General features: G+C 47.7%; 4 protein-coding genes across 11 annotated transcripts; 2 read left to right on the forward strand and 2 right to left on the reverse strand.

Annotated features, from left to right (window-relative positions):
• The first annotated feature begins 11,280 nt into the window (after positions 1–11,280).
• Positions 11,281–20,584, forward strand: ARL10 (ARF like GTPase 10). Its single transcript, XM_081499130.1, has 4 exons — positions 11,281–11,540; positions 12,176–12,377; positions 15,275–15,450; positions 17,125–20,584. The coding sequence occupies exons 1-4, from the start codon at positions 11,358–11,360 to the stop codon at positions 17,296–17,298; spliced, it is 735 nt and encodes a 244-aa protein (XP_081355256.1). The 5' UTR covers positions 11,281–11,357; the 3' UTR covers positions 17,299–20,584.
• Positions 20,585–21,906: 1,322 nt separating this feature from the next.
• On the reverse strand, positions 21,907–27,581 carry NOP16 (NOP16 nucleolar protein). 4 transcript variants are annotated; one of them, XM_081499140.1, is made up of 5 exons: positions 27,412–27,581; positions 27,210–27,318; positions 26,022–26,091; positions 23,997–24,103; positions 21,907–23,113 (listed from the first exon to the last, which is right to left on the reverse strand). In XM_081499140.1, exons 1-5 carry the CDS (start codon positions 27,516–27,518, stop codon positions 23,036–23,038), a joined length of 471 nt encoding a protein of 156 aa, XP_081355266.1. In that variant the 5' UTR covers positions 27,519–27,581; the 3' UTR covers positions 21,907–23,035. The 4 variants fall into 4 exon arrangements, with proteins under 4 accessions (XP_081355266.1, XP_081355265.1, XP_081355264.1 ...); XM_081499139.1 differs by having other exon boundaries at positions 21,907–23,116; XM_081499137.1 differs by having other exon boundaries at positions 23,053–23,204.
• A 175-nt stretch (positions 27,582–27,756) lies between these two features.
• On the forward strand, positions 27,757–28,738 carry HIGD2A (HIG1 hypoxia inducible domain family member 2A). Its single transcript, XM_081499142.1, has 2 exons — positions 27,757–27,952; positions 28,306–28,738. The coding sequence occupies exons 1-2, from the start codon at positions 27,799–27,801 to the stop codon at positions 28,470–28,472; spliced, it is 321 nt and encodes a 106-aa protein (XP_081355268.1). The 5' UTR covers positions 27,757–27,798; the 3' UTR covers positions 28,473–28,738.
• Positions 28,739–30,789: 2,051 nt separating this feature from the next.
• On the reverse strand, positions 30,790–51,200 carry CLTB (clathrin light chain B). 5 transcript variants are annotated; one of them, XM_081499133.1, is made up of 7 exons: positions 50,829–51,200; positions 49,216–49,224; positions 45,604–45,647; positions 36,647–36,764; positions 36,296–36,407; positions 34,534–34,587; positions 30,790–31,237 (listed from the first exon to the last, which is right to left on the reverse strand). In XM_081499133.1, exons 1-7 carry the CDS (start codon positions 51,007–51,009, stop codon positions 31,066–31,068), a joined length of 690 nt encoding a protein of 229 aa, XP_081355259.1. In that variant the 5' UTR covers positions 51,010–51,200; the 3' UTR covers positions 30,790–31,065. The 5 variants fall into 5 exon arrangements, with proteins under 5 accessions (XP_081355259.1, XP_081355261.1, XP_081355258.1 ...); XM_081499135.1 differs by lacking the exon at positions 34,534–34,587; XM_081499132.1 differs by lacking the exon at positions 49,216–49,224 and having other exon boundaries at positions 50,823–51,200.
• Positions 51,201–61,908: the final 10,708 nt, after the last annotated feature.

The following is a 61,908-nucleotide window of genomic DNA, read 5'->3' on the forward strand; positions in this document are numbered from 1 at the left end:
GCTAAATCTCTCACCAGCCTTTCTCTTTTCTCTGAAACTCTCCATACCTGCTTTTCCTTTGGATCTATCAAAACCTATCTCTTTATTTTTTTTTATTAGTTTATTTATCTATTTTTTTAACTTCACAATATTGTAATTGTTTTGCCATACACTGACATGAATCCACCATGGGTGTACATGTTTTCCCCTTCCAGAACCCCCCTCCCACCTCTCTCCCAAAACCTATCTCTTTAAAATTAAACCTCTTGAGGATCCAGTGGTTAAACACTTAATTTCTTATATTCCCTGGACTTAAATTGAACTTCAAGCCACAGTTCAATTTTACTTGAACTAGTTAACTGAACATAGTTCAGTTTTACTTGAACTAGTTAGTTGAACATAGTTCAATTTTTCATAGTTCAGTTACTTAACAACTTTCCCAAGTAACTGAAAAACCTCACAGATTTGCTGAGAAATTTAATATAGTCATTCAAACTTACTTACGTGGTTTCTCTGACCTATATTAGCTAGTTCATACGCTTGTCAGTGAAGGCCAGGCCCCAGCACTGGATAAAAAACTGGAAAAATCATGAATTGTCTCTAGAATGACAACTGGGAGAGCAGTCCACTAATTTATTATATGATTAGGCTTAGACAACCTTCCCACTCCAGTATTCTGGCCTGGAGAATTCCATGGATTGTACAGTCCATGGGGTTGCAAAGAATCAGACACAACTGAGTGACTTTCACTTTCACTTTTCACTTTTGGACAACTGCTAGGTGACTTCGTCAAGCAATTTCTAGGGCTTTTTCAAAGCATATCAATTGGGACAAGATTCAAACTTGCCCACAAAAATCTGATGAACCTGTTCATGACTATTACAATCAACTTCAGATTATTTTTTAAAAACATTCTCATTTTCTTTCACCTGTTGATCCTCCCTGGGTAACTTTTAACTCTGTATTAGCGGGCTGAACCAGGTCCCTTCCCTTCTAATTAAAGGACCAAGATGAAGTGGGAAACTATGTCCCCTCCAGATTGAGGTAATCTGGCAAACCAGCCCTCACACTCTACATGAGTCACCTAGAAGGAAGATCACCAAAATTCTTAATCTTCAACTCCACAAATGAAGTCCCCTAAATAAAATTAATACCCTTGTGAAAAAGTGTAAGTGTTAGTCACTCAGTCATGTCCGACTCTTTGTGACCCCATGGACACATGGGGTCCTCTGTCATGCCAGGCTCCTCTGTCCATGGAATTCTCCAGGCAAGAATACTGGAGAGGGTTGCCATGCCTTCTTCTCAGGGGATCTTCCCACCAGTAGTTTCTGCTATTATTGCAAAGAGCCAGGATACTGAGAAAGAGGTTGTTACAGACAGACAGGAAGGAATCCACCTGCAATGCAGGAGACCCCGATTTGATTCCTGGGCTGGATACGACTGAGCGAGTTTCACTTTTCAGAGACTCAAACATGGCAGACATCAGCCCTCTAAACAGCCTTTCCAACTTTCTCCCAACTGTTAATGATGAGGCTCCAAGGAAGTACAAGGGCTCTTCCCAATCCTCCCTCTCCCAGCTTGGAGAAACATCCCTCCAGACTTGGGATGGATCTCTTCTAGCTCAGTTGGCATAGGAGCCACACTCTCTGTGCCCAACCTCGGTACTATAAAGCAGCCCCTGCCTTGGAGGACTAATACAGTTCAAATAGTGGGGATCTCTAACGAACATCAACAGCTTCCTGTCCTTTAAACTATTCTTTTTTTGTCTAGGTCCTTTGAAAGATATACATCCTTTTCTTCATAGCTCCTCTACTCATCCATTTATTAGGCCTAGACTTCTTACAGAAGTATCATGCCAGAATTTCTTTCTCCCCAAAAATGGAAATAATTCTAGAGTTTGAGAGTAGTCATCAAAGTCACCCACAAGGTGAAGTAAATAACCCTTTGATATCTTTTATCTGTTCCATTTCTGATAGAATTAGAGCTTATTCTAGAAACATTGATCATTTGTCTCTATTGAATCAGCCACCGTCCTCTTTATGAGCAAAATCTCCAACCAATGTTTGCAAAATTCATAGTACACTTCTCTTCAAGATTCATATAGACCCCTAAAAACCTCTCCCCAGAACTAATTAATACCCTGTAAGAAATTCTTCAAGGCCTAAGGCCCATAATAGTTGCAAGGCTCAAAGCCTCATTAGCATTAGCACTGTAACACTCCCATTTTACCAGTGGGAAAACCTAAGGGTCAAGGGTGAAGGTTTGTGCAGGACCTCAGAGCAACAAACACCCTATTGTTCCTAACCCTCATATGTTGCTACCATCCATCCCCACCAGATGTAAATTTTTTACTGTAATTGATTTATGCAGTGCATTCTTTAGTACTCAAGTTGGTGAAGCTAGCTAACACTACCTTCTTGCCTTCACTTGGGAAGAAAAACAATTCACCTGGAGAGTAAGGTCTCAAGGTTTTACTGAGTCCTTATTTCTTGCAAATCCTAAAGGCTAATCTGGATGGTATAAAGTTCTCTAGATGTTCTACCTTGTTGCAATGTATAGATGATTTGCTTCTTTTTTCTCTTTCTCAAGCTTTCTCACAGAAATAAAGCATCTACTCGTGAAAGCGTTTATGTATTTACTTTTCATTTTTTCTGTTTTTTGCTTTTATTTATTTTTGGCTGCGCTGGGTCTTTGTTGCTGTTCCTGGGCCTCCTCCAGTGGCGGCGAGCGGGGCTATTCTTCACTGCAGTCTGTGCGAGGACTTACTACGGTGGCTTCTCTTGTTGTGGAGCACAGCTCTAGGCATGCAGGCTTCAGTAGTTGTGGCTCACAGGCTTAGTTGCTCCTCCACATATGGAATCTACCTGGACCTGGATCATCCTCTGCGTTAGCAGATGGATTCTTATCTGCTGTGCCACCAGGGAAGTCCTGCTAAAGGTTTTAACCTCAAAGGGACTGAAGGTCACCAAAGAAAAATTGTAGTTTGTCCAAATCCAGGTTTGATATTTAGGACATCTGATACCAAACAAGGGCTACACTCAGGTCCAGATAGACTTCATGGTGTCCCAAGTTTCCCAAAACCAAACGCCAACTGGGAGGTTTTCTTGGGCCAGTTGGTTATCGCCAAAATTGGATAACCAATTTCTTATAGCCAAACCTCTGTAATATCTTACTAAACAATAACAACCTGGACCCAATTTTATCGGAAGAACCAGACACCATAGTTTCCAAGGACTTAAAGGACAGTCTGATGAACCCACCTGCTCTTGAACATTGCAATTATCAAATGCCCTTTTCTCCTTTTTGTAATATGAAAAGGAGAATGCCCTGGGGTTATTAACCCAAAAACATGGGACCACCATTGACCCTCAGGGTATTATAGCCAGCAACAGGATCCTGCTGCATGGAATACTCTCCTTGGCATTAGAGCTACTACATCCACTGCCCTTTTGGTTAAGAGCACCAAGAAAATTACTGTGAGATTCCCCTTTAACAATCTTTGTCCCCTAGACAGTAGAAGCCCTCCTGGCTTCTCATCACACTCAACATTTCTCAGTCAGCCACCTCCCCTCCTATGAAGTCGTTTTGTTAACTGCTCCTCACATAACTCTGTTACGCTGTAATAACCTTCAACCCTGCTACTCTTCTCCCTTCCGACACACATGAGAGACTTCAGAGTCAAACTCTGAGTTTCGCTTCTTTTTCAGAAGAAAAGCCTGATAAAATGAGTGGACCTAGGTTCCAGCAACTATAAGGGAGGATCTAGGATATTTAAAGCATGGGTTTGAAATCACACAGACCCAGTACAAACCCCAGTTGCATCCTTTATTGACTATACGATGTTGGGGGAGTCACTTCCTCTCTCCAGGCTTGTTTCCTTTTGGGAGGTGGAAGTAAGTTGCCAAGTTGGCAGATAGCAGAATCCAGTCCTAGGTCAGGAGGATACCTGAGAGTCACAGCGAAGTTGGCAGATCTGAGAAACTAGTTCTGTGGTTACCAGAAGAGGGCCAGGCGAGGGCGTTGACAACGGTAGCCCAGGAACAGAAGAACACAGGCCTATCAGAGTTTTCAGAGAGATATACCTTTGTTTTCCCCACCTTGCCTGGGACAGACCTTGACCAGCCCTATAGCTATCACCATATCACGACTGCAGGCTGAGAAGGTACTGGCTGGTTGTGGGTGGCTTAGTGCCTTGAAGGGTGGAGGGGGCGAGGTGGGGGGCCGGTGTCAAAAACAACCACAGGGCAGTGAACTAGCCTGTGCCTTAGCCTCTCTTCCACCACACTTTCTTCCCCCTCCCAATACCCTAGGTACCAGGTTATGGCAGCCGTGAGTGACAGTTTTTCTAGTAAGAGTCTTATCTGGACAAAGAGAGGTACAGGGAGGTTCTCTGGGGATGCTCAGCACAAAATAAACCAGACTACACCACCATCTCCTCAACTTACCAAAATAAGTTCAAGCTACACTTGGACTTTGCCGCCTCCCTCAGGCACTCAGTCCTGGCCCCAAAGAAATAGGAGCCACAGGGCAGATAAGAGTCACAACTGAGGGACACACACCAAAGACAACACACAGGGCAACCTTATCCACAAACAGCAGAGTTAATGGACTAGGCAGGACAGGAAAAGAAAATACACACTTTAAGTATTATTCTAATCTAAAAGGCATAAAAAAGGACAAAACAATGCCATTTGCAGCAACATGGATGGACCCAGAGACTGAAGTCAGACACAGAAAGACAAATATCCTATGATATCACTCATATCTGAAATCTAAAAAGAAAAAGGTACAAATGAACTTATCAATAAAACAGAAATAGAGTTACAGATTAGAAAACACACTTATGGTCACCAGGGTGTAAAGGAAGGAGGGATAAATTGGTAGGTTGGGATTGACATATACATGCTACTATATAAATAGGTAACTAATGAGAACCTACTATATAGCACAGGGAACTCTACTCAATGCTCTGTAATGGGAAAAGAATCTAGAGAAAGAGTGGATACATTAATATGTATAACGGATTCACTTTGCTGTACACCTGAAACTAACACACTGTAAATCAACTCTACTCCAATAAAATTTTTAAAAATAAATAAATAAGAAAGAAAAGAGTGGATTGAGGAAATATGAAGGTGGAACAAGAATCACACGGAAGAACCAACTATAGAATCGGACATGAAAAATATCTGTTTCACGGAAAAGGATTAGCAAGTCTATTTTCACCCCACATCTAAGCCACTTTCTCCAATCCAGCCTTTATTGACAACAAAGATGACATTTTTTTCTCTCCATTTGAACATCTTCTTTGTCTCACTTCTCTGTTAGTTCTAAACTTGGAGACAGGAAACATTCTTCATTAACCGGCTGTTAAGGACTGAATGGATGTATCCCCCCAAAAAGGATTTATTGATGCCCTAACTCCCAATGTACAAAGGCTAACAGAGTTTTGCCAAGAGAACACACCAGTCATAGCAGACACTCTTTTTCAATAACACAAGAGATGACTCTGTACATGACACCACCAAATGGTCAGTACTGAAATCAAATTGATTACATTCTCTGCAGTTGAAAATGGAGAAGCTCTATACAGTGAGCCAAAAAAGACCTGGAGCTGACTGTTGCTCAGATCATCAGCTCCTTATTGTAAAATCAGGCTTAAATTGAAGAAATCCAGCAGGCCAATCAGGTATGACATAAATCAAATCTCTTATGATTATACAGTGGAGGTGATGAATAGATTCAAGGGATTATATCTGGTAGACAGTGCCTGAAGAACTATGGACAGAGCATCACAACATTGTACAAGTGGTGACCAAAACCATCCCAAAGAAAAAGAAATGCAAGAAGGCAAAGTGGTTGTCTGAGGAAGCTTTACAAATAGCTGAGGAAAGAAGAGAACTTTTTGCTAAAAGCAAGGGAGAAAGGGAAAGATATACACTACTGAAGGCAGAGTTTCAAAGAATAGCAAGGAGAGATAAGAAGGCCTTCTTCAAGGAACAATGCAAAGAAATAGGGGGAAACAACAGAATGGGAAAGACTTAAGAGATCTCTTCAAGAAAATTGGAGATACCAAAGGAACATTTCATGCAAGGTTGGGTACAATAAAGGACAGAAACTTTAAGGACCTAACAGAGGCAGAAGATATTGAGAAGAGGTGGCAAAAATACACAGAAGAACTATACAAAAAGGTCTTAATAACCCAGATAATCACTATAGTGTGATCACTCACCTGGGGTCAGACATCCTAGGATGTGAAGTCAAGTGGGCCTTAGGAAGCATTACTACCAACAAAGCTAGTGTACGTGGATGGAATTCCACCTGAGCTATTTCAAATTCTAAAACATGATGCTGTTAAAGTGATGCACTCAAATGTGTCAGCAAATGTTGGAACTTAGCAGTGGCCACAGGACTGGAAAAGGTTAGTTTTCATCCCAATCCCAAAGAAGGACAGTGCTAAAGAATGTTCAAACTACCAGACAGTTGTGCTCATTTCTCATGCCAGTAAGGTTATGCTCAAAACCCTTCAAGCTAGGCTTCAGCAGAACTTGAATCAAGAACTTCCAGATTACAAGTTGGGTTTAGAAAAAGCAGAGGAACCAGAAATCAAATTGCCAACTTCTGTTGGATCATAGAGAAAGCAAGGGAATTCTAGAAAAACATCTACTTCTGCTTCATTGACTGCATTAAAGCCTTTGATTGTGTGGATCACACCAAACTACGGAAAATTCTTAAAGAGATGGGAATACCAAACCCATTGGTATTGTCTCCTGAGAAACCTGTATGTGGGTCAAGAAGCAACAGTTAGAACTGGACATGGAACAACAGACTGGTCCCAAATTAGGAAAGGAGTACATCAAGCCTGTATATTGTCACCCTGTTTATTTAACTTATATACAGAGTACATCATGCAAAATGCTGGGCTGGATGAAAAACAAGCTGGAATCAAGATTGCCAGGAGAAATATCAACAATCTCAGATACGCAGATGATACCACTCTAATGGCAGAAATTGAAGAGAACTAAAGAGCCTTTCAATGAAGGTGAAAGAGGAGAGCAAAAAGTTGGCTTGAAACCCAGCATTTAAAAAACTAAGATCATGGCATCCGGTCCCATCACTTCATGGCAAATAGAAGGGGGAAAAAGTGGAAGCAGTGACAGATTTTCTCTTCCTGGGCTCCAAAATCACTGCAGATGGTGATTGCAGAGATGAAATCAGAAGATGCTTGCTTCTTGGAAGGAAAACTATGACAAACCTAGACAGCATATAAAAAGCAAAGACATCACTTTGCTGACAAAGGTCTGTATAGTCAAAGCTATGGTCTTTTCAGTAGTCATGTACTGATGTGAGAGTTGGACTAGAAGAAGGCTGAGCACTGATGAACTGCTTTAGAAGACTCTTGAGAATCCCTTGGACAGCAAGAAGATCCAACCAGTTAATCCTAAAGGAAATCAGTCCTGAATACTTATTGGAAGGACTGATGCTGAAGCTGAAGTTCCAATACTTTGGCCATCTGATGTGAAGAGCTGACTCATTGGAAAAGACCCTGATGCTGGGAAAGATTGAAGGCAGGAGGAGTAGGGGATGACAAAGGAGGAGATGGTTGAATGGCATCAGCAACTCAATGGACATGAGTTTGAGCAAACTCTGGGAGATGGTGAAGGACAGGGAGGACTGGGGTGCTGCAGTCCATGGGGTCACAAAGTCAGACATGACTAGTGACTGAATAACAACAACAATCCCCAATGAAATATCTGTGATATTATTTGGAGGTGGGGCTCTTGGGAGGTAATTAAATTTAGATGAGGTCAACAGGGTGAAGCCCTATCGTGGGATTAGCATCCATATAAGAGAGAGAGAGCAGGGCTCGCTCTCTGCCATATGAGGACACAGTGAGAAGGTGGCTGCTGGCAAGCCAAGAGGACTCTAGCAGGGAACTGAATCTACTGACCCCTTGATCTCATATTTCCTAGCCTCCAGAACTGTGAGAAATAAATTCCTGTTATCACCTCACCCATCTATGGTATATTGTTATGATAGCCCAAGAAGACTAAGACATCTGCTAAGATTAAACACTATTAAATGGTGCCAGGAAGTCAAGCAAGATAAGAACTAAGATATTACTGTTGCTAGTGAGTTTAAGGTTCTCGCTTCATTGTGAAAGAATTTGAGATGAAGTGATAGGTAAGAAGTGAATTTATTTAGGCAGAAACACATCCCACAGACAGAGTGTGGGCCATCTGGGAAGGCAAGAGAGAGGAAGAGAAGGAGAAGGGGAGGGTGAGTCTTGAAATATTGATGCCAAAAGCTCAACTTCTCTGTACACCGGTGTTAAATCAAATCACAGAGATTTTGAAGTAGAAAAGAGAAGCTATATTACTGTCCCAGGAAGAGGGGGACACAGTGGGCTAATGCCCTCAAATCTATGTGTTTCAACTTAGAGAAAGTAAAAGTTTTATAGTAATTGTTCAAAGAGCGTGGACATTCTGCTGATAAGTTGATGGTGAAGTAAGTTGGAGTCAGCAGCATCAACCTCCATGGCCAGCTGATGCCAAGCAGGGCCCTGTGGGGTTCCTGGGCATGGAGGTCCTTGTATCCCCATAACTTATCGACAAGACTCCAGCCTTCATGACCTTCTCTCAGTTCGGAACAGGAGAACAGTTGCTAATCAAAGGAGAAACAGCAACAAAACCACCTGAGGCAAGATTAAAGGACCAGAGAGACTCCTCAAGATTAGGAGAATAGACCACCTAAGACCCTGCACACACCCTAACCTTATCAGCAAACCCACCCTTTGAAATTTTTCAGAAGAATAGACTATTACTGCCTTGATCTTTATCACATACTCCTGTCAACTATATAATCTTTTCCTACTCACCAGGGATGGGGCGCAGTTCTTGAGTCCCTAGCCTACTGTGTTGCCCCTTTGCCTAGCAAAGTAATAGAGCCACCCTTTCCTTCTCCTCCATAATTGTGATAATTGTGTCTCCATATTTCTGTTTGGCATTGGTACACATAGAGCCAAGATTTTGGCAACACAACTGGTCTGGGGTCTACATCCTTGTGGGCAGCATACCAGGTTAATCTTCCTTACATTCTCCCACCTTGAGGGAGTTTCAGTATCTGCAAAATAGCTCAAAGATAGTGTTGTGTGTATCCTTTGATAGGGAAACAGGACCTTGCCATAAGGCTGCTCTTGACTGTTTGTTTCTCCCTGGTATCGAAACCCCTCCCTTCTCTAATTAGCAACTGCTTGAATCTGCCCATTGGAACATAGGGAGGGTCATGGAGGCTGAATGAAGGCTGTTTCCACAGAACAGCCTTGTGCTCAGGAGCCCCACTGGCCCCTACATGGTATCAATGTTAGTTTTTATGGGCTTAGTAATTTCATAGGCTAATGAGTGGGAGGATTATTCCAGTTTTGGGGGGGAAGGGGCAGGGATTTCCAGGAATCAAGCCACCACCCACTTTTTGGCCTTTTATGGTTAGCCTCAGAACTATCATGGTTCTGGTGTATATATCATTTAGCATATGCTAATTTATGGAATATGCTAAATGATATGGGAAATAGATGGGGAAACAGGGGAAACAGTGTCAGAAGTTATTTTTTTGGGCTCCAAAATCACTGCTGATGGTGATTGCAGCCATGAAATTAAAAGACGCTTACTCCTTGGAAGGAAGGTTATGACCAACCTAGATAGCATATTTAAAAGCAGAGACATTACTTTTCCAACAAAGGTCCTTCTAGTCAACGCTATGGCTTTTCCAGTGGTCATGTGTGGATGTGAGAGTTGGACGGTGAAGAAAGCTGAGCGCCGAAGAATTGATGCTTTTGAACTGTGGTGTTGGAGAAGACTCTTGAGAGTCCCTTGGACTGCAAGGAGATACAACCAGTCCATCCTAAAGGTCAGTCCTGGGTGTTCATTGGAAGGACGGATGTTGAAGCTGAAACTCCAATACTTTGGCCACCTCATGCAAAGAATTGACTCATTGGAAAAGACCCTAATGCTGGGAAGGATTGGGGGCAGGAGGAGAAGGGGACGACAGAGGATGAGATGGTTGGATGGCATCACTGACTCGATGGACATGGGTTTGAGTAAACTCTGGGAGTTGGTGATGGACAGGGAGGCCTGGCGTGCTGCGACTCATGGGGTCACAAAGAGTTGGACACGACTGAGCGACTGAACTGAACTGAACTGAATGTATGGCTGAGCATAGGATGAGGCTCAAGGTCTACTCGAAGTCGACTCTTCCACCATCTTGGACCTAGCTGGTTCTAACCAGTCTTTGTCATGTCTTATGGCTAATGGGCTACAGTCCAAGGGGTCCTAAGGGTGGGACACCACTTAGCAACTAAACCACCAACACTGGCAACATCTTCTCCCCTCTTATTTCACTACCAAGGAATTTAATGAGTTTGTTAGAGACCCTGGTAAGGATAGTTTCTCTGGATTGGTGGGAGTGAGGAATAGAAAATGCACATTACCCAGAAGTGGGTCTGAAATGGAAAAGAGAGGCAGAGGAACAGGAGAGATCTGAGCATACCTACGGGTGACTAGAAAAAAAAGCCCAGAGTCCACCCTGGTCTATAAAATGGCTTGAGGTGGTTTACAATAAAAATAAACCCATTCACCCCAGAGTTTCTCATAGGGTTCCTCCTCTTGAGTACTCCAGGCCTGTTTCTCCTGCTTTTCCTCCTTGTGCTACACCCTGGAAACTTTGGCAGTCACTGGGGGTCAAGGGACAAAGTGGTCAGGTCTAAACACTGATTCCCTGCCCCGGCTGGCTTCATCAGGACGCCAAGAGACTCCGAGAGAGCAGAACCCCTGGGAGCCAGACAGCAGCCAACAGAAGGTAGACAGTACTAAGAGTCAGGGACCTGGGTTCCAATCCAGCCTCTGCCACTCCATAAGCTGCCATCCCATAGCAATTCCTCTAGGAGATCATGAGGGATGCCCAGGAAACAGACCACCTGGGGTTGAATGCAGGCTGCACCCACACACGAAGTTGCGACTGGGGCCTCGGTTTTCCCTAACAAGGGGCACTGTTTTAAGGGGTAACCTAGAATAGTCTTGAGCTAACCCCCAACAGCAAGTGCTTGGTAGATGCCAAGGTAACCACATTTTGTCCTGCCCAGGCACAGCCTCTCTCTCCACACCGCACCTAGCGGAGTGGGCGGGAGGACCCCGCGCTCCGGGCCGCGCCCCCCCCCGCTCCCGCCGCCTGTCGCGACAGCGGCGGTGCATTGTGGGGCTTGTAGTGCGGGGCTGGGTTGGTTGGGTGGGTGGGCGCGGCCGAGGCAGTCGCAGCGGGGCCATCTTCTGCAGGCCGGCTGGCTCGGCCTGTGTAACCGGCGCTCGCGCCCCTCGCCCGCCCCGATGGCGCCGCGGCCGCTGAGCCCCTTGGTGCTGGCGGTGGGTGGCGCGGCGGCCGTGCTCGGTTCGGTGCTCTTCATCCTCTGGAAGACCTACTTCGGCAGCGGACGGGAGCGGCGCTGGGACGGAGGCGAGGCCTGGTGGGGCGCTGAGCCTGCCGGCCTTCCACAGTGGGACAAGTGGGACGTGAGTGGCAGAGGAGGGTCGGCGCCTCCGCGCGTGCAGCCGAGGGGGTGTGACCGCCGCCCTGCGAGTTGGGAGCTTGGCGCCGCAGGCGTCGCGCTGGTGGGCGCGTGGCGGGCGACTGGGAGTCCCGGAACCCTGGAACCGGTGGGCGTTTAGGGGCGTGTGCTGTGCTGCGCCGCTGTAGGCCTCCGGCTTACTCGCCGGGGCCGGGGCGCGAGCGCGCGGCCGGGGAGCGCTGTCCCTCCCGCGCCGGGTGCAGCCCGTGCCCGCCTGGCGCCTGCGCTCTGCGTCCAGCCCGGGATGCCCGCCGCCGCACCCCCCTCGCCCGCCGCTGTTTCGCTTGTTACCGCGATTCGGCGCTTCCTACCTCCATGGAGTGAGGAGGGATTGTCAGTCTAGGAAGGCTGAGGCTCCGTGAAGGGGAGGAATTTGCATGAAGTCACCCAGGGAAAGCCAGAAGAACTGCTTTTGGAAATTAAGGACTCTATTGGCAGCGCTCGTCCCTGTGCACCAGAGCGGGCCTGGCAGTCCCTTGATGGCGGGAGGGCGGGGATGTGCGCTTTGGGCTTTCGGTCTTCCCTGGGGGAAGGGTGAGGCGGGAGGGTGCCGATCGCAGCCTGACCCGTGCTCCGCAGCCCGAGGACGAGGAGGACTTGGAGCCGGCGCTGGAGGAGCTGGAGCAGCGCGAGGTGTTGGTGCTGGGGCTGGACGGCTCCGGGAAAAGCACATTCCTGCGCGTGCTGGCGGGAAAGCCACCGCTGGAAGGCCACATCCCTACCTGGGGCTTCAACTCCGTGCGGCTGCCCACCAGGGACTTCGAGGTGGACCTGCTGGAGAGTGAGCAGACACCCCCACCCCTCGCCCGTCTCCCCCATCATCTCAGCTGGACCCAAGTTGGGGCTCGTTATCTAAGCAGGACACGCCCCTGTAGAAAATCCTTCCCCTGTGCCCCTGGGGCACAGGATGGAGCCCAGCACTGCTCTGTTCTCGGGTTGGGTCTCCCCGTGCCTCACCCTTACAGCAGCCCAAGTGCCTAACCCTGATACACTCACAGCTAAAGTTTCCTGTATGCCAAGCACTTGACAGACAGCACTTTAAAAAACCCTCCCAACAACTCCATAAAACTGGAAAGAGTTATTACCTTCATTATATTTGTCCTGCATGAGGCAGTGAGGCCCAGAAAGTTAAATAATTTATCCAAGCTCAGGCAGCTTGCCAGTCTGTTAATGCTGTCTGGCTCTGGGCTCTCGATGTTAAGCACCCTGTACATTGCCTGTTTCTGAAGTGAGTGAGTGATAGTCGCTCAGTCTTGTCCGACTCTTTAGGACCCCATGGATTGTGTAGCCCATCGGCCTTCTCAATCCATGGAATTCTCCAGGGTTTCTGAAGGTGCTTGCTGTTTTCTTTCTTATCATCTGTGCTTTGCATGCACTGTTCTCCCAGGCTGGAAAGCCCTTCTTCCCTTTATTAACTGCTGTTCATCCTTCAAGGTTTAGGTCAAAGGTGATATCCCATGAAGCCTTATCTGACCCCCAGGCTAGCTTAAGAGTTCTTCCTCTGGGCTCCCCTTCTGCCCTGACTGGGCATCTGGGGCACAGATAAATCTGATCCAGCCCTGGCCCCTAGAGCTCAGCCCCAATCAGGTACCTGGAAGAGCTTGTTGAGTGAGTGATCAGGATCTGAGTAGCCTCCTGCCGTCAATGTTAGGCTTCTTGGGATCTCAGGAGAGGATAGGAGAGAGGGTATTGAGAGGGCAGCAGTACTTTACCACCTGTGTCCAGTCACAGACTCAGTGGAAAGGGACAGGTAGATTTCTGCCAGCCATAGGACTCAGACCATAAAGACTCAGTGGGTTTAGTTAAGTGCTGAAGTGGTGGGATCAGACTCAAGGCCTGGCCATTGGCCTGAATGGGCCCAGTTCCTCTGGTCTCAGGGTCTTGCCTGCTAGCCTGCCCTGGCTACATCTTTCCTTCCTGATTGTAGCAAACATTGATATCTACCTGAGATTCAGTCCTTTCGGCATGCTTTCCGTGTCTCCATCTCTCGTGCCCGGGACACAGAAAATTCAGATGGGGGTTCTGCAGTTGAGGCCCACTCTGTCTGGCAGAGATAGTATCCAGGCTCAATAAGGTCACTCAACCTGGATTCAAGCCCAGATCTCCCACTGAAGTCTGGGGCCTTTCCCCTGCCACAACACTCAGTTTGCTGTGGTCGCCTACAGTGCTTGACCTGGAGCCTGGCTGAGAATGAGCCCTTTGTGGATCTTTGAGTTTTCCCTCCCCTCCCCCACCCCCACCTCCTATATCCATTTTATTAGCTAGTTCTGTCAGCTTTATCTTCCAATAGAGTTTGCATCTGTCCATTTCTCCTCACCTCCATCTCTTCCTGCTTGTCCCGATCCACGGTCACCTATCAGTACTACAACAGTATCCTTGCTAGTCTTCCTGATTCCACTTCTGTCCTCGATGTTGACCAGCAGTATCTTTCAGAAACCCATATCACTTCATGTCATTCTTGCTTAAAATGCTTAAGGGGCTCCCCATGGCCTCACTGTGTGGCCTTACAGGCCCTGTGTGGTCCAGCCCTGGCCATCCCTGCTGGTCATGGCTCCTTCTCCCCCTCTGGCGGCACCTCAGCCACCCTGAATGCCTTCTGTTTCTTGAACACATGGATCTTGCCCTGCCTGGTGCCTATAACCCTTTTCTCTGCCTCTTCTCTTGACCAGCTCCTTGTCATCATCCCAGATTGGGCTCACGTGCCGGCTCCTTAGGCCACCTTCTCAGACCACCCAATCCAAAGCCACCAGCAGACACCACCCCCACCCCGCCCTGCCACGTTCACTTTTTCTGTTTTATTTCGTTCCTTTGTGGAGTGTGTTTTTGTGTTACGACTGTGTTGGTCCTAGTTACAGAGGGAGCTCCTTGAGAGCAGGGCCCCTCTGCCTGCCTTGCTGACCTCTGTGTCCCCAGCACCCAGATCAGTGCTTGGCACCTAGTAAGTACTCAGTATATACTTGTTGAGTGCCTGCTATGTGCCAGGCATTGTGCTGAGGGCATTGGGGGGATCCAGAGATACATAGCTCTAACTCTTAAAGAGCTGAGAGTCCACAAGTGTCAGAAGTCTAACCAGAAACACTAGGATGCGGGGATGACCATTGAACACTTTGCAGAGGGACACAGAGGAACAGGAATGCAACCCAGGTTGGGGGAGGTGCTACTTGGACAGCCACATGGTGGCAGGATTGAGTATGGCCTTTCCAAGGAAAGAAAATGGGGCAACCAGATTGAACAAGAAAAACTGAATGGAGAATGGCTGTTCTCAGGCAGCACGGGGGGTCCTGGCTGCTGACTACAGCCACCACTGACCTGGGAGGAAGCCAGGGATTGGGAGGAGGCAGGACAGCCCAGGAGAAAGAACCAGAGTACTATGTATTGAGGACATGTTATACCCCAGCCTGTGAAAGTTACATTGCGTACAGTACTTTGGGGTTTTGCTGCTACCTGTTAGGTAAGTTCAGTGAGGAGACTGATGCTCAGAGGTGTCGACCTGCTCAGGGAGATACAGCTGTCAGAGCTAGAGCTGCACCCAGGTCTGATTGGCTCAGGAACCCGTGGACTTTCCCTTGCTCCACTGGCCAGTGGAGCCTTGGGAGGCTGGAAGTGAGGTGGGGGTGGGCTGTAAGTAGAGAGCCCGGGCCCAGGGAGGCTCTGAGCTGGCCCCTGGCCTCTCCTCAGTCGGCGGCAGCCAGAATCTGCGCTTCTACTGGAAGGAGTTTGTGAATGAAGTGGACGTGCTGGTGTTCATGGTGGACTCGGCTGACCGGCTGCGGCTGCCGTGGGCCCGACAGGAGCTGCACAAGCTGCTGGACAAGGACCCTGACCTTCCTGTTGTGGTGGTGGCCAACAAGCAGGTGAGGGCCATGGAAGGCTTGCCAAGGTCAGCTGGGCTTGATCCACGATGCCTGGGGCAGGGAACACCAGAGAGGGATTAGGGCCTAGGTCTGTGACCTGCAGCACTCAGCTGATACTACTGCAGGTGTTCACCCCCTCTGCTACCTGTACTGTGTCCTCATTCCTCATTCCCTCTGCCTGCCTCTCTGCCTCCCTGTCATTTGTCATCCTGGAAGAATGAGAAAAATAATTTCTCAGTGTCCACTGTGTCTGAGGTGTGGTTTCGAATAATATTTCATATGATGTTTCTATTCACTCTGTAAGATATGGGATACTGTTTCCATTTTACAGACAGGGAATCTGAAGCTCAGAGAGATTTTGTACACCTTGAAAATAGTAAATTGGGAAGTCGTACTTCAGTTGCACCTTTTCCACTCTGCTATGTCCTTAATGATTTCTGACTCTAGATCAGAGAGCTTTAGCTGGGAAGTGGTAAGAAGTTAACAAGTTAAATAATAATAACTAACATTTACTGTGTGCTCACAGCATGCTAAGCACACTGTAATCATGACCTCACTATAGGCCTTGCTGTTAGCCCAGAGTTACAGCTGCTGTGTGGCAAAGCCAGGTCTTGAGCTCAGATCCTCCTCAAATTTCCTGCTCTTCACTCTATGCTATATACATCTCCTGGCCCAGTAACTCTTGGCATCACACACGGTGCCATTCTCAGTAACAGGTGGACTCTGCTGCAGTACAGAGTCCTGTTGTGTTTCATGTGGCATGGGCCCATGGCCCTGAGAGCTGTGGGACATGTTTCCAGCCTGGCTTGGAGACATGCTGTCTGCCTTAGACCTCAGGTTTCCCCTGCCTATCAAGAAATACCTGGCACAGTTATAAACAGGGTAACCTTATGTTCTGGTCTGCCTGGGATAGGCCCCAGCTATGCCTGTTGCTCTGATATAACTATACTAGTTCCCACTTTGAGTCTCAGAAGTAACCCAGTTTGGACAATGAATCATGTCACCATCTTATATATAAACTATGATTTATAGTGATTTTGAACTTTACAGGAGACAGCACCTAAGGTCCCATCATTCTATGAACTGCTTCAAGAAGAATCTTGGGCCAGGCTTGAAATTAAATGTACCATCACCAGCCATGTTGAGTCGTGGCCTCTTTTTTTTCCTCAGCAGGTTTCTAGGAGTCTAGAGGAGGTGAGGCCTTTGTCTGAAAGTGACCTTACCATAACATCTCTCCACGATTGAATTTAGGAAACTGAGCTAAGATTTCTATAAAGGTCATAAACTTGGTCCTCAAACCAACCTGGGTTTGAAACCTGGCTCTGCCACATATCACTGTTTCCTTTGCTAAGTGGTATCACCTCCCTGAGCTGATTTCCCCATCAGTTAAGTATGGACGGTGAGTTAAATAAGATAAGTACCTATCACAATGCCTGACTTAGAGGACGTGCTGTTTCTTACCACAGTGGCTGTGGGTGAGAATGAGAGGGTGGAAAGAAGTTGATACCAAGGAAAGTCAGAGATGAGGAAGTGAGTTTAGACCAACTGGCCAAGTGAGAACTTAGACCCCAGTCTTTCCCCCAGGGAGCCGATGAACAGTTTACTTCACAGATGACAAGGGTGGGTTGTTGGGACACACTTTCAGTCCAGCCTGACATCTCCGTTTCATCCCAGGACCTGAGCGAAGCCATGAGTATGGTAGAGCTGCAACAGGAGCTGGGCCTGCAGGCTGTCGATAGCCAGCGGGAAGTTTTCCTTTTGGCGGCCAGCATCGCCCCTGCAGGAACCAGCTTTGAAAATCCTGGCACCGTGCACATCTGGAAACTGCTCCTGGAGCTTCTCTCCTAGGCTGGCGCCCACATGCTCACCAGCCAGCCCTGGGGACCCCAGTTCCACTCCACTTGCTTCTTCATCTCCAGCCTGGGCCTGGGGCACGGGCCACATAGCATCACTTCCCTTCTCCCCTCCTCACCCTCAAGAGCAGGGCCTGGATGAGGCCAGGAACCACACAGAAGCTCTCCTGGTGAGCTAGCCATGAGGCTGAAGCAGGGAGGCAGTTGAGGCCAAGGGTGGGAGAGGACAGTGTCTCGCTCATTCTGCGCAGCAAGTGGATCCCACTTTCACCAGGGAAGGCAGCCTCATCCTCTGACCTGTACAACGAGCTGCTCAGCAGGCTCAGTTCTCCCCGCCCTGCTGGTCCCAGAGGGTGAGAACTGGTGTAGGTGTCCAAAGTATACCCTAACCCTAGACTGATCCCTCCTGGTGATTTTGCACCCTCTCATGTGGTCAGGTTCTGGGCCATAACCCATGAGCTCAGACTCCCTGTCTTGCCTTATCCTCTAACCCCAGCTGGCTTGTGGCCTTGTGCAATCCCTGCCTCTCTGGGCCATCCCTTTTAAAGAGAGGTGGTTTAGATGGTGGCTTTCTAACGGAGCCATGAAGATAGGAAGCTTGAGGAGGAATCTAGAGATCCTGGCAGGGAGCTTCCCGAAACCTCCCTGCTTTCCCAAAGTTAAGGTCCAGCCCACTAACCTCTTAAATACAGAGTAAGTGGTCTTCACCCCCTAATCAGAGAAACTGAAACCCACACCCACCCCAATCTGGAGTCAGAAGCTGCTACTCTTACACTTAACTGTGCCAATGCCCATGTTTACATAAGTCTGGGGAAGGAAGGAGCCTGCCTGTGTTCCTGGGAAGACTTGTCAGGGGAGCAGGATGTTGGCCTCCAGACTGCATTTAATTATTTATTTATTTATAAAAGGAACAGGCCCAAGTTTTAGGCTCTGTTTCTAGGTGCTGTTATCCAAACCCCAGATGACTGTCATGGAAAATTTGGATCTTTGAGGAAAATAGCTGGAATCATGAATGACAGTGTGGTAAGCTACATGTGTCAATGGAGACAGAGCTCTCACTCCCCTGACCCTTTGTGGCTGTACTTGATGTCATAGAATTTCACGATGACCTACATGAACTTGAACTCCAACACTTGGCCTAATACATCAAAGGGACACAAACTCTGTAGAGATAACAAATGACTCTGGGAGAGGCAATTTCATCATAGTTACTCTTAAAAAGAAACAAGCATTAGCAGACCAACCAATGGGTAGCCTTGAATATATCACACAGCCTTCCTGGACCTGCTGATTGTGCAACTAAGGCAAAGCTGGACAGAATAGCTGGCGTCCTCTCTAGTACACATTCCATGATTCTCCTGTTTCCAGTGATCAGCCAGTTTAAAGACTGTCTCTGTATTGACTCTTCAGTGCAGGCAGAAGGAACCTTTTGTCTGTCAAGAGGCCACTGAACAGTCGACAGCCACAAATAGGCCTTTTTTTTTGAGGAGGTAACCAACTCAAGTTTGCTTTTTAATTGAGAATAGAGATTATGTGCCTTTGTTTCATTTGACATTTACTCAGTGTGCTACAGTTTCATACTGTGGCAGGTGCAAGAAGGGTGGGCCAGGAAGGTGTCTCAGAATAGAATCACTTTTCTTTGAAATTCTGATTAACTTTCTGTCTAAAGAAGTGATTTGACTGATTTTATCTTAAGTATTTTGGGAATGACTTAGGTTTTAGAGTAGCCTTTGAAACTCTGCTGACACTTCATTTTGATGGCAGAAGATAAGGAGACTTTACTTCTCTGTTCTGTGAACTTCACCTTGTCCTCTAGTGATAATACTTGAAAGTTACCCTTGTAGCCAACATTTTGGAGAGGAGCGCCTTTTTCTACTAATTAAGATCTGCCTTTGGTCTAATGCATATCACTATGTAGTACAGTTTTTAAAGTCCCCACTGTCAGGAGGTGAACTTGAATAGAGTTACATAGGCAGCTTTCAAAGACCAGTCTCAGAACCAACAGGTCCCAGGGACACAGCAGAAGACCGCTGAGGAGCACTGCAGGTCCAGGCTGGTGGCCCCTTGGTCCCTGTATGGACTATATGGACATCCTGTTGGCCTGTGGGTGTGCTCATGTCTGTGGCTGACAGCAGCACTCCTCTGCTGGCCTGCCCTCCAAGCAGAGTGCCAGACTACTTGTGTTCCGGTTTCTACCAGGACCAGATTGGGCCAAGTTGGGGAAGGGCCTTTCTTAAGAATAGCTAACTGCCTTGTGCTCTTATGTAGTTGTTCCTGAATGTGACTTTGGTTCAAGAGCCTAGATGACTGCTTTGGGGAAACTGTTCATCTCAAAGTGCAGTTTCTGAGTAACCGGGATGACACCATGTTTCCCACTCTGCCCCACCTGAGCTTGGGAATAGTGAATGGATGGCTGGGCAGCTCTCGTATTCTCATGAAGACCATACAGTGCCCACCTCACACTTGGGAAGGAAGCTCATACATCTACGTGCCAGTTGAACCTATGAATCACACACCTTGACACTGGGGGCTTCTGTTCTTGAGGTTATTTGAATGAAATCCTGGCTTCTGACCTGCAGCTATCCTTCTGAAGAAAGGTCAGCCTGGCCCAGAGCCTGGACACGTGGATGGTCTAGGCAAGAGGGCTCTTGAGGCTGCTGGGACCACTACCTTGGACTGGCTGCCTATCCCAAGAAGCCTCCTCTGGTACCTCCTGGTGCTCAGAACCATCCATTGTAAGCTTGTGCCAACACAGTGGTATCCAGCTGTGAGGACTGGAGAGGAGGTGAAGTTGGTCCCTCAGGGCCTCCAGACCCTCAGAAGTGCTGGTGAAAAATTTCACAACTCTAGCGTGTCTGAATGAGACCCCAGATTCTCCAGAAAAATGTTTCCACTTGCCTTTGGAAAATATTTTGTTCTTAGGCTAGATTAGTAGCAACTGCCAGCATCACAAACCAGCTGCTGAAACTCGTCTGTGGTGTCTATCCTCGTCCTCTTACAGCTGCCCCAGACCTCAGACTTGCATAGTCAACAGTCTGCCTCTCACCCCTGCCGCCAGCTGTCACATTCTCCAAGTCTTCTCTAGTAACTATTTAAAGGGAAACCTCCAGCTTTCCCTGCTGCCTCCTGGAGATGGGCCCATAAATGGACAAGGGGAAGATTGCCATCAAAGGTCTGAAGTAAAGGAGCCTTGCTGTCCCAGCCCATGCCCTGTGAACCCAGGCCCACAAACTGCATAAAATGGAGTGTTGGTGGCTGTGTACAATAAATGCCAAAAATTCGGTGGTGGTTTCATCTAAATTCTGATTTTGAGGAACAAACATGTGCTTGGTGCTTAACAATCCCAGGGAGGGTCAGCTATGGAGGGTGTCCCAGAACACTGCTCACAGCAAATCCCAGTCCCTTCAGTCCACATTGGGATGAGTGGGTACATCAGCTTTGGCCTAACTACTTTTGGGGAGATATCCAAACCCTTCCTTGTAGGAGTTCTAGCTGACGGAACCAGAGCTAGGTGTGAAAATGGAAGTGAGAACTTGTTTTTTTAATTGTACCAATGCTATTTTGTTTTTTAATTTAATTGAAGGATAACTGCTTTACAGAATTGGAGAACAGCTTTGACTGCCTCCACACCAGAGGTCAGAATGGAGGTGGCACCAACACTTCCCCAACACCTGCCCTTGGGCTGGGCTCTGTGGTTCCCTCACAAGGTCCCTGCACTCAAGCCCAGTCTGGTAGGGGATGTCCAACCAGACTAAAAGAGTTACAGGCATTGGCTACAGAAGTTGGGGCTGTGGGGACTCCAGAACACCAACACAGCCTGGGGGCAGAGGAAAGTGGTATGGAAGACTTCCCCAAAGCCCTATGGTATGGCAGCTGAACTGGGTGAAGAAACAAGGTTAAGGGCCTGGCCCAGTCAGAGGCCTGATTTCAGAATGCTCTGAAGGACTTCTGCATTCCTAAAGCCTGTGCTCACGGTGCCGGTCACTGCTGGAGTCTAGCAAGCTGGGTCCAATAGGCAGGTTTCTGTCCAGTGTCCAGCCTGCCTTAACGGTGTCCAGCCTGCCTTAACGGTGTCCAGCCTGCCTTAACGGTGTCCAGCCTGCCTTAACGGTGTCCAGCCTGCCTTAACGGTGTCCAGCCTGCCTTAACGGTGTCCAGCCTGCCTTAACGGTGTCCAGCCTGCCTTAACGGTGTCCAGCCTGCCTTAACGGTGTCCAGCCTGCCTTAACGGTGTCCAGCCTGCCTTAACGGTGTCCAGCCTGCCTTAACGGTGTCCAGCCTGCCTTAACGGTGTCCAGCCTGCCTTAACGGTGTCCAGCCTGCCTTAACGGTGTCCAGCCTGCCTTAACGGTGTGAGATGGTGGGCTGCCTTCAGTGGCCGAAGAGAAGGCCAGCAAGCGATAGTCTAGGCTTAGTCATTGGACAGACTGACTTCAAACCCCATGTTAATGCCTCTCAAGCCTGTTTCCTTATTTGCAAGAAGATAAAACCACACAATTGTGTGGGTTTTATGTGAAATGTTCTATGTACAAACACTAAGTCCTTCTTGTCTAGAGCAGTGAGGGGAGACAAATTTTATGTGATTTAAGGAGAAACCTCAGGAACAGAGGGTTTTTGTATTATTGATACCTGACGATAATGAATCAAGAGAAGAAAATGCCCAGCACCCACCTCACACTGTGACTATAATCCTGCTACATACCAATCATGCCACCAAATTACACAGGCCGGCCCAAAGGAATGCCATGCAGTGTGTAGCCCAGGGCTTGGTACACAGCAGAGTTGCATCTCAGAAAGCAGGTTTGGGGACCTCAGACTCAAAAGACAAGCAGCAAAGGCAGGTCACCTGAAGGCAGATCAGGAGGCAGCTGTCCAGCATCTTATTCACTGGCACTCGAGCCACAACTGATTTCAGACCAGGGCCACAGAAAACCAGTTCACCACCCCCCAGCCTGGGGTGGGGCCAGCACTGGAGGCCCCTCCCAAGCAGCCCAGTCGGCTCAGATGGTAAAGAATCTGCCTGCAATGCAGGAGACCCAGGGTCTATCCCTGGGTCAGGAAGATTACCTGGAGAAGGGAATGACTGCCCACTCCAGTATTTTGTCTGGAGAATCCCATGGACAGAGGAGCCTAGCAGACTACAGTCCACGGGTCACAAAGAGTCAGACATGACTAAGTGACTGACTCACTTTTTTGCAGAAGTGATATTGGAAACCAAGGTAGCGAGTGGTAGAACCAGAAAAGGGGAGAAAAGGGAGGGCAGCTATGTCTAGGAGAGTACATGAATGTGCAGCAAAAAGGACTGAATGGCCTCTTTACTTTGGTTGAGGAGGTTACTGAAGGGGCAGCCCCAGGGCTTGGCTGGGAGGGCAAATACAAAACTGTCAGAGAAGTAAAAATAACTATTTTTTTGTACACAGACTATATGCAAACAAACCGCCCGCTCAGAAAACAGCAGGTTCTGGCTTTTCGCAGAGCCCCGAGAAGAATATAAGTTGGAGCCTCTGGGAGACAGTATCTGCTCCAAAGTAAAATGGTGTGTGTGTGTGTGTGTGTGTGTGTGTGTGTGTGTGTGCGTGCGTGCGTGCGTGCGTGCGTGTGTGTGTGTGTACACACGCACACATGCACTGTAACACGCACACATGCACTGTAACCTTTTGATTGCATGGGGTTTGGCCGGCCTCATCTGTAGGTGCACACCCCTCCTTGCTTCTCTGGTCCAGGAGGAAGCCTCAACTTGGGGCAGGCATAAACCAGTCACTCAACCTCCATTTTATTCTTTTGCAAAGAATCAGTGAAGGCTTGCCACTCTGCTGGGTAAAAACGCTTGTAGACATTGATCTTATTCCGAATCTGTTTTGGGGTATCTTGATAGTAATTCTTCTCGTCCCGGGCCATAGCCTAAGGAAGGAAAAGGGCCACTTGAATGAAGAAGGCTAGACAGGCAAAATTCAAATCCCTAGCCCTGAGTTGGACAAGGTAGTTGGACAAGGTACTTCCCCATCCCTGAGATTCAGATTCCTCACGTCAAAAGTCATAGTGTATATGAGAAAATGGGTACAAGTGCCCTCAGGGACTAGGCAGGAGTTGAGACCAGCCGAGTAGCTCATTCTTTGTCCATTACCACTGATCCCACCTGGGCACAGGGGTCCAGTGTAGCCAGATCTTTCCATTTTTAAGAGAAGCCAAAAAAAAAAAAAAAAAGGACTTTTATTTGAAACCTCCCATAATTAAAATGGGAGTTAACCCCTGAGCAGCAGTTAACTCTTGAACAGCACAGATGTGAACTGCACAGGTCCACTTATAAAGGGTATTTTTCAGGAGTAAATACTATAGCACTACATGGTCCATGGTTGGTTGAATCCCTAGACTTCAGGAACTGCAGACTTGGAGGACTAACTGTAAATTATACACAAGTTAACTCTCAAGTTGTTCAAGGGTCACCTGCAGTTCAAGTTCATTAAAAATACTATGTGAGCAAACAATATATATTTATGAGTGGGATACACACCACAGGCTACTCAGTCTACCCAATTATAAGCATTCTGTCAAAGGGATCCATTTCTAGGGTATCTTTCCTATTTGTTTCCACTCAGGAAACAGGCACTAGCCAAGCAGATCAGACCCCAAATGGTCCAGGGTACCTTCTCCAAGGGCCCAAGTAGTTCCTCCTTCCAGGCCTGAACCACTTACCTTATAGTTCTCCCCATGGTTCTCCACCATGTAGCGAACATAGTCAATGAGATCTCGTGACAGTGTATTTCCTTTCTTTTCTGGAAGGCTGGCTTCTGCCTCCAGGTCTGGGTTGAGAGAAGCCGAGAGACAAGGAATGAAGCTTTGCTTCCTGCATAAGTTGAGCTGCTCAATCCATCCCAAGCCACAAGTTGCTACACTGGCCAAGTGATAACCTTTCCCTCTTTCTCTCCAAATTCAGTGCTAGAACCTTCCTCGTTAGCCCCTCAGGTCCCAGGCTCTGCCTATGGCACACGCATCCATCAGTATGGCAATAAGTCACCTCTCTTTGAGTCTCAGATGGGTCAAAGGAAGGCACCAAAATAAAAATCTTTACTTAGTGCCAGGTACTAGGAACAGAGATGAAGATACATTGCTTGTCCACAATGCGGGGCTCCATTCAAGCTCTAAAATTCTTTGAGAACCTCTTAAAAGTGTTAATATGTGAAATGAAAAGGTGTGAATAAATGAGAACTCGAGCCATAGGAACTAGGGCCCAAGGCACCTCACTGTTCCACGTAAGGGGAAAAACCAAACTCTGGAGTCAATGTGGCCTCACTCCTAAAATAGCTGGGCTTCTCTGATGGCTCAGCAGTAAAGAATCTGCCTGCAATGCAGGAGATGCAGGTTCAGTCCCTGGATGGGGAAGATGCCCTGGAGAAGGAAATGGCAACCCACTCCAGTATTATTGCCTGGGAAAACCTATCCATAAAGGGCCTGGAGAGCTACAGTCCAAGGGGTCAGAAGAGTTGGACATGGCTTAGCGACTGAACACACACACACAACACTACTGAGCTATATATTTTTAAAATGATTATGATGGTAAATTTTGAGGGTTTTTATTTTTTGCCACAATTAACATTTTCTTTAATGGTAAATTTTGTGGGATTTTTTTTTTACCCTAATTAAAAAAATTTTAATTAAAGAATTAAAAGTAAAACTTTTTAAGATTAGCTTTCACTACACTAAGTACACATGATTTTGTATATATAATCCTGTGCAGTAACTCTTACAAGAATCACTAAAATAGACTACAGACAGGAATTCATGGAATTCTGTATCAAATATCTGGTCAGAGGGCTTTCCTGGTGGCTCAGAGGTAAAGAATTGGCCTGCCAAGGTAGGAGACACGGATTCGATAACTAATCTGGGAAGATCTCACATGCAGTGGAGCACGAAGCCCATGACACAACTATTGAGCCTGTGCTCTAGAGCCCAGAAGCCACAACTACTGAGCCCACGGGCAGCAACTACTGAAGACTGTGCACTTGGAGCCTGTGCTCCACAACAAGAGAAGCCACCACAATAAGAAGCCTGTGCATGCTTGCCATAACTACAGAAAAGCCTGAGCAGCAATGAACGCACAGCCAAAAATAAATAATATTTTTTAAATGTCTGGTCACTCAAATCTTTAAACTTTGCAGAATTTACCCTGTTTTAATATTCAATCTCTATAGCTTTAAAATACATAAAGTTGATTTATCATTGGAAAGATTCAGTTCAGTTGCTCAGTCGTGTCCGACTCTGAGACCCCGTGGACTGCAGCACACCAGGCTTCCTTGTCCATCACCAACTCCTGGAGCCTACTCAAACTCATGTCCATCGAATCGGTGATGCCATCCAACCATCTCATCCTCACTGCAGACTATATGGTGGAATCTCTAAAAAAAAAAATCTGTTCATCCTTAAACTCATTAGAAGCTGAATTCATGCCTGAGACTTAATGTTTTCTCCTTTATTCTCTCAGACACTGGTTACGTCCTCCCTGAACATCTATCTCTGGCCTCCCTTCACACACTGGAACTTAGTCAGTAGACTGAAAATGTCTCAGCCAGGACACAGTTCTAACTCTGCCAGATGAGCCCTGGACCAGTTCACTTCCTCCCTCTGAACCTCAGTTTCTCCATCTGTACAATGAGAACATCTGAGGGTCCTTTCCAGCCCTGTATAGGATGCTGACCTAGAGAAATCGTAGCCCACACCCACCATTAAGCACATAAGGCTTCCGCACAAGCTCCTTAGGCCTCTCCTCTACATCCACTTCCATGGCCTTTACCTGCAGAGAACAGAGACCGTGAGAACAGTAGACAGAAGAAATTATCCTGGATGAGGGAAAATTCTAAAGGCTCCTGCCCATCCCAACACAACTGCCTTATCCATAAGCGTCCCTCCACAAGGTCAGGCAAGAATAGATGACCAAAAGAACTAATGCCCTGGATGCTTTTTGGTTCCCAAAATGCTCAAGTAAGCAATTTATCTTTCTGCACCTATCTATAAAATGGGCAGAATATTCCTTGCCTGCCTCACTCCACTGTGTGATTATCAAATGAAGCACATGAAAGCACTTTAGACTTTTCAATGAGGGAGAGAGGTCAGATGCTTTCTCTTATGTAAGGAGCAAGCTGACAGTGCTTGGCTATAGTTTCACATTTATTCAATAAACAGTAGTGCCCCGTTCCTCTAGCATAAAGAGATAATAAGAAATTTGCCTGAAGGCAACAGGACAAACCCAATCAGCAAGCCCATTCATTAACTATAGACCACTAGTCACATCCTAAGCACCACCGAGTGAGGCTTAGTACTGAATGGAACACAGAGTTCTTGTCTCCAAGCAGATTATGTTGGGGGGAAGAGGCACAGACAATAAACAGATAAATATATAACATGACATACCATCAAGTATTTACAAGTGCCAATGAATTAAAGTAGAAAAGAAGTTACTGAGTGCAAGGGGGTGCTATTTTTAAAAGTGGTCCAGAAAAACAACTATTTCGGAGAAAATAGCCCAAGGGAAGCCTCAGACCAAGGACGATTGGATAACTGAGGAAAGGTGTGAGGAACAGTAAGTAAGGATTCCAAACTCCTTATTAGGAAAGTTAAGGGCAGAAAAAGATAAATTCTGGAAAACTGAGATGCCAAGCGATCCAAACAGTTTAATTTCAGAAGGAAAAAGTGAGTGCGGAAGGAAAACGGAAGCTCCAACCCAGGTCCAATGTGTGCTCGGAAGGCAGTATGAGGGAGATACTGAAGGTAATCTCAACGCACTGTCAGGCTGGCCGAGTTGGCTGTGGGGAAGTCGCAAACCCAAGAAGGGCGGGAGGGAGGTAATAGACAAGATTAAGCCAGCTAAGGATGGTGAGGCGGCGGAGGGCAAGGCCGGGACCACGTCAGTACCTTTCTCTTAAGAAGGGGCACTGCCCTGTTGGGGTCCATAGCCAAACCCATCTCGGCCAGGTTCTGCCGCACCGATTTGGTCCGGTCCCAGGCATGTCGGATGTGTGAGCTACGGGGAAAAAAAAGAGGGCGATCACGGGACTGTCATCTCGCTAGCCGTCCTGGCCGAGGTCTCCTGCCTTCTAAACCCCGGTCTCCTCACCATTCGATCCGCGGCGCTGCCTTCCGTCGTGCATTCCGGTTCAGACGCTTCCGGTTAACATTATAACCGAATTTCTGCCTCCGAGTCTTTCCCTTGGCTTTGGGCATTGCACTGACCACAGCACCGGGTACTAGACTCTGCTTCTCACTCCAACTACCTCATGTAGCGACGCCTTCCGGCTAGTGGAGCACGTGGTTTTGCAGGCTTTCGGGAAACTCAATCTTCTTCGCAGCCGCACAGGCCGGTTACTATAACTCCCAGAATACCATGAGCGAACGCGCCTGCGTAAAACGTTCAGCAAAGCCCTTTTCCCTGCCCCCTTTTAATGACCTCATCAGGAGGCGGGACTTAGCGTCCGAATTTTCGCCTACTGCTGTTGCCTGAAACATGGGGACTCCTGGCCGTGTCACTCCGGAGGCACCCTTTGAACCATCGCAGCCCCCAGTCACTGAAGGCTTTAGCCCCAGTGTATACAGCACTTCGGAAAGCTTCAAGGAAAAGTTTATTCGCAAGACCCGCGAGAACCCATTGGTACCCATAGGTAAGCAAGCGGGAGCTGTAGGAACTGTAGACCAAGAGGGCAGTGATGTAGAGGGAATGAAATTGGGGAGGACCGGGACCCCGGTGGGGTGACCGGAATGAGAAGGGGCCGGGCGGTGAGGGGTGAACGTGATTGGAGTAGGAGCTGGACGGGATTGGGGGCGCTGGGACGAGGCGGACTCTGACTCCTAGGACCCCCCCTGCCCACCCCTCCCACCTCGGCCCCACCCCACAGCGCGCTCTCCTCAGCTCCTGTTAAAGGGGTATCTTGACCCTGGAGAGGGAAGCCCAAAGAGGGGAGGGGCCCTCTAGAGCCGGACCTGCCACTTCCCACCTGCTTGGTCGCCTCTTCAGGCTGCCTGGGCACTGCGGCTGCTCTTACCTATGGCCTCTACTGCTTCCACCGGGGACAGAGCCAGCGCTCCCAGCTCATGATGCGTACCCGGATCGCCGCCCAGGGCTTCACGATCGTAGCCATCTTGGTGGGTGTGGCTGCGTCCACTCTGAAATCTCGACCTTGAACCGGTGGCCTCACCTTGAAAGCTTCACAGAGGTGGTGTATACAGCATTTCGGAACCACCGGTCCTACCACTGAAATGACTCCCTCAAACTCCCCTAACAAGCCCTGTATCAGTGCGGGTGGAAGTGACCAATTGTGTAAACGACAGATTCCTACCCGGCCGCCCCGGCCCCGGAATCTCAGGTTCGGTTCAGTTTGCGTGTTGCCTACTTCTGTTTGTGCCGCACCTTCCCCACTTTCTACCTAATAAATTCTGATTCACTTGTAGTTTAGTGAATTCATTCCTATCTCACCGCCATGGTTTTTGGTCTTTGGTTTTAGGAGAAAACAGACTAAAGACTGCAGGGTCTTTTAGAAATCCAGTAGTCTACTGATTCTCAAACTTTCCTGACAACAGTCCCCCCGAGGTATTTATTAAAAGTAGGCAGTCTTGAGAGTCCCTTGGACAGCAGGGAGATCAAACCAGTCAATCTTAAACGAAATCAACCCTGAATATTCACTGGAAGGACTGATGCTGAAGCTCCAATACTTTGGCCACCTGATGCAAAGAGCCAACTCATTGGTAAAGTCCCTGATGCTGGGAAAGACTGGGGACAGGAGGAGAAGAGGGTGACAGAGGATGAGATGGTTGAATGGCATCACTGATTGAGTAGTCAAATTTGTCCAAACTCCAGGATATAGTGAAAGACAGGGAAACCTGGTGTGCTATATTCATGGGATAGCAAAGAGTCTGACATGACTTAGCAACTGAACAACAAGACAGTCTCTACAGTGATGTTATATGGGGGGCCAGGCTCAGGGGTGGGGACTGATTTTTCCAACAATTTTTAAACTAAGTAGAAAACCTTCCTTCCTATGAGGTCTGCCATGCTTCTGCCCTCCACTTCTGTTCCTGACTCCAGTACCACCTCCTGAGAACACTTAAGGCTGATCTAGACCATCTCAGCTTGGTTCTTGATGCATCTTACAGAACAAGAAACTGAGGCTTAAGAGACACAGCCTGATGAAATAGAAACAGTGCACAGGGTAATCCCAAAGCTTGCCAATGATTTGTGGCAGTACCTAGTATTTTATGGTTAAGGAGAAAAGGAGGCTGGAGATCTGAGCAAACTCAAGGAGAGAGGCACCTCATGAGTTTCTCATTCATGTAAAGTCTCAAACAGGTGTTCCTGATTTCCAGTCATCCTTAGTGTTGACTCAGATTCTGTTTCCTTCCATCCGTGGCTCCATCAGTTTCAACACCAGCTGTATGACTAAGACCAGCAAAGCTTCTTGCCCCCCATTAAGGTCTTTGAGCTGTAAGAGAGAGATTCTAAGTGTAAAGTAGTACACTGTGGTGACCCTTGGTCTCCACACGGAACAGACATGAAGGGGTGAGGGCTATGGCACTTCTAGAGAGGATGGCTACTATTTTTAACTTGTTGCTGTTCCTCCCCCTCTAACCCCCACCAAAAAAAGGTTAGTTGAAAGTCCTAACCCCAGTTCTTCAGAAGGTGATCTTATTTGATAATAGGGTCTTTTCAGAGGTAATCGATTTAAAATGAGGTCAGTAGGGTGGACCCTAATCCAGTATGACTGGTGTGCTTATACAAAGGGGAAGTTTGGACACAAAAGCAGACATGTATAGAGAACAGGGGATGTGATGATAAACTCAGGATTGTAGTAAAGTATGTACAAGCCAAGGAACACAGCTCCTTCCCTAGGGCCTTTAGAGGAATGGTGACACCATGGTTTCAGACTTAATGACCTCCAGAACAGTGAGACGATATATTCTGTTGTTCTAAGCCAGACAATGTGGTTATGGCAGTGCTAGGAAACCCACTCCAGTATTCTTGCCTGGAGAATCCCAGGGACGGGGGAGCCTGGTGGGCTGCCATCTATGGGGTCGCACAGTCGGACACGACTGAAGCGACTTGGCGGCAGCAGCAGGAAACTAATACGGTTGGCAATTAAATCTTTTTCAACACTTCAGACTACAATGGCTTGAATGTAACCTGTGTGTAACCTCTGTTGAAGAGAGAGAAGGTGTAGTCACTGTTTGTTTCTCCCAAATCCTTATCTCACAGGCTTGTTCGATCAGAAAGGATTGAAATTGCAAATGCATCCTGTGAGAGGTTGGTTGTCTTCTCCTGGAGCTGGAGGCAGCAGACATAGATGGGTTCCCCCACTTCCAGCTGGGAGCTCCTGGGTTACCAGGGAAACAGCCTTACCTTCTCTCTAGTCCATGAAGCTGGGGAGGTTCTAAGCACAAAGCAAGCCCTGACACCAGTTGTGGCTTCCAGAGAAATGAGAATGATAATAAATAAGTGTAAAAAGAGTTAACAACACACCCTTTAAGCCAAGAAAAAAAAAATACATCAGGAAGGACAGTCACAATTTTGTGGACTGAGAGGAGGTGTGAGGGGCTGGGCCATTGGGCCGTGAGGGGATGACGGGTGAGGGGGTGAGGGTTCCCCTTCCCGGCCCGGGAGATGGGGAGGAACAGAATAGGCTGTGTAGCAGCTGTGGGAGACATTTCCGCCCCCTGGCCAAAGCAGCTGCTCCTCCTCTGCCCGGCCCGGCCCCTGCTTGGCGGCCATGCTGCTTGCAGACTCCTAGCGGGACAGCGGTGTCTGCTTCAGGGACATGAGCACCGAGCGCAGGCGGGACACGTCTTTGCACTGCTTGCTGCTCTTGGGGTTGAAGTCACACAGCTGGGCCACCTTCTCCCACTCTGTGCCTGGGGTCTCCTCCTTGGATTCCTTCACAAAAGCCTCCTCAGATGCCCTGCAAGTGGAGACAGGACAGAGGTTTCAGAGCGGTCTACCTCTTCCCCGAAGCAGTGATGCTCTGCTCCCACGGAGCAAGGCTGTTTCGTGCAGCCTACTATGGGGTACTTTACCAAGACATCTCCTCCCCGGCTCCATGACCTCTGACCTCAGGCCCCCAGGAAGAGCTTTGCCATCAGAGGAACCCTCACTGGGTCCTCAGGGCCTTTTTTGAGGTCTTCCCTCAGACCTGCTCACAGCTTGTTGTTTCCTGTCATTCAGGTCTGAGTGCAGGCCTTACCTCCTCAGAAAGGTCTTCCCTTGCCACCGAAGCTCAAGTAGCCTACCCCTGCCCCAGCACTCTCTGTTCATTACCTCTCCATCAAGAGTTCCCAAACTGGGTCCCATTTGTTTATTTTTGCTTTCATTTCCATTACTCTAGGAGACCGATCCAAAAAAAACAGTACCGTGATTTATGTCAAAGAGTATTCTGTTTGTAGTATCTGGTCTTGCCTTTAGGTCTTTAATCCATTGAGTTTATTTTTGTGTATGATGTTAGCTGGTATTCTAATTTCATTCTTTCACATGCAGCTTTCCAGTTTTCCCAGAACCACCATATAGCTGATTCACTTCCTTGTACAGCAGAAACTAACACAACATTGTAAAGCAATTATACTCCAATAAAAAAAAAAAAGAAAAGAGTTCCCAAACTGGGGCTCCTGACACCTAAAGGCCCTTGGAGGAATCAATGTAATACCTCAGCTATTTTCAACACTTCCCAGAACTGGACAGGACATTTACTAACCACCTAACTGAAATCTCTGATTCAGCATTGCCTCAGGGTTCTCTGGACCTTATGAGTGTTCTTCAGAAAAGGTTGTGGTCAAAAATGTGTAAAAGAATCAATTAAAGATCTTCAAAACAATCACCCGTATTTCACTACAGAACTCTTTAGCACAGAATGACTATTCTCTCAGCCTGGGGAATGCTCCACTGGAGTCTTTGCTTTTGGTTAGAATCAAATTAGGATGGAAAGTGGTCATTTCTTCATCAGAAGTTCTGGCTGATAGTTACAGAAGCCACTGATGAAGGAACAATGGGGAAATAAAGTATAATAAACATAGTTTTGTGGACAAAACGTAAGTGTGGGAGTCATTAAGAGAAAGACAATAAGGGATTCTGGGGTGGGGAGGGCTGGGTCTGTGTTCTGTTTGACCAGCAAGTGTCCTTAAAGCCCCTCTCTCCTTAGCAGTCCCCCTTGCATCGCAAGCAAGACCATTTCTGCCAAGTGCCAGGCACTAGCTGATGGCAGGTGATCACTCTCCAGGTGATCCGGAGGGATGCAGGATGAGCCAGCCCTGGATCAGGTGACCCAGCCCCTGCCTAGTGATCTTGCTTTCCTGCTGTGTGCTCATTTCCTAATCTATAAAGTGAGAAGCAGTGTCTCATCTTTGCTGATCCATCTCACTGGACTGAGAACCCAGCAACGCAACATGTGTGTGTGGGCTTGGGAAAATGTAAGGTTCTGAGTGGAGCTGGCTAACCAGCAGGGCTGAGAGGAGCGATCTTTGAAGCTCTCTCTTCCGGGTCTAAAAGTGAAGTGAAGTGAAAGTCGCTCAGTCGTGTCCGACTCTTTGCAACCCCATGGACTATACAGTCCATGGAATTCTTCAGGCCAGAATACTGGAGTGGGTGGCCTTTCCCTTCTCCAGGGGATCTTCCCGACCCAGGAATCGAACGGGGGTCTCCTGCATTGCAGGTCGATTCTTTACCAACTGAGCTATCCGGGTCAAGAGGTTCCCCTCTAACCTTGCTCTCAAAGTGGGCTTCATGGTCCAGCAGCACCGGATCACCATGGAGTTTGTTGGCAATGCAGAATCATGGCCTCACTTCAGTCTTTCTGAGTCAGAATCTCCATTTTGACAAGAGCCCCTGCTGATGCATAGGTACGTGCAGGTCTGAGACACGCTGGTCTAGACTCTTCCTCTCTTCGGGATTCCCTTGGGTGCTCCTTGGGTCACCTCTTCAGGCACAGCAGGAGCAAAGAACCCCCTGTGGTGTTCTCCAGCACCAATGCCTTTCTGCCATCCCCACTCTCCTGCTTGAAACCTCCCATGGCTCTCCGCTACCTTCAGGATCAGGTCTGAGCTTTTAAACATCACACTACAGGCTTTCTTCAACTGGCTCCAAACTGACTTTCTCCCCGCCCCCCCATGCCCCCCACCCCAGCCACTGCAGGCCACTAGGTATTTCCCCTCTCATAGCCTTTGCCCCAGCAGCTTTTCCCATTGAGGACACCCTTCTCTTCTCACCCTCCCCATACAGCAAACTCCATCTCTCGCTTTAAGGGCCAGGGGCGGTCCCACATCTCTGAAGCTCCCCCTGCAGTGGGTGGCTCTGTGGGAGCCCTGCGTGTCCTTGTGAGCAGCTCTTATCACAACACACCTCCAACCATGAGCAACTTAAGGGGATGGACTGTGTGCATCTTATCCCTGTTTGACCGGAGACTGGCATTGGGTAAGCACCAATAAGAACTGGACAAATAGGAGAGTGGACAGAGGAAGGAGTGGAAGGCTGTTATTTTGGTGTGTCCCAGGTTCTGTGAGAGGAGGGTTAGCCCAAACAGTATGAGAGAGCTGCCAAGGGCGTACCCAGAGCAAGGAACAGCAAATATTTGGCACATATGCACGAGGCAGTCATCAGACACTCATCACTGCTTTTTTTTCTCCTTCAGCTTCACAATCCCCAACACACCACCCAGCTAACTATGAGAAGAAATCTCTCGTCTGGATTAGGCACAGGACCAGCTAGACCCCAAACCAGGAACATGAGACAGGCCAGTAATGGTCTGGGCAGGGGCTCGCAGCCAAATTCAGGCTGGAGCTCTGAGAACAGCGCACTCAGGCAGGAGGTGGGGGATGGCAGTGCATGCTTTATACCTCCAGCACCAGGCACTCCATGCTTGTTTTGTTCAACGGAAGACTCACCCCACCTCCCACCTCCCACCCCCGAGGGCCATCTCAGGGCGGCGGGGAGTTGGGCTGCTTAGCCCTTTGCTTCTCTCACCTGGGGATGGCCAGCATTCTTTCCTTGTCTCTGCTTGGATTTAGCAAATCTGTCTCAAAGATGCTCAGTACACATTTGCTGAGGGCATGGAGGTGAAGGCTGGTGCCTATGTCCACCCTGCGGGCTCACCTCATTCTCTGATCACTGCCCCAGGCCCAACCACACTCATTCATACCCCACCAGTGAGAGACTCAAGAAACTGCCAGCCACACACAGGGCCCCCAGCAGAGGAGCAAAGGAGACACGTACACGTAGCCGATGATATCAGCATCTGGCTGCTGGTAGAATGCTTTGTCAGCGATCCTTGGGGGAAGGGGGTTAGGTGAGGGGAGAACAGCAGGGCAAGATGGACAGACAGGCAGAGGGTTAAAGAGAAAGAGAAATCAGCATTAGTACCTCCAGCTGGAGACGTGTTAGGAAGCACAGTTCTGGAAGGCTCAGCAACCCTCCACAGCCCAGAGAGGAGAGCGGAGATCCTCCACCCACCCGAGGAGGGGGACCTTTCTAAAACTCAGGCCTTATCCTGTTATTCCTCCTGTTCACAAATCTCCAGTGGCTCCCATAGCCCGTGTCTTCCCAACCCTCACATCCGAGGCCCTGCACACGTGAGCCCTCCCTTCAGGCCTCCCTCCCGCCTCTCTCCCTGCTGCCCAAGCCTTTCTTGGACAGAAAGAAAGACAAGACAACAGCCTTTCTTTCACATCATGCTGTTCCCTGGTCTCCTAGTTGTCCTCCAAAGCCCAGGTCCCCAGACCTGAAGGCCCCCTCCCCTGCCCACATCCCTTGCTTCCACAGCCTTCCTGCAGAGGTCCTGCTCCCGAGACCAGCCCAGCACACGTGTGCCCACTGCTGAGCTCTTTGAGGACACAGATGCAGTCCTTCTCATTTCCGCCTCCCCAGGGCCCAGCCCAGGGACTGGCAGGCAGCAGCTTGTTGAACGGAAGCTGGAGGCTTCCCAGAGCCAGCCTTCCCCTTCCTGGCGGGTCTGGTGCCTTCAAGGGCACAGCCTCAAAGGCAGGGGCTGCCGGGCACTCTCTGGGCAGAGACCATTTCTGCAAGGGGTTCTCTGGTGGGTCTCCACTGTCTTTCCTGCCCAACACCTGGAAGGGCATCCTGGTTGTCCTGTAAAGCATCAGCTATCCCCGCCCAGTCCCTGTGGTTTGTGTGGGACCGGACCCCATGCACAACCCAAGGAATGAGACCCAATCTGGGTCCATCGGAGAGTCTCTGCTTCTGGGACAGTCACTGGGCCTGGGATGAGCATATGACTCCACACCAGACCAGCTGAAGCTGCTGGGGGCGAGAGGCTTATTTTCACTGGAGTTTCCAAGAAAATAGAGCAGGAGCCTGGAGCTGCTGGCGGCCACCTTGGGTCCCATCCCTGGGGTGTATGCCCAAGAGTGAAGGTGGGGGGAAGGAAAGCAGGGCCAAGAGACAGTAAAAGTGAGCGCTGATGGACTTGGTTTCAGCCCGAGCCCACTGTGCCTGCCCGCTTTCCCCTGGCCTTTCCAGTTACATAGGCCACAAATTTCCCTCTACTCTTCAGCCACTTCTGAGTCGAAGAGTTGTCATTTCAATAAGCAGGGAAACCCTGCATACGGCTTGGTTCTTCCCTCCCAGCCAGGCCTGTGTTCTCTGTGATGCTAACCATGGCCACAGGGCCCCCGGTCCAGCTCTTGGCCACTGGGCTCCAGGGTCACCTGGTTCACATTCCAGTGGGTCCTAAGACCTTGTCCATCGACTGAGAGACTCGCTTTTCTCTGTCATGGAGAGGAGGTGAGAGCTTACAGTCACCAGCTCCTCAGCATTCAGGGTGCTGAGCTCCACAGGCCACTGAGGAAACAGCCCTGGGGATCTGGCTTCTCCTTCCTCTGTGTTCTTGCCACCAAATCACCCATCCCTGTGACCATCCCCCACACCATGGCTCCTCTCATTTTCCCACCGCCCCCTTATGTCCCCACAGCCCCCTCGTGTCCCCATAGCCCACTCATGGCCTGATAGCTCTGCTCACCGGTTATTGATCTTGTTCTTCTCAACTTGTTCACTCTGGCGCTGGTTCCATTCCTCCAGGTCCTTCTTGGCCTTCTCCCGCCACTCCTGCTCCATCACTTTGGAAGCAGCATCTGCGACCCCCAACAGGTGAATGAGCAGCAGCTTTCCCGGAGGAACATGAGGCACAGCTGCCCTGGTGGCTTCTCCCCTCAGCTCCGTCCTCAGCCAGTTCCCACACTAAGGGGCGGCAGGGCCTCGTGTACTTTAAGGCTTCCCTCCCGACCATGGTGGTGGTCCCAAACCACCAGCCCAGTGGGAAGCCCCGACTCAGGGGGCCCAGCCCAGCTCGCAGCCTCAGCCCTGTCCTCACCCAGCTCCTGCAGCCGTTTCCGCTGCTCCTCTCTCCACTTGCGGATGCTCTCGGGTTCCTGCGTCAGCCTGTCCGCCTGGGCGATTGCTGCATAGCCATCCGCTGGACCGTTGGCCTCCTAGGACACAGACAGATGGCAGTGTACGCAGTCTGTCCACCTGCCCCTCTGTCTCTGCTCCTCGACTACTCCTTTCCAGTTACAGAGGCCACTAATTTCCCTTTATTCTTCAGCCACTTCTGGGTCAAAGTGTTGCCATTTCTATAAGCAATAAAACCCTACACATCGGTTTTATTTAAACCCCTCACATCTCAAACCACGTCATGCCCACTATCTCCTGGGACTGTACCCTGCCTTTGCACTTGCTCTGCCCCTCACCAGTCACTCTTCCCCCTCTGTGACCCTGGGCAAGTTACTCAACCTCTCTGTGCCTGGCTTTCCTCACCATAAAACGGGCTACAAAATAGCACCCGCTCCATAGGGTTAATAGGAGGATGAAACGAGTTTTAAAAGTGTAAAGAACTTCAAATGCTTCTTGGCACACAGAGAGTTCCCTGTGTTTCTATCATTAAAGTTCCACTCTGTTAGTTGTGGGCTTCCCACGTGGCTCAATTGCAAAGAACCTGTCTGCCAATGCAGGAACCACAGGAGACTCAGGTTTGATCCCTAGGTGGGGAAGATCTCCTGGAGGAGGAAATGGCAACTCACTGCAGTATTCTTCCCTGGAGAATCCCATGGATAGAGGAGCCTGCCTGGCTATAGTCTATGGTGTCGCAAAGAGTCGGACATGACCGAGCACTGTTAGTTTTATTCAGCCAATAACACACAGCCCCAAATGGCCTCATTTTATAATACATTTACTTTTCCATTGTCTGTCTCCTCTATCAGAATGTCACATTTGTGACAGCAGGGATTTGCCTGTCCTGTTCCCTGCTGTGTCCCCAGCACCCGGCATAGTGCCTGGCACAGAGCAGGTACTCTGTAACTATTTGCTGAGTGAATAGTCCTGAGGTAGGCAGGGTGGGGTTAGCTAAGATTGTGCAGTGATGGGAAATTCAGACTTGGAGGCCAGACCATCTGGGTTCAGATCCCATCTCTACTGCCTACTACATGTGTGTAACTCAACCTTGCTTGACCTCAGTTTTCTTATCTGAAATGGAGATGATAATAAAACTACCTCTAAGAGCTGGTGTGAGGATTTGATGCAACAGTACTTATAAGAAATTTATAAGAGTGCCCGGCATGGAGTGATGGCTCAGTAAATGATAGCTAGGATTCTTCTTCTTCTTCATTCTCATTTTATAGGGGCAGAAACTGGGGCCAGGAGAGATGGCACAATGTAGAGGTAGAACCTGGGGCCGGAGTCCAAGCCTCCTCTGACTTCCGGGCCGGGGCTCTGCCCAATTCTCCAGGCTGCCTGCCAGGGTAGGGTACTCCAAGCGTGGCAGGCTGAGAACTCAGCCCAGACAGGATGGGGCTTCCCTCTGTTCTCGCAGAGCCAGAGCTTTTTTACGATCCAGCCCATCTCTCAGCACTCCCACTCTGGCGCTCTGTCCGCCCCGTGCATTCCTGTCTCCACCCATCCCACATCCATGCTGCCCTACCTTTGTCTCCTCCGTGCTTTTGGCCTGCAATTGTCTCCCTTCCTTCCTCCAGCTGATGAAATCTTATTCCATCCCACGAGTTTCAAGCTCAGAAGTCACCAGCTCTGGGGTATTTCCAAATCCCCAAGCAGATCTCACAGCCCTTCCTCTCCCTGTGCTCCTTTTCACAGCCTTCGCCTTCTACCGTGGGTGTCTCCTGGCTGGACTGCGAGATCCCTGTCAGCAGGGCAGAACCTTGTTTACAGCCCTATGAACCCGTCCCTCCTTTCACTGCTCTGTTGCTCAAGCACTCATCAAACTGTCATGAATCCCAGGGTTGTTTAATGTCTTCTCCCCACCCAACAGCGTCTGTCCAGTGCTGCCCACACAGCTGGTGTTCAACAAGCAGTGGCCACGTGGATGAAGATTCCCCCCTGGAACTAGCATGTGCCGGTTCAGAGGAAGTGCTGAGTGTCTGTCCAAGGAGCTGTGGGCAGCAAAGTGAAGCAGCACGCAGATGGACATAAGAGCTGCATCTCCCTGGGGAGAGAGAAGGGCAGGCCGAGGGCAAGGCAGAGCTGCCTGGCTCCTCGGATCAGACCCACCCTTGGGTGGGGCAGCTGGGGCACTGCCCTTATTCCTCCTTCCTGCCCAGCATTATGTTTCAATTCAGAGAGGCTCTCATGACATCTCAAGGGGCCTTTCCAGGGCCCTAATCTCGACAACACAAGTTGATCACTGATGTAGGGTGAGCCCCACCCTGTCCAGGTCTGGGAACAACCCTGTCCTGAGGCCAAGCTACCAGGACCTCTACCCAATCCTATAGAATGTCCCATCTGCAGACAAGTGCAGTTACTTTAGTGTCTATGTGTTTATCCAGGTGCTACATTTTATTTCTTCTTGGTACTCATGATATCTTAAAAGACTGGCTTCCTTGGTGGATCAGACAGTAAAGAATCTGCCTGCAATGCGGGAGACCTGGGTTTGATCTCTGGGTCAGGAAGACTCCCTTGAGAAGGGAATGGTGACCCACTCCGGTATTTCTTGCCTGGGAAATCCCATGGACAGAGGAGCCTGGTGGGCTATAGTCCTTGGGTTGCAAAGAGTCGGACATGACTAAGCAACTAACACTTTCTGACTTTCTTTACTATCTGCCCCCACCCCTCCCCGGTAAGTGAGTTCCATGCAGACAGAGACTATCTCTGTACAGGACCTAGGACAGGGAGGGCCTGGCTGTAAGAGGAGTTCAAGAACATCTCTTGAATGAATTAACATATGTTCAGGCTTGGGGACAGAGATGAACAAGTTGGCCCATCATCCAGGAGCTTGGCAGAGGGAGTCTCTCACAAATGAGGACCATGACTTGGGGTACATGCATAACATGGGTCATGAAAAGAGGAGGGACAAGGGAGGGCATGACGTTTCTAGCCTGGGAGCAGAGTAGGCTGGGAAGAGACAGGGAAAGGGCATTTCAGACCAAGAGTTGGCAGCGTAAGGACCACGTGAGGCTGGTACCTTTGGGAAAATGTGAGTACAGACATGCTGCCATGTGTGGATGAGATGGGTTGAGAGAGGTGGGCTGGAGGCGTAGAAGTCATTCCATGGTGTCCTTCAGGATCACCATCTCCTTTAGAAGTGTGTGCATGCTCAGTCGTATCTGACTCTGTGACCCCATGGACGGTAGCCTGCCAGGCTCCTCTATCCATGGAATTTTCCAGGCAAGAATACTCAAGTGGGTTGCCATTTCCTACTCCAGGGGATCTTCCCAACCCAGGGGTGGAACCAGCATCTTCTGCATCTCCTGCATTGGCAGGCAGGTTCTTCACCACTGAGACACCTAGGAAGCCCCACCATCTCCTTCAATACTGCCCTAAAATTAAGACTCACAGGTTAGAGTGCTTACAAACTTGCAAAGAACCTGCAATTAAATGGTTCTATTTGGCCTTCACAAACCTTCATGATGGGTTTTATTATCGTTGTTTTACAAGTAGGAAAAAGTCTAGCTTCAAAGTCCCAAGGTCACCCAGTCAGCAACTGGCAGAGCCAGAATTCAAACTGAATTCTTAGGTGTAACACACCGGCCACACATAGCCAACAGGGGCCAAAGTCACTTCTGTGTCATGTGATTTTTTCCTCCGTAACACGTCTACCATCCCAAGATTAGAGACCATGCCCTGTCCCAAGCCCCACTCCCTGTCTCTCTCACACGTGCCTTCATACCTTCCTTGGCTCACTTAGTGGCTAGCTCAGGGATAAGAAGCTTCTAAGGCTACAGAGCACTGTCCTCAACAGACCTGTGGGGACAGCAGGGGAGGGCTTCTCATCCCCATTTTACAAATGACAAATCCAGCTCAAAGCAGCGACTAGTCCAAGGTCGTCCAGCTAGGAAAAAACAGAAATGAAGCCCAGATTGTCTGACTCCCTCCAGACTTCACCACAGCGCCTCGGTCTGGGTGTAGAAGCAGCTGGAGTAGATGCTGGGGATGGAGGGAGGTTAGGAGGGCTGAGGAGAGGAGCCTGGAGCAGCTGCACTCCACATCCAGGGGCATCATCACTCAGTGTGGCCCCAGCAAGTGGTGCCCAGAGGTGGCTGTGCCCCAGGCTCTGAGTGGAGAGCCCGGTCAAGCTGAGCCCGCCTCCTCCACCAACGCAGCCCCCTGATAGGCTCTGGCTGGGAGCTGTTCCCGCCCCCCACACACCCCTATGCCTCCCACCTGCAGGCACACGGCCATGTATGTGTGGTCTCTTCGGCCCTGTACCTGTGGTCTCTTGGCCCTGTACCTGTGGTCTCTTCGGGCTCCCCCAGCACACCCTTCCCTGCAGCAGCCCCAGACTGAGCATCTTATCCTCTGTGCCTTTGTACATGCTGTCCTCCCAGCCAGGACCACCCACCTCCCCCTGGGCAGCCTGGAACCCACTTCCAGCATGCGTTGCACTCTCTGACTTCAGTGCAGCATCTAGCGGCTGAGCCTGCTTCAGGTCCCAGCTCTTTCCAGCTGTGTAACCAGAGCTATTAAACCTCCCTGTGTGTCCTCCTTCTCCTCATCGGTAAAGTGGGGATAATGTATGGAACCTACATGATAGTAGCGTTGGGAAGATGAAATGAGTTAATCCATTAAAGCTTTTGGGTGGTGCCCAATGAAGAATAGCTTCCCTGGTGGCTCAGATGGTAAAGAATCTGCCTTCAATGCAAGAGACTTAGGTTCCTTCCTGGGTTGGGAAGATCCCCTGTGGAAGGGAATGGCAACCCACTCCAGTATTTTTGCCTAGAGAATCCCCATGGACAGAGGAGCCTGGCAGGCTACAGTCCATGGGGTCACAAAGGGTCGGACACGACTGAGCAACTGATACTTTCATTTTGATGTATAGTAAGAACTCAGACTCCTGGCTCTTGAGACCAGCCCCACACCTGAGCCCTTGCTGTCCTGCCCAACTTTCAGGTCTCTGTCACTTGAGCTCTTTGAGAACCAACAGCCATTGGATTTGCCTCTACCTCCAAGGCCTTGAGCATAGTGCGTGGCACTCAGAATGTGGGCTGCCTGCAAAGCGATGTGGAGGGCATGGGGAGAACCTGGAACACAGCATCAGAGGGACTTGGGCTTTAAGTCTTCTCCTGCCACTCACTGGATGTGCAACCTTTAAGAAGTCCCCTCCTTGTGCTCCTTAGGTGTCGTCACCTGTCAAATGAGAGTGACAACATCACACTCCAGGTGTGAAGTGGGGCCTGAATGTGATAACTGCCCTGCAACCGCTGTAGCCTGTAGGCTTGGGGACAGCATGTGTGCAGGTGGCAGAGCTGCATGGCTCTGCACCATTGCTCATGGCAGCCCTCCCACCATCAGTCGGCCGGCCACCCTGTGCCATCACCACAACCAGGAGAACGCAGTGGTGCTGTGGGCAGACGAGGTCCTGAGAAGCTGTTTGCTGGCTCCCCTTCACCCACTGATCTGGACTTATTTTCCAGCCCTTATTTTCCAGCCCTGCCCCTGCCAGTGAGCAGTGAGGCTGGAAGAGTCACGGACGGGCTCCTCCTTAATCACTTGACTGTCCCAGTGAGGAAATCAGGTCAGCTGCCAGGGGCCTGACAGCCTGGGAGGGCTCACCCGGGGCTGCAGGAATGCTTGGAGCCCCTCCCACGCTCAAAAGGGAAGGCATCTGGGAATGGCTGGGACCAAAAGGCAGGAGGCTACAATCAGGGCCGGGCTTGTCTCGGCCCGGCTCTCTGGTGGCACCCCTCTCCCGAGGAACCCCTCCGCTGGACACTGGAGACCACCACGAGGGCTTCCAGGGGCCAGGCTGGCCCAGCACGTGCTGTGACGCCATGGGTAGCCAGGAGGATGAGGCATAGCCGATCCTGGGGATTGACCAGCTAGAGCTAAGCTGAGCTGAGCTGTTGATTCCTCTAAGTAGCTCGGGGTGATGGCCAAGTGGGTGGGGAAAGGAAGAGAGCTTGTGTAAGAGGAGGGAGTCCCGCCGGGGCCTTCTCTCCCTGCCCCTGGCAGCGGCAGAAAGAATTAGAATAGGTTTGGACAGGCTTATCCTTAGGCCTTGTTTGGGATCAGGTTCATAGCTGGACCCCGCAGTGGCCCATGTGCTTGTTGTATGCCAAGTCACTTCAGTCGTATCTGACTCTTTTCGACTTTATGGACTTCTCTGTCCAGGGATTCTCCAGGCAAGAACACTGCAGTGGGTTGTCATGCCCTCCTCCAGGGGATCTTCCTGACCCAGGGATCGAACCCATGTCTCCTGTGGCTCCTGCACTGCATGCAGATTCTTTACCGTTGAGCCACCAGGGAAGCTCCCAGTGGCCCACAGGCTTCCAGAAAAGATCAAGTAAGGTAGCAGGAAAGTTCTGTCCAGGACCCTTGAAAGTCAGACCCTGCTCTGTGCTCCATCCTAAGACAAATCTGCAGGGGCTTCCCACCCACAAGCTGGCCCCTATGGCCTGCCTGGTCCAGCAACAAGGGGGTGGAGCAAAGGGCACCAGATCAGGAGATTTAGACGAACCTGAGGGCTTCCCAGTTGGTGCTAGTGGTAAAGAACCTGCTTGCCAAAGCAGGAGATGTAAGAGACGCGGGTTCGATCCCTGGGTCAGGAAGATCCCCTGGAGAAGGACATGGCAACCCACTCCAGTATTCTTGCCTGGAGAATTCCACGGAGAGAGGAGCCTGGTGGGCTACAGTCCATGGGGTCGAAAAGAGTCGGACATGACTGAAGCGATTTAGCATACACTGCATACATACAGATGAACCTGAAATTGGCCACTAAGCTTCTGAGTGACTTGCGTCATCTGTGACCCCCTTCCCTGCCTGTAAGGATGCTAGCGTGGCACAGATGTGCAATGAAAGTGAAAGTGAAAGTTGCTCAGTCGTGTTCGACTCTTTGTGACCCCAAGGACTATACAGACCGTGGAATTCTCCAGGCCAGAATGCTGGAGTGGGTAGCCATTCCCTTCTCCAGGGGATTTTCCCAACCCAGGGATCAAACCCAGGTCTACCACAAATGATTCACAAATAAACATACCTGGGGTTATTCTTGGTAGCAGTGAGAAAAAAATTCCCACTGAGATTGGGGAGGAGGTCTAGGGTTTCTCAGATTCATTCAATGCAAAGTGAGGCCAGGGGGCAGGACGGGAGAAGGCCTCAAGGTGCTAATGTGTAGAAATGGAAAATTATCTTGCTCCTAGTGTTCTAGGTACTATGGTCCCAAGTATATCTCCAGCTCCAGGGCCACTTTAGGACACAGACCTTTCGGGTCAAGCCAAGTCCTTTGGAGTATGTGCAGGGCAGGGGCAGTCTGAGTCTCTATGCTCTGCCAAACTGGACAGGCGTCAATGCTGCTTATTTGAAACTCTCAGGCAGGCCCAAGGAGACACGAAGCTCTTAAAGTCCTACAGACTAACTTTTCTAGCTTGCCAGTAGTTGAGTAATTTTCCAGAAATGGGACTTGGCCAGTTGCCCTGTGTAAGGTACCAGCCCATCCCTCTTACATAAGAAACTATTGTTTGTTCTCCCATAGGATTTAGGAGGCCAGCTCCTCCACAAGGCAGAGCTCAGGAGATCTTGCAGCAGTCAAGGGTCTTTGACCCAGTCCAGTGGGAATTAAAGTTCATCCGGTGAAGACTGTTGCATCTGTGGGGTCCTGAGGATACTATTTGTGTTCCAAATTCTTTAAGTAGTTTTAATATGATCTGCATTATAAAATCCTACAGATCCTATGATCTGTAGGAAAGGAGGGGGCTTAGGTGAGTGTAGAGAGAAGTTTTTAACTAGAAATATCTTTGATGTGCTTAGTTGCTCAGTCGTGTCCTACTCCTTACGACACCACGGACTGTAGCCTGCCAGGCTCCTCTGTCCATGGGGATTCTCCAGGCAAGAATACCTGAGTGGGTAGCCATGCCCTCCTCCAGGGGATCTTCCTAATCCAGGGATCGAATCCAGATCTCCCGCATTGCAGGCAGATTCTTTATGGTCTGAGCCACTAGGGAAACCCATGAATACTGGAGTGGGTATTTACTAGCTGGTTTTTTTTTTGGGTGGAGGGGTGGTGGAGGGGAAGTGTGAGAGAGAGTGTGTGTGTTATAGGATCGTTACAAAGAATTTTAAAACAACTCAGTGAAAGTGAAAGCTTTTCCTTACCCTCCCTTTTCCCACAACCTTGGGGTTAACCACTGCTAACAGTTGGTACACATCCTTTCAGATCTTCATGCAAACATATTTCTAATATAAAAAATAGGACCACACTGTGCATATTACTCTGCAAGCTGCTTTTCCATTTATTATATTATGGGCATCTTTTCATGTCAATACAGAAAGCTCTGACTGCTCGTTGTAACAACGGCATGGTTTTCCAATTTACCTACCCAGGTCCTCAAGACCTAAGTGGGCACTTAGGTTATTTCCAGTTTGTCTGCTGCTACAAATAATCGTACAAAGAATCTGAGTGTCCCTGTCCAGCCATTTCTTTAGGAAAATTCTGAGAAGTGAAATCTCTTTTAACTGGGTCCCACCCAGTGAAAATGCTCAGACATGGTGGAGATGATCACTGGGTTCAGCCTCCCACCTGTAGCAAACATGTGCAGGGCCCTGTGTTTCCTTTAGTCCATGCTACTGCGAGCCACTTTCTTTCTCCCTCTGCAAGCTAGACATTACCATGGGCAACCTGAGGCCACACCCATTGATCCTTATATGTATGGTCCTTATTCTTCATTCCCTTCTCCTACACAACCAAAAAAAAAAAAGTGTCAAAACCTTTCTTGATGTTCCCATCCCAATGAACAGAACTTGAAGCCCTCTTCCTACCCATGATGGGGGCCAAAAAGTTCGTGAGACCCAGGCTGTCAGTCCCTCCCCCTACGAGGACAGAATCTTGCTTACCTGAAACACATCTCCATTGACTGTGGTCCCCATGTCCTCAGAACCTGATAGAGAACAAGAAGACAGTATTACTCATTGCTCAGCTTATAATCAGGGTTCTACATTAGCGACCGAGCCAACCTCTGTATATATCCGTGTGTGTGTGTACTGACTTCCACATATGCAGACATCATGTACACATAAATAACCTGGGTTCAGTCCTTGACTGTTCACAAAGCCTTCTCATAGCTGTTATCACATCTAATTTTCACCATATCCTTGTGCTGAAAGGCACAAGGTGTGTTATCAACCCATTTTACAGATTCTCAAACTGAGGCCCAGAGAGGCTATGTGATTGCCCAAGGTCGCCAGCCAGTAATACTTCCTCACCTACCGGAAATTAATTTCCCCTCAGCCACAGTTAGGAATGGCCTGATTACCTATAGAGCCTATGCCCAGTGAGCCAGCAGAGGAGCTGGAGGCTCAGGGCGGGTCTGTGAGAGCTCAGAAAGAAGGAACTGCGCGTCTCCGCTTGTCCCTGAGGTGCCTTGAGCAACGGCTTCACCTGGGAGAGCAGGAATCAGCCCCTACCAGGCAGCACCTGGCCTGTTTTTCCTCCTCCTGCCCCTCCCAGAAGGATTTGCTGTGGCCCTCACCTCAACAATGATTCCTCCTGGTCCTTTGCCCTGACACCTGATTAGTCACAAATTCCTGTGACTTCTGCTGCAGCAGGGACCCTCAAAGTTGGGGGTCCCTCTGCCCCCTGCCTGGCCCACCTGCACAGCTACTTGGTCTGTCTGCCCCACTAGTGGCAGTGAGCACCTGGAGGGGCACACCTGTGTCCAAACCCTCCCCACTGTCTTCCCCAGAGCCGGGTACCATACCTGCGACTTAGGAAGTGCCCAGAAACTATTTGTTGAATAGCAAATGAATCAACGCAGTAAAGAAAGAAGGACTAAATGGCTTTTGTCCACTCACAGGCCTCCCTGCCTCCATCTTCACCCTCTCCCAAACCTCTTTCAAACCAACCACCATGGCTGATGAAAAGCATACACTTACCTACGTAACTCTTCTAACTAAAAATAAAAGGAACACAAACTAAAATGAAAGCCAGTTCCCGTGGACCACAGCAGCCCATAGGGTCTGCTCCTTCCTTGGGAACTTGACAGGTGCTGTTCCCTCTCCCTGGAAGGCTCTCCTGCTCCCTCAAGCCCTCAGCCTCCACTCAAATACTTCCTTATTAGAGGCCTTCCCTGACCATCCCTGACATTCGTCCTCTGCACCCTACTCCTCCCCTGTACAGTCTTTCTCTGTATCACCTACCACAGCCTGATACGTTTATTTTTGTATGTGCTAATTACCCCACTTGAAAGCCCTCCTGGAGGGCAGGGACTTTATTTTGTCCATCACTGGGATCCAGCACCTAGAACAGTGCCTGATACGTAACAGGAGCCCAATAAATATTTGTTGAATGAATACATTGAACCTCGGACCATAATTCATGAGGATCTTTGCAATCTGGCCCTGCCCATTTTTCCTGCCTCACTTCCCACCAGTCCTTCCCACAAACCCTATTCTGGTTTCCGCCTTCCCCAAACACACTCTGCCACATTCCATGCCTTTCTTCCTACTTCCCTCCACCAAAGAATGCTCTTGGGGATCCAGTCGTTCTCCAAAGCCCAGTTCACAAGTAACCTCCTCTGGGAAGCCCTCCACTGCTTCCTCTTCTACCCTGAGCACTGATGGAAGGTCTCAACCACTATGGAGTATCCCCAAATACTGTATAGTACCCCCCACCCTCTTACGTGATTACTGTGACATGCCATGGGTCATGCATGCCCTTATCAGGCTCTGTATCCCATTCAGCTAGCTCCTATGGGTGAGCAGTCAGTATCGGCTAAATGGAAGCTAAATTTCTCTTTGGGGGCCTGCTGTTATCTGCAAGGCCTGAGGACTCTCAGAAACTGCAATGCCTCTTAGCCAGGAGCCTCAGGAAGCTGTACAAGACCACCCCAGAAGGACAAGTACACTTCACCAGCCAGATAGAGCTATGAGTCACAGTGAGAGTGCTTTCAGCTTGGGGACTAAAGGGAGGGATCCTTAACCCCATGGAAACAATCCCCAGCAGATATAAATTATAATCAATTTTGTTTTCAAACAGTGATCGATTTTAACCAACAGTTGTCAGCCATCCTCCCTGCTCATTTAGATGGGGTTTCTCCTGCACAGGCGGCCTGGTCTCTAAATCAGTGGCAGCATCTTCTCCAGGGGCATCTCCTCTATCAGGGTCTGAAGTTACCAGGGTCCTCACGATGCTGGTCTGTGCACCTGGCATTTCTGGAGGGGAAGTTGTGCCCCCTTCCACACTCCACCCTGACCAGTCCCAGTCTCAGAGCCCTCAACAGCAGGAGCAGCCAGGGGCCCACCCTGTCCTTCAGGAAGTCTCTGCAACCCAGTCTCTCAGTCCCATGGGTGCTCCCCTTTGGAAAGAAGGCTTCAGCCTCTTTGGGAATCCGCACACACCCACACACAGAATTCCGAGTCTCTGTCCTCACAGTGCTTTCTGACCAGCCCACTGCACGTTAATAATCACAAGCCCACAGTCCAAAGCCGGCAGAACAGGAGTGAGGCAGATACGAGTCCCAGGGATAAGCCGTGGGTGTGACTTCCCTCAGATCCCTAATCCCCTTTTGGGACAGGGACAGACGGGGTCCAGAACATTCCTGGGAGCTTACTGAGTCCCATCAGGGGGAAATGGGCTTGCCCAGGAAATAACTGGGCAAGTCCAGGGCAGAGCCAGGTGGGGCACATAGAAATCTGGGTGTGAAAATGTAAACCTCCTGGGCCCTACCCAAGGCTGATGAATGGAAACAAAGTATCCATTGCTCAGGCTGGCGCAACTCCAGCCCCAGAGGAGGGACTCAAAGAAACTCAGGCTCAGGCCTACTCTAAACAGTTGCCCCTGAGGTACATGCATGCATGCATGCTCAGTCGTGTCCGACTCTGTAGCCAGCCAGACTCCTCTGTCCATGGGATTCTCCAGGCAAGAGTACTGGAGTGGGTTGCCATGCACTCCTCCAGGGGATCTTCCCGACCCAGGGATTGAACCCGCATCTCCTGCATTGCAGGAGGATTCTTCACCACTGAGCCATCTGGGAAGCAGCCCCTGTCCCCAAAGTCAGGGCACTCAGCACAAGGGCATCATTTAAGAGACAAGACTCAGAAGTGATGAGTGGTGCTGGAGCTTCTGTCCAGCTCCCAGCAGCCTAAGGCACATTTTCTGCAACTTATTCAGGCTTTTGGCACTCATCACCAGTCTCCGGGGGATTATTTACTCATCACCATCTAGACCTAGGAGGGTCAGACCAATTCTATCCTATCTGGCCACCTATTGAGCCGCATCCCACAACTCCTCTCAGATCCCTGTGCTCCACTCAGCAGGACAGCTAAGTATTTGCAGCTTTAGTGGTTGTGAGTCCAGGAGACCCTCAGAGGGCCATGTCCCTGCTTCCTTCCCTGCCGCCTCCGGTCTGGAGCCAACCTGTACCACCCCTGCCGGAGAGGGAACCTCCCATCCAGGCCATAAATCCCTGGAGTCCCACCGTCCTAGGAGAGGTCACAGCCTGTTCAAACCCCAGCCACCTCTGCAGCCCTCTGCCTGACTTCTCCCTGCTTCTCTCTTAGGTGGCCTGACATGGGCTCTCCCAGCAGGGCCTCTCCCATGTCAACCTGACTGGGGAAGCTGGTAGTCTCAAGATGTGGGCCCATATTTTCTAGGAATTCCCTGGGGTGTGTGAGGGTCTGTGCCAAAGTGCTAGAAACTGCTGCTCCTTCAGAAGACATCCACTGCTGACTTGGTTAGGTAGCAAAAGACCCCCCCACCTCCACATCCCATCACCTCCCAGGGTGACTGCCACAGCATATGAAAGAATGTGGAGCCCAGAGTTGAGACGCCTGGGATCTAGTCCCAGATCTGTCACTCACGGCTGTGTGACTTTGAGCAAGACACTCAGGCTCTCTGGGCTTCCAGTTTCTTACATGTGACAAAGGGCTTGTTATGTTTCTCACACGAAGAGGATACACAGATGCTTCAAGCCCCTCAAGCCACAGGAACTGTCTTTTTCATATCTGTATCCCCACTGCGTTTGGCACACAGTAGGTGCTCAGTAAATGTTGAATAAGTACAAATATGACTATAAGGAGCCTTACTTGTAAACACTTTTTAAAAAACACATAAGCTACCACTTATTCCAACAGGCCCATAAACCCCCACTCAAATGACAACATTAACAGGAAGCAAGGGCTGTTTTGGATGCACCCATGAAAATGATAGCCGGTTTTTAACTTTAAGAAATTGTTTTTTCAGGCAGAACTAGAGCAGGAACATTGTTGATAAACATGCTATTGCAAGGACCAGGCCCCAAACCCTGAGCCTGAAGCTAACCCCAATAGTCCTGGGGCACCTTTGCAAAACCACTAAACTCCAAACCTAGGAGGGCAGGATCCCATCTGACTGAAGCCCTCTGTGCCCCTGCCCCCATACTGGTGTCTAACTCAGAGGCTGGCATATGGAAGACAATGTGTCCAGGGGGAGAGGATTCAGAGTCTGAGAGAAATGGTTTAGTCCTCACTCTGCCACTTACTAGTTCTTTCAGTAGTGTACATTTTGAGCCTTAGTTCTGCCATCTCTGAAATGGGTTTATAATGCACATGAAATGATGAAATGTTAAGTAAAGTGCCTAGAACAGGGACTGCAGGATGGCAGGTGATCCTTGGAGAAAGTCTGTAAGTTCTTAGAGCACTGGGTGCCTCCTGCTTTCCCAACTGAAGGAGGGAGCTAAGTCCAAGGGTCAGGGAGGTCTGAGGTCCTGTGCACACGTGCAGGGCACAGCCTGGGGCAGTGAGCCTACTGGGAAGCTCAAGGCTGGGCTGCATTGGATTCCAGAGGCAGGCAGTGGTGGAGCTGGCTTGGGAATGAAATGTCATGACGAATTTCTATGCCGGGAGCCACCAGATCCTCAGCCCCAGGCGGGGCCTCAGATGGGGAACGCCACAAGATCCCCCTCCCCATTTCCTTCTCCAGGTCCCCCTCAGATACGCAAACAGCCCCAGGCCTGCTCCTGGCTGGCCATAGCAGGCCTTCTTCGCTCTACCGCACGGCCCGGAAGCCGAGGACCCCGGGTGTGAGCCCCAGATCTCCCCCCCCAACCCCCAGTACCCAGGCCACCTCGCTGACTCACCCTCACTCGCGGGTCCCGGCTGCGCGAGGCCCCCCTGGCTGCCGGCAAGTGCCCCGAAGCCCTCGTCATTCTCTATGCCCGCAATCTCACTCTCCTGCTGGGCCAAGAAGGCGGCCGCCGGGTCCTCCTCGGCCGCTTCAGGGGCCCCGCTCTCCGACGACGAGAAGAAGCCAAAGTCATCAGCCATTTTCCCCGCGTCTCCGCCGAAGCGTCCGTCTGGTGCTCGGCTCTGCCCGGCGCGTGCCCCGCGCTGCGCCCGGCGGCCGCGGCACTGTCACCCGAGCACCCCGGGGGAAGCCGCTCGGCCTCGGCGGGGACGGGCTCAGCGCGGCGGCCCCACACTTCCTTTCCGCCACCGGGCCCGGCTCGCCTGTCACTGCGGCTGCAGGCGGGAGGAGCCGGGACGGGAATGCGGTGATGTCACCGGCCGAGGGAGGAGGCCCGCAGGACGGCCGGAGGTCGCCTCTCAGCGGCCACAGGAGGGCGGCAGCAGGAAGGCGGCGCAGCCCGAGGGGCCCGGGGCCGCGCTCCCCGCTCGCGGCCACCAGCGCGCGTCTCCAGGACACAGAACTGGCGCGGCTCCTGCCGGGTCCGGAAGCGAAGCAGATGGGACCAAGGGACCATCGCGTGTACAGGGTCACTGCAGGTTGGCAGCCTGGATTTCAGGAGCACCGAGGGGGTGGTCGCTGCGCAACGTGACTCCTCCTGATTAATTCTGCACAAGTTTCTTCTCCAAGGCTCGGCGGGTGTTATGAAGCCCCGTTATCAGGAGCCTTGGAGAGGTAATATTAAGACCCACCGCTTTATTGCATCTTTCCTGCAAGTCCAGGGTCTTCGCCACAAGGCCACGTTGTTTCCGTACATTTCTTATGCATTTCCCTTCATTTGGAGGCTTCAGCTCAGGCCACCAGAGTTTGTGTGACCTGATGGCGTCTCTACTTGGAGGCTGGGTCCCTTCAATGTCCCTTGCTTCCTTGGTTGCTCAGACGGTAAAGAATCTGCCTGCAATTCGGGAGACCCGGGTTCGATCCCTAAGTCGGGAAGATCCCCTGGAGAAGGAGAAGGCAATCCTCTCCAGTATTCTTGCCTGGAGAATTCCATGGACAGAGGACCCTAGCGGGCTACAGTCCATAGGGTCACAAAGAGTCAGACACGACTGAAGTGCCTTAGCAGTAGCAGCAAGTATGAACCAGGTTGAGAACGGCAAACCCAGTTTATCCAGGCAGCCTACCACTCCTCCACTCAGTCATCCTGAGTATACAGACTTTAAAACATAGTAAAACCCAAGCTCTGGCCATGGGGAGATTACAATCTAGGAGCCCAACAGATGGGAAATAGTCAGACATTTTCTCTGAGTGATAAGTGCTCTGACATTTAAACACAGACTTGGGGGAGTGGGAAGGGGAGGAGGGGGAAAGGAGAGGGAAAGTGGGGATAGGGGTGGGGTGAGGAGGAAGAACCACCATCAGCTCTTCAGGATTTTTTCTTTCTGATTTGAAAGTTGAAGGTCAAAAAAGAAAGGAAAGATGAGCCCCAAACAGTGGGTTCCCTTAGTGGGTGGAGAGTGGAAGCAAGGTTAAACTGAAGGGCAATCTCAGTTTTGCACAGTAATACTTTGATGTAGGTTTCACTCTTATGATGAAAATATAATCATTTATCAGTAGTGTGGAAAAGAAAGAAACTTCAGGCCCTGCACAACCTGGTGCAAGCTCAGCATTCCACCATCACTCATCTCACTCCTCTTCCTCATTACCCCAGCTGCAGCCTCAGGTGCTGAAAAGAGCTGGAAAGTTTCCTAGTTTAACAAACCAGCCTTAAATGTCAACTCCAGGCTTTGTAGAGACAGAAGGACTAGTGAACGCACTATGCGCCCTTTGTGATCACCCATGAATGTACTTACTTGGTTCCTGGAGACTTCAATGCCTCTGTGGGCACTCTTCCCAACTAGTTCCTCCTTCCTTCCTGCTCCTTCCTAATGTAGCGATCAGCAGAATTAGTTACATACTTAATTTATACAAGTTACTGGATGAAGCACAAGCTGGAATCAAGATTGCCGGGAGAAATATCAATAACCTCAGATAGGCAGATGACACCCTTATGGCAGAAAGTGAAGAACTAAAGAGCCTCTTGACGAAAGTGAAAGAGGAGAGGGAAAAAGTTGGCTTAAAACTCAACATTCAGAAAACTAAGATCATGGCATCTGGTCCCATCACTTCATGGCAAATAGATGGTGAAACAATGGAAACAATGACAGACTTTATTTTCTTGGGCTCCAAAATCACTGCAGATGGTGACTGCAGCCATGAAATTAAAAGATGTTTGCTCCTTGGAAGAAAAGTTATGACCAACCTAGACAGCATATTAAAAAGCAGAGACATCACTTTGCTGACAAAGGCCCGTCTAGTCAAAGCTATGGGTTTTCCAGTAGTCATGTATGGATGTGAGAGTTGGATTATAAAGAAAGCTGAGCGCCGAAGAATTGATGCTTTTGAACTGTGGTGTTGGAGAAGACTCTTGAGAGTCCCTTGGACTGCAAGGAGATCCAACCAGTCCATCCTAAAGGAAATCAGTCCTGAATATCCATTGAAAGGACTGATGCTGAAGCTGAAACTCCAATATTTTGGCCACTTGATGTGAAGAACTGACTCATTTGAAAAGACCCTGATGCTGGGAAAAATTGAAGGCAGGAGGAGAAGGAGACAACAGAGGATGAGATGGTTGGATGGCATCACCAACTCAATGGACATGAGTTTGAGTAAACTCTGGGAGTTGGCGATGGACAGGGAGGCCTGGCGTGCTGCAGCCCATGGGGTCACAAAGAGTAGGACACAACTGAGCAACTGAACTGAACTGAACTAGTCCAGATCATTCTGCAGCCATGCTTGCTCCTGTATTAATACAGGACTCTTATTCTTAAGCATGAATATTAAAAATTATCATTGAAGTCTGAACTATGTCACATAGCACTTTTTGCTAGAGATCCTCAGTTTCTTGACACCTCCCTAAATATCTCTGTTAGTTGCTCAGTCGTTTGTGACTCTTTGTAACCCCATGGACTATAGCCTGCCAGGCTCCTCTGTCCTGGGATCTCTAGGCAAGAATACTGGAGTGGGTTGCCATTCCCTTCTCCAGGGCACTAAATATCTTTGGAGATCTCTAAACACAATCTGGTCTTCTAGTTCTCCACTTAATTATGAAACTCAGCAATGGTCAAAAGACATCAGTTGAGTAAAGATATGAGGCAATCTCACAGAATCTAAATTGCAACTTACAAATTCTGAAGTGGAGATATTTTTTTAATGTTTTTAATGGAAAGTTTCAAGCAAGCAGAAAAGTAGAAAGACTGATTTAATACAACTCTATATACCAACACCTGAGCATCAATATTACCAACATATAGTCAGTCTTGTTTCATCTATAACCTTTATTCCTTCTCATGTATTATATAATTTCATCAGTAAATTGTAACTTTTTTCTAAAATCTTGTGATAAAAAACACATAAAATTTACAATGTTTACCATTTTAAGTGTACAGTTCAGTAGTGTTAAGTATATTCACATGGTTGTACAATAGATATCCAGAACTTTTTCATCTTACAAAACAAACTCTATACCCATTACACGATTCCTCACTTTTCCGTCATCAAAGCCCCAGCAACCATCAGTCTACTTTCTGTTAATATGAATTGACTGGTTTAGATAGCTTACAAAGGTGAAATTATAGAGTTTTGTATCCTTATTTCACTTAGCACAATGTTCTTAAGGTTCACCATGTTCTGACAGATGGGTCAGAATTTTCTTCCTTTTTAAGGCTAAATAATATTCTGTCATATGATATATATATTGCATTTTCTTCATCCATCTGTCCATGGACATTTGGATTGCTTCCACCTTAGTAACTATGAGTAGAGCTATTGTTAACACAGATGTACAAATATGTCTTTGAGATCCTGCTTTCTGTTCTTTTAGATATATACCCAGGAATGGGATTGCTGGATTCTATGGTAATTCTATTCTCAGTTTTTTAAAGAATCACCATACTGGTTTCCAGAGCTACTGAACCATTTTACATTCCCACTAATAAGCTCCTTTTTTTTTTGATTGGTTGATTTCACTTTCAAAGTTTTTTTTTTCTTCATTTTTTCAAGTTTTTATTTTGACATATTCCAACTTACAGAAAATTATAAATAATTCCCATGGCTTTTCACCATTCTCACCAGATTGCTTAAAGATAACATTTTATCACCTTGGCTTTATTCTTTTTTTTCTTCTCTTTCTCCTAAACTATTGGAGAGTAAGTTGCAGACACCATGACCCTTCATCCCTAAATATTTCACTTAATGTCTTCCTAAAAATGAGGACATTCATTTACATCACCACTATACAATTATCAAAATCAAATGTATTAATTTTGATATAATACCATTATCAAATTGACATAACTTACTCAGACTTCACCAAATGTCCCAACAATAGAGGGAAAGAAAATCCCAAATTGTGTGTTTAGGTATTCCACTCAGTTACCTTCTCTGATTTCCTTCAGTCTGGAACGGTTCCTCTCTTTCTCTGTCATGCAGATGATGTCTTGAAGGTTACTAGTCAGTTATTTTGTCCTTCAATTTGAGTTGTCTTTGTTTCCTCCTGGTTAGATTCAGTTTAAACATTTTTGGCAGGAATAATACGATTCAGGCATTAGAATGATAGTTGACAAATGCTAATCTTCTAGTTCCATTTCTATATACATTTATTAGTTGGCTTTCTACTATAGGGTGTTTGTTCTGTCTGCAAGACTCATAGATTCATTTGATCCAAGTGAATTGTATTAGTAGTGCTTTGCTATCATTATGTAATTTAGTGCTCAAATTGTCCAAGATTGGGTCAATAGGAGCCACTTTGAAGTGACTCCTGTGTTTCTGATGTGTGTGTGTGTGTCGTCAGTCATGTCCGACTATTTGCAAGCCCATTAGGCTCCTCTGTCCATGGGATATTCCCAGCAAGAATACAGGAGTGGGTTAACAGTTCCTCTTTCAGGAGATCTTCCCAACCCAGGAATTGAAACTGCATCTCCTATGTCTGCATCATTCTTTGAGCACTTTCTCATTTTCTGGCACAACAAAATATTTCAGGCTTAAGAATAAGTCATTTCTCCATCATCAAAAAGTCTATAAATAATAAATACTAGGGAGGGTGTGGGGAAAAGGAAACCCTCATACACTGTTGGTGGGGATACAAATTGGCATGGCCAGTATGAAGAAAAGTATGGAGGTTCCTTAAAAGAGCTAAAAATAGAGTTACCGTATGATCCAGCAATCCTACTCCTGGGCATATATCCAGAAAAGACAAAACTCTTAATTCAAAAAGATTTATGCACCCCAAGTTTCATAGCAGCAGTATTTACAACAGCTGAGACATGGAAACAACCCAAGTATCAACAGATGATTGATTTAAGAAGATGTGAGAGATATGTAATATAGATATATAATGAAATATTAGCCATAAAAAAGAATGAAATATTGTCATTTGTAGCAACATGGGTGGGCCTAGAGAATATCATACTAAGTGAAGTAAGTCAGACAGAGAAAGACAATAATTATATGATATCACATATATGTGGAATCTAACAAACAATACAAATGAATCTCTATACAAAACAGAAACAAACAGGCATAGAAAACAATTCTGTGGTTACCGAGGGGGAGGGGAGAAGAGGAAGGATAAATGTGTGGAAGAATAAATTAGAAGCATAGAATTAACAGAAATATACTATACATAAAATAGATACTCAACAAGGATTTACTGTGTAACACAGGGAATAATATTCAGTATCTTGTGATCATCTATAATGGAAAATAATCTGAAAAATATATGACTTCATTAACTTGCTGTATATCTGAAACTAACAGAATATTGTAAGTCAACGATACTTCAATTTAAAAAAGAAAGAAATGATGATGATTAATGTCATACATGTGTGAACTTAAGCTTTGGTGGCAGTTATTTTGCAATATTTGAAAGTATCAAATCAACTGGTTCTACACCTTAAACTTACTCAATGCTATATGTCCTTCATTTCTCAGTAAAGCTCACAGTGGAAAAAATAAACCATTTCTACAAGAACTTCTGGTACTTTTGAAAGGAAAGTGAAGAAACCAAGATTCATGTGCCAGGTGCTATCCTTTCTATGACGGCAGCTTTTCCTTCTTCTCCTTAGTCCTCATCTTCTTCTCCTTTGGGCTTCCCTGGGGGCTCAGACAATGAACAATCTGCCTGCAACACGGGAAACTTGGGTTTCATCCCTGGGTTGGGAAGACCCCCTGGAGAAGGGAACAGCTACTCACTCCAGTATTCTGGCCTGGAGAATTCCATGGACAGAGGAGCCTGGCAGGATACAGTCCATGGGGTCGCAAAGAGTCAGACACGACTGAGTGACTTTTGTTTTCGCCTTTACATAACTACAAAATTATTATAATATCAAAAATTTCTCCTCCAAATTCCATAATGTCATCCATCATAGTATTCAGATTTTCCTAGGTGGTTGCCATAAATATCTTTCTATTGTATGTTTGCTTACATAGGATCCAAACGAGGTCAAAACATTGCACTTGATTGACATAACTCCTAAGTTCCTTAAAAAATGTTTTTATTATGGACAATTTCAATTATATACAAATGTAGAGATAACAAAATTAATATAATAATGTATAATACAATAATAAAATTATAATAAATCTCAATGTGCCCATCAGCCAGCTTCAATAATTATCGATATTTGGCCAAACTTGTTTCATCTATATCCCCATCACTGCCCCATGCTTTAATTCTTTTAAAGCAGATTCCACATACCATATAAATTCATCCCTAAATAGATGAATAAAATTCATCTAAAATGGAAGAATTTCTTATATCTTCTTAATATAATCACAATATAATTATCATAGATAAAAATTAAAACTATTATTAATAATATCAGCAAATATTCAGTAAGTATCCAAATTTTCATAATTGTCTTATTCTTTTCAGTTGGTTTGTTAGAATCAGGATCTAAACAATTCTCTGTATTATATTCATGTCTTTAAGTCTTTGAAAAATCAGCTTTATATGGTAAATTTTATAATCAATAAAGTATGTCCATTTTAAGTGTACAGTTCCATGAGTTCTAATAAATGTGTATACCTGTGTGACTGTCAGCACCAAAATATGAAGCCTATCCATTACCCTGAACAGTTCTCTTATGCTCCTTCTCAGTCAACTCCAGTGACTGCCTACAACCCTCAGCCCCAAGCAAGCACTGCCTTCTGTTACTACAGATTGCTTTCTGTTATATACTCTGTAATACATATATAACATAAATTGTGTATCTTTCCAGGTCTCTCCCAGGTGGCTCAGTGGTAAAGAATGCACCTACCAATGCAGGAGATGCAGGTTTGATCCCTGGGTTGGGAAGAGCCTCTGGAGGAGGAAATGGCTACCCACTACAGTATTCTTGCCTGAAAAATTCCATGGGTAGAGGAGCCTGGTGGGCTACAGTCCATGAGATCACAAAGAGTCAGACATGACTGAGCACGCACGCACATGTATTTTTTCATCTGTCGATGGTCATTAGAGTTGTTTTCCAAGTTTTTGCTATAATGCAAAAGCTACAATCTTTGGACATATTTTCATTCCTCTTGAGTAAACATCTAGGAACAGAGTTACTGGGTTGTAGGAAAGTGTATGTTTTAGTTTATAAGGAAAAGCTAAATTATTTTCAGAGTGGTTGTACCATTTCACATCCCACCAGTAAATTATGAGAGTTCCTGTTGTTCCACATCCCCAGCAACACTTGGTCTTGTTCATTTCAGCCTTTCTGTTGTGTGCAGTGGTATGTCATTATGGTTTTCATATGTATTTTCCTGACAAATAATAATGTTGCTCATTTTAATGTACTTATTAGCCATTTGTGTATCTTCTCTTGTGAAGTATCTGTTCAAATCTTTTGTCCATTTTATTATTAGATTATTTTCTTATTGTTGAATGATGAGTTCTTTATGTTTACTCTAAATTCAAGTCCTTCAGTAGATATGGGACTTCCCTGTAGCTCATACAGTAAAGAATCTGCCTTCAACTCAGGAAACCCAGGTTCAATTCCTGGGTTGGGAAGATCCTCTGGAGAAGGGAATGGCAACCCACTCCAGTGTTCTTGCCTGGAGAATCCCATGGACAGAGGAGTCTGGTGGGCTACAATCCATGGGGTTGCAAAGAGCCAGACATGACTGAGCGACTAACACTACTACTCAACAGATATATGTGCTGTGAATATTTTCCCATCGCCGTTTCATTTTTGTAACTGTGTCTTTTAAAAAACATAACTTTTTAATTTTTATGAAGTTCAATTTAGCAATTTTTTTCTTTTATGGTTCATGCCTCTTGTGACCTATTTTTAAAATCTTTGCCCTACATCAAGGTAGCAGTTTTTCTTCTGTCTTCTTCCTGAAGTTTTATAGTTTTATCTTTTATTCTTAGGTCAGTCTGTGATCCATTCCAAGGTAATTTTTATGTAAGGAGTCTGATAAGAATTAAGCTGAATTTTTTCCATATGACGTACAACTGCTCCAGTTTCATCTGTTGGAAAGATTATATGCTCTACCCCCTACTGAAGTACTTTGATTCTTTGTTGAACATAAACGTATCATACATATGTGAGCCTATTTCTTGATTCTTTATTTTGTTCCACCTTAGTTCCACCACCAGCAATGGAACGTGTGCCCTGTGCAGTGGAAGCTCAAAGTACTAACCACTAGACTCCCAGGGAATTCCCCAAACCTTTCTTAATTTCTAATGTAAACATTTAATGCTATAAATTTCCTTCTAAGCACTACTTTGGCTGCATTTTATCAATTTTGACATAATTTTAATTTAATTCAAATAGTTTCCAATTTCTCTCATGAGTTTTGCCATTAACTTATCAGTCATTTAGATGTATACTATTTAATTTGCAAATATTTGGAGGGTTATACAGTGAATATATTCTATATGATTTCAATAATTTGAAACTATGAGGCTTATTTCATGATACACACAGTCTGTCATGAGTTCTTAAAAATATACATATATTCTACAGTTCTTAAAAAAATAAATATATAGTCTAAACTCTATACTCTAGAGTGATGTATTTTATGTCAATTAAGTCAAGTTAATGGATAGTGTCACTTGTCTTTTACATGCATACTGCTTTACTTTATACTTGTTCAGTTGATTACTGAGAGAGAAGTGTTCAAATCTCCAGCTGCAGTTATGGGTTTGTCTTTGTTGTCTTTTACTTCTATCAGTTTTTGCCTCTCATCATCTTGAGGCTTTTATTATTTTTAAGTGCATACACATTTTGGATTGTAAGATCTCCTGATGAATTTAAGCCTTTACCATGATGATATAATCCTTTTTATCCTTGATAATGCTCCCTGTTTTGAAATCTATTTTGTTCAATCTTATAGGCATTTCAGCTTTCTCATGACATTATCTTTTCTCATCCTTTCCTGTAAACCTTCTTTACATTTAAAGTGATTTTTTTATTGAAAGCTTATAGTTGAGTCTGGCTTTTATCTGAAAATAATTATTTATTATTTATTTTTGACTGCACTAGATCTTCTTTGTGTGTGGAGAGCAGGGGCTTCTCTCTCATTTCAATGCATGAGCTTCTCATTGCGGTGGCTTCTCTTGTTGCAGAGCACAGGCTCTAGAGTTTGGGTCAGTAGCTGTGGCTCCTGGCCTACAAAGCACAGGCTCAATAGTTGTAGCTCACAGGCTTAGTTGCTCCGTGACATGTGGGATCTTCCCAGATCAGGAACTGATCCTGTATCTCCTGCATTGGCAGACTGATTCTTTACCACTGAGCCACCAAGGAAGCCTGAGTCTTGCTTTTTAAATCCAGTTTGACATGCTCTGCTTTTTAATTGCAATGTTGAAACATTTACATTTAATATAATTCTTAATCTGACTGGATTTAGACTTTGCTATTGTATTTATCTCCTCCCTCCTACTCTGTGGTCTTTGTTTCTTTTTATTGCCTGAAAATTTTTTGGGATTCAATTTTATCGCCATTATTTGTTTATTAATTAGGTCTCTTTGTGTATGTTTTTGGTTGTCATTTGCTCATTTGTTTGTGATAGCTGTAGGTTTTATGATACTCATCTTTACCTTATCAGAGTTTATCTTCAAATAATGTACTATTACTTCATGTATAAAAACTTAACAACACTGTGCTTCCATTTCTTCCTCTCAGTTTTTGTGCAGTTGTTATTCTACATCTTATTTCTCTGTATGGTTTAAACCACACACTGTATTAATAACATTTTTGCTTTAAACAGCCAATTGTCTTTTATCCTATTTTTTTTTATATTGTGTTAAGTACACATACCATAAAATTTGCTGTTAATCATTTTTAACTATGTGGTTTAGGGCATTAAGTACATTCATACTGTTGCACAAACCATCACCACCATCCATCTCCAGAACTGTTTTCAGCTTATAAAACTGAAACTCTAAACTCATACAAAAGGGAGAATAACTCTTTGTTCTCCCCTCCCCCCAGGTCTTGACAGCCACCAGTCCAATGTCTGTCTCTTATTTTGACCACTTAAAGTATTTCTTGTAAGTGGAACCATGAAGTATTTATCTTTATTTCACTTAACATTAGTTTCCTCAAATTTCCTCCCTGTTGTAGCATATGAATTTGTAGCATAAGAATTTCTTTCCTTTTTAAAGTGGAATGATGTTCCATTGTATGTATATATCACAACTTGTTTATCCATTCATCTGTTGATGAACACTCAGGTTGTTTTTAAGTTTTAGCTATTGTAAATAATGCTACTATTAATATGGGTATGAAAATATCTCTTCAAGACTCTGCTTTCAGTTCTTTTGAATGTATCCCCAGGAGTGGAATTGCTGCACCAATATTACAATTCTATTTTTAATTTTTTGAAGAACTGCCATGCTGTTTTCCACAGCGGCTATACCATTTTACATTCTCACCAGCAGTGCACAGGGGTTGCAGTTTCTCCATATCCTTGACAATATTTGCTATTTTCTAGTTTATTTTGTTTTGATA

The sequence above is a fragment of the Giraffa tippelskirchi genome, chromosome 6 (genome assembly GCF_054371585.1).
Source record: "Giraffa tippelskirchi isolate mGirTip1 chromosome 6, T2T-mGirTip1v1.2.pri, whole genome shotgun sequence".
NCBI classification, from domain to species: domain Eukaryota; kingdom Metazoa; phylum Chordata; class Mammalia; order Artiodactyla; family Giraffidae; genus Giraffa; species Giraffa tippelskirchi.

What these genes read in the sequence shown, in the direction of transcription:
- HIGD2A (XM_081499142.1), top strand. Translation starts at nt 27,799, where the DNA reads ATGGGGACTCCTGGCCGTGTCACTCCGGAGGCACCCTTTGAACCATCG. An exon ending in GAACCCATTGGTACCCATAG is followed by an intron (nt 27,953 to 28,305) that starts GTAAGCAAGCGG and finishes TCGCCTCTTCAG; the next exon opens with GCTGCCTGGGCACTGCGGCT.
- ARL10 (XM_081499130.1), top strand. Translation starts at nt 11,358, where the DNA reads ATGGCGCCGCGGCCGCTGAGCCCCTTGGTGCTGGCGGTGGGTGGCGCG. An exon ending in CACAGTGGGACAAGTGGGAC is followed by an intron (nt 11,541 to 12,175) that starts GTGAGTGGCAGA and finishes CGTGCTCCGCAG; the next exon opens with CCCGAGGACGAGGAGGACTT. An exon ending in CGAGGTGGACCTGCTGGAGA is followed by an intron (nt 12,378 to 15,274) that starts GTGAGCAGACAC and finishes GCCTCTCCTCAG; the next exon opens with TCGGCGGCAGCCAGAATCTG.
- CLTB (XM_081499133.1), bottom strand. Translation starts at nt 51,009, where the DNA reads ATGGCTGATGACTTTGGCTTCTTCTCGTCGTCGGAGAGCGGGGCCCCT. An exon ending in TCAATGGAGATGTGTTTCAG is followed by an intron (nt 36,765 to 45,603) that starts GTAAGCAAGATT and finishes TCTGTGTCCTAG; the next exon opens with GAGGCCAACGGTCCAGCGGA. An exon ending in GAAACGGCTGCAGGAGCTGG is followed by an intron (nt 36,408 to 36,646) that starts GTGAGGACAGGG and finishes TGGGGGTCGCAG; the next exon opens with ATGCTGCTTCCAAAGTGATG.
- NOP16 (XM_081499137.1), bottom strand. Translation starts at nt 27,518, where the DNA reads ATGCCCAAAGCCAAGGGAAAGACTCGGAGGCAGAAATTCGGTTATAAT. An exon ending in TGCCCCTTCTTAAGAGAAAG is followed by an intron (nt 26,092 to 27,209) that starts GTACTGACGTGG and finishes TGTTCTCTGCAG; the next exon opens with GTAAAGGCCATGGAAGTGGA. An exon ending in GAAGCCTTATGTGCTTAATG is followed by an intron (nt 24,104 to 26,021) that starts GTGGGTGTGGGC and finishes CTCTCAACCCAG; the next exon opens with ACCTGGAGGCAGAAGCCAGC.